The sequence below is a fragment of the Ammospiza nelsoni genome, chromosome 28 (genome assembly GCF_027579445.1).
Source record: "Ammospiza nelsoni isolate bAmmNel1 chromosome 28, bAmmNel1.pri, whole genome shotgun sequence".
Taxonomy (NCBI): Eukaryota; Metazoa; Chordata; class Aves; order Passeriformes; family Passerellidae; genus Ammospiza; species Ammospiza nelsoni.
Window position 1 is genome coordinate 770,609 of NC_080660.1, and position 57,752 is coordinate 828,360.

A 57,752-nucleotide genomic window follows, 5' to 3' on the forward strand; every position below is an offset into this window, starting at 1 on the left:
TCATAATTTTGTCTTCCAATCCTTCTGCTGTGAAGGATTTCATATTTGTGTGTCCTCCATCCAATTTCTGGCATTATTTCAAATTTAAAATAAGTGTAAAAAAAGAGCAAGCAGGATGCTGAGGCTTCCTCAGGACTTTGGATGCCAAAGATTTCAAGCTCTTTGAGAAACTTAAATGACAAATAGACCGAGAAATGCTGAATTGATGCAGAAAAAAACCTTTAATAGAAACGAAACACAGAGATAACTTTGAAGGGATACAGAAGGGAAAGACCACACTCCCAAAGTCACATAACACCCACATCATCCAATCAGAAGAAATTTTTTGTACAGCCAAAAACATGGAATTCGGTTTGCTTGGAGGATTGAGGAGAAGTTCTGGGTTGAGAGGAGAGCTGGGGCAGGGGCATGAAGGCAAATCACCTCCATCCCTTCAGCAGCAGCGCAGAGCTCTCGGAGCACCCCGGCCATGCCTCTTGTCCCCAAAACTCTGCCCAGCCACGGTCTCCACTGCTGGACTCTCCATCAATCCCACCAAACCCGGGCTGGGTTTTGAGGTGGCTCTCTCCAGCTTTAGTAGCAGCCCCCGAAGCTGAACCTTCGGCCGTAGCGGGAGCCGAAGGGGAACCCATAGCGGCCGGAGTAGAACCCGGGGTATCCATAGCAGTCCCCATAGCCATAGAGGCCCCGGTAGCCCCCATAGAGCCCCCTGGAGCCGTAGCAGTCCCCGGAGTCGAAGATGCCCCGGTAGCCGTAGAGGCTCCCGTAGCCATAGCGGTCCCCAAGACCATAGAGGCCGCGGGAGCCGTAGAGGCTCCCGTAGCCGCGGTAGCTGCAGGGGCTCCCGCAGTCATAGCCCCGGTAGCCGTAGAGGCCCCCATAGTTGCAGGAGGAGTAGCAGTCGTCGTCGCACTGGCCTTGGAGGAAAGTCATCTTTGGGAGATGGAGGTAAAACCTGCAACGGGGAGGAAAGGATGAGTGGTAAATACTCCAAGAGTACAATCTCAGAGCACAAAATCTTCCTTACCGGTCCCGTAAGAACAAGGGCAGAGGAAAAACTATGACCTCAGCTGCTACTTTAATGCCCCATTTGTATAATCTGCTCATCTACCCACTGCCTTTAAATGATTTTATATTCTACATTCATGTAGATTCAATATATTCATATTGAACTATTTCTATTAAACACTTTTGTATTTAATGCGTATTCCTGGCATTGGTGGAACCCCTGATGGAATCAGCGGCCACAGATCAAAACCTTGCTGCTGCTTCAGGGTTTTTCCTGAGGCAATTAGCAACCCTAACTTTCTTTTACAATATCAGCTTTCTGTGGAGCTCTGCATTCCTGATGCCATCAGGAAAGTCTTCACAGAATTTTCCTGTGATAACACCCCTCAGCTTTTGGCTGCATCTCCCTAAGACCCATTTCAGCGCTTTCCACCCATTTTGGTTTGCACCTGGAAATGCTGAGAGCCCACAGAAGAAACCACACAGCGTGGACACACATGAGAACATCTGTGTGGCCAGACAGACCCAAAATCCCACATAAAATAGGAGATTTAAGAAAAAAAACCCACCAAGAGTCGTGGTAGGGAAACCCTTTCCTACCTCTGCTGTCCTGAAAATCCCTTATCAGGGAACCCAGGTACCAACAGGATCAGGAAAGTTCCACCTGCAGCTTTAAAAGCTGAACCCAGCAAGCCCAGGTAAAAGGAACAGCAAAATCTGACAGTTCAGAGGAGCCACAACACCAACAGAAATTCTGAAAGGAAAATTCCCAGTGTAGGGGAAGAAAGGAGGAAAAGCTTACCGAGTTCACCAGGAGGAGAAGGCAGGAGAGCTGATGAGGAGCCCTGAGCTCCCAGCCCTTTTTATACTCCAGCTTTGCCCTCCTGGCTTATCTCAGACGCCCTGTGGATTCAAAAGCTTTGGAATCCTACTGGTTGGCAAACAAATTTGCCTGTACGCGTCATATCTTCAATTAATGTAATTTTCCTCATTGTTTGGGATTATTAGTGTGTTCCCGTATGTCCTATGTATTACAGGTTTCTTTCATCTTAACATTTTCTGGGCCAGCAACATGCCTGATACCATTTTACTGCCTCCTTTGTCAAATCTGAAATTTTTTTTAGTATTATAGAAATGCTGTTTCTGATTTCTCAAGGTCATTGGAGAGAGAGAAGTTTTCAGTAAAAAAAGAAAACTTTCCAACATGTTTGAAAGTATTTGTGTTCAGTAGGAAGATGCACCATGGGGTTTTATCTAAAGGAAATGTAAATGTAGGGACTTTACATTAAATCTCATCAACTTCAGGAAAAAGGAGCAGAATTATAAACAGATCTCAATTCCAAAGTGCTCCTGAATCAAAGCCATGCTGCTGCAGGAGCAGGAAGAATGTTTTTAACAAAAATCCAACTGCATTTTTTGCAGTGTCATTCACCGGAAGCTTGACCCCAGTTCAGCAGAGCAAAGTGGAGAATTCAAGCCTCAATTTGATCTGGAAATAAAGAAATTATCAGGATTAGTACTAAAAGAGCACTAAATGAACACTAAAAGAACCTTGCTGGTAATTTTTCCACAAAGAATCGCCACGTGCAGAAGTTGTGGTAGGGAGGAACTGTGGAGTTTAGGGCAGAGCTCCTTGGGTGACCTTCACCTAATTTCTGGCATTAATTTGAATATAAAATAAGCGTAATAATGAGCAAGCAGGATGTTGAGGCTTCCACTGAATTTTGAATACCAAAGCACTTCATAAACACTCATTGATGTTTTCAATTTGCAAAGTGTTGCTGGATTTAAATATTAATAGTTTGCCACCTCCAGATTTAATAATACGGTCATTCCTCAAGGTCTCTGCTTCCTGAGCCATATTAAGGTGATGCTCTTCCATGAATGACAAAAATTATCCCAAAAAAATCGCTTAAAATTGGAAGGAATATTTGGGAACGCCCACAAGGTGGTTGGAAAATTGTTGGAGTTGCTGTTGGGTTGTTGTTGGAGAAGCTGGGATACGAACACCCTGGGAGACTCCACCAGGAAGGTCATGGAGATGCTGAGTGGAGGCTCCTCAATCCTCAGGACACCAAAGCAAAACCTCTCTCTTTGTCCTCCGCCAGCGGCACCAGAAGCGCTAACGCGAAGCCGATGGACCACCTACAAGGCCACTGCCTTAATAATCTGAATATTTCCCCAAATAAATATCTCTCCAAATTAATAAATATCTCCTCAAGTACCTCCTTGGTTTGGCCACAAGGAATTCAGCGGCAATTTCCCTGGAAATGCTTTAAGATTAAAGAAATTCTAAAGGGTTTACGTAGGCGCCGCGACGCCAAGCGCAGAAAATATGAAAATGGTTGTGACATAGGTTGGAGGAATAAGGAGTGGGATGACCCGCTTTGGAAGGTATAATACCCCCAACGGACCACCTACAAGGCCACTGCCTTAATAATCTGAATATTTCCCCAAATAAATATCTCTCCAAATTAATAAATATCTCCTCAAGTACCTCCTTGGTTTGGCCACAAGGAATTCAGCGGCAATTTCCCTGGAAATGCTTTAAGATTAAAGAAATTCTAAAGGGTTTACGTAGGCGCCGCGACGCCAAGCGCAGAAAATATGAAAATGTTGTGACGTAGGTTGGAGGAATAAGGAGTGGGATGGCCCGCTTTGGAAGGTATAAGACCCCCGACTCCGAAAAGTCATCCACTCCTCTCGACTTCTCCTCTCAATTTCTCCTCTCAGCGAAGCAGAGGTGTGTATTGGCTCTACTCTCCTGTGCGTATGTTTCTCTAAATATTTCTTTATAAGTAAAATTAAATATAAAATATGAACTTGGATATGAACTTGGATATGAATATGAATACGTATTAACTTCATAGTGGTTTTTTATTTATTTATTTGAAAGGTACTGCTGTATCTGTGTATATTTTATAGCATATAAATAGAAACCTGTGTCTACATGCAGGTACAGACATTCTGTAGGAAATTTCTTGTAGTTTTAGAGCCAACGCCAAGCCCAAAATTCCCTGCAATCTCAAGGAATTTTGGTCTTCTACTCAAGGCTTTTTGCTCCTCTTTCCTGTGCTTTTTGAAATATTAGGCTTTAAAGAGCTTAAAACTGGAAATTTGCTACCACAATTTTGTAGTAAAAAGTAATTTTCTGTTCTGGGTTATATTTATTGCATTTTTCTTTCATTTTTTACATTTCTCTGATTTCTGGAGCAGGAAATCTTAGCTCTCAGCTGGTAAAACTCTCATTCACTACGTTTAGTCAGCAGTTTCCAAAAGTTGACAAGGGGAAAAAAAAGCAAAGTTGTTTGGGATTGAGGAGATTACAGAAATAAAGGAGTTAATTAAGAGGGTTAAACCGATGCGCAGGAGGGACCGAGTCGGAGCCTTTGCTCTGCCCTTAGCAGCTCATAAATTTTGTTTCTGGGTGTGTGTTCCAGGCTCTCCAAATCAACAAGGATGAATTCCTTCAAGGAGTGCTGTGACAACGCTTGCAGTGCCCAGGGCAGCAATGACAACTTTGGTGGCTTTGGCAGCTCCAGCTTCCGTCCCAGGCGCTCCTTCAGCTTCTACCGGGACCAGTGCCAAGATGTGCCCCCATCTGGTTTCAGGAATGTTGGAAACTTCTTCCACCCCTCCGGAAACATCCGTGGGATTGTCTACGCCAACCTGAATGGGGACATCGTTGGGAAGCTCTCGGGGAGGATCGAGGGGCTCCCTGGGCTCCTGGGTTGCATGGGTAACTTTGGTAACTTGGGAAACATGGGATTAAGTCTCCCCTTCTCTGTTCAGTTTGGGGACAGAACCCTCTGAGCTGTTCCCAGCAGGAGTAGCTCCCCCGGGATGGAATGCAGGACATGGATTTATGGCTTTGGTTATGGTACTGAGGAACGCCGAGCGCTCACGCCTCTGATGGATGTGTGGGCGCCAGGCTGTGTAGGACACTCCATGTAACCCTCTGTAGGATCTCCTGTCTCTCTAGCCGTCGCTTTCAAAGGGCTGAGCCACCTTTAGAGCACTTTGGTGGAGTGGAAGGAGACTTTTGGGTGTGAGGAAAGTGCTTTTTTAAGTCCATCCGCAGCGACTTTGTGTGGAACTTTTTGCAAAGAATCCACTTTGTTCAACTCTGACCAAAAGTGGCTTTTAGCAGAGGAGCTCCTGTTCTCAGTCCCTGCTGCTACTCACGTGACAGTGAACACAAAAAAAGAAACATTTGGACTGGCAAACTCCACCATTTCCACCAGGAAAATCATCGCCCACCATTGGGAACGCTCTGCTCATCAAAGCCTCTTCTTTATCTCTGCCAACTTCTTCTTTCTGTTCCTCACTGCTTCTCATTTCCATTAAAATTACTCCAGTCAGAAGCTTCAAATGTCTGCTCTGTTTTTGTCTGGGCACTTTAAAGGGACCCTCAGCCACCCTCAGGAGCCCTGCAATGAGAGGGCAGGCCAGGCTCTGGATGTTAGGGACTGTCACCACATCTCCATCTCAATGGCTCCTGCCCTGACTCATTTCCCCCAGCAGAAGGAGAAACCTTAACTAACCCTTGACTTTGGGTTTACCCAAATGTTTCTGCAGAAAGAGGCATCACTCAGGTGATTTTTCCCCCAGAGAGGGTCCTGGGCGATAAATCACACAAACAAGAGATTGAGGGGGATCTCGTGGCTGTCCAAGGCAGGAGATCGGTGATGCTCGAGGTTAAAGCCACCCAAGACGAAAGACCAAAGGCAGCCAAGCCATGGCCAGCTGCTGGAGGGTTCAGCTCCTCTGCAGATGAAGCAGCCGGTTCTTCAGGGAGCTCCTGCCATGCCCCTGCAGGAGCACTGCTTTGGGTTTGGCATGCTAAAGATGATTTAGGTCCAAAACATTAAAGATTATTTAGATCTAGAAAGCTAAAGATTATTTCGGTCTAAAATATTAAAGATTATTTAGATTTGGAATAATTAAGATTATTTAGGCTTCAAATACTTAAGCATTATTTAGATTTAGAAGCATAAAAATTACGTAGGCTTCAAACACGAAGGATTGTTTAGATGTAGAATATTAAAAATTATTCGGGTTTTGAATACTAAAGAGGATTTAGGTTTAGAATACTAAAGATGATAGGTGTTTCAACAAGCAGAGCCCAGGCAGAGCTGCCTGGATCCCCTGTGAGCCCAGTTCCACATCAAAGAGCTCAGCAGGAGTCAAAAATGTCATTGCAGGAGTGACTTTGAGGGGTCACGTCTTTGAGGGCTGATCTCCCAGAGATAGCCATGGCCACCCCTCCTCTTGCCATGGTGGTCTCCTGCAGAAGCATTTTTGCATTTCCCAGCTTTCAGAGCAAAGTGGAGGAAAGGCTTGACAAAATAATTAAGGGAGGAGGTTTGGAGAAGCCATTCCATGGGCAGAAAACCAGGAGCAGTCAGCAGAAACGCTGATCCTCCAGCCCAACATCCATTTCTTTCCATCGTGTCATTGATTTCCCCAAAACTCTGACCTGGAGCCCATTCCAAGGAGCAGAGCTGAGCTCCGGAGCTCCATTTCCTTGTCTGGGCAGGAGCAACCCCAGCCAACAGCAAGGGCGGGTCAGATTCCTTCGTGCCCCAATTTGAGCAGGACAGCCCCAAATTGGGGTGCCCCAGGATTGGGGGAAGGTCAGGGAGGAGCCTCCCCCCCAAGCAGAGCACGGCCCCAGTAAATCAGAGCCGCCCTTTGAATGCGGCAAAGCCTTTAAGGGAGGTTTTGCAACCCTCCTGCTGTCAGCAGAGAAATGGGCTGGGTTCCCCGGGGAAAGCATTAGGAAATGGTGGAGTCTCCCAGCCTGGTAAGCTCAGCTTATCTCCCTGGGATGCCTCGGGCACACAAAGTCTTCTCCTGCCTGCACTGAGAGCAGGGAAGGGCTTGGACAGCCTTGCATAGGAGGGGAGATAGAATAAACCCCAGGAAGACAAAGATCTGGGTGAAATTCTGAGTCCTTTGGTGCCACTTGTTTGCCAGCACAGCACCATTTGTGATGTCCTCGCCTCCTGATGTCCCCCTCAGATCTTTCCCTGGGGACAGGACCCACAGGTGGTGATTTCCTGCCAGTCCCAGCCCTTTCACCTGACCTCACCTCCCGGCACTACGCTGACCTGGAGCCACCTGGCTCCCACCTCACTTCCCCTTCCTGCTTTGAATGTGGTGGCTCTGAGGGCGTCCCTCAGTTCCAGGGATACAGGGCACCTTCCGGATCTCCTCCTCTGCTGCAGGTCACCCTTCTGGAGGCACTGGAGTGCCAAATTCCTCACCTCAGATGCTCCTGTCGCAGGAGTCACCAAGCAGGGACGGGACGTTCCCTCACCTGTTCATTCCAGCTCGTCAGGAGAAGTCAGGAAGTTCCAGATCATCCTGGAATTGCTGCCCAGACCCCTCCCAACACCAAATCTCGTTCTCCATGGATCTATCCTGATGTCTCAGGAACATTTTTCTCCTACATTTGTTCTGGGTGGGTGAAGAGACCTTAAAGATCATCCCAGGTGGCTCCAAGCTGGCCTGGAGCGCTTCCAGGGGTAGGGAATCCATGGAATATCTTGTGCCAGGGCCTCACAATATCCAACCTAAATTTCCACTTTCTCAGTCTGAACCAATTTCCTGTTGTTTGAGTTTCCAACCATCAGCTCCTCCACAGCTCCCTTGATCCCTCCCAAATCCCAAAACCTGAATTATTTTGTGTCCTGAGGGATGGGTAATCCATGGAATACCCTGTGCCAGGGCCTCACGTGGAAGAACTGAAGAACTTCCCAAAATCCAACCTAAATTTCCCCCTGAACTGATTCCCCCTTTCCTGTCACTCCAGTTTCCGACCATCAGCTCCTCCACAACTTCCTTGATCTCTCTGAGATCCCAAAACCTGAATTATTTTGTGTCCTGAGGCTCAGGAAAAGTGGGATGGGGAGAGGAACTTGCGGCCTGGCTGTGATATTATCAAAACAGGCGACAGCCGGGTGATTTAAATAACTGCAAACCAACTCCTGTAATTCCATTGCGACTCCGGAATGTATTCATGGGGAATTATCCATTTAAATGTTCCCTTGGGAACATTTAATGCCACAGGAGATGCCTCCAGCACCAAGATTCTCTTCAAGGCTCAGGATCTTCCATAAAGACTAAACTCGTCCCAAATTAGAAGTTGGGCACCCCATTATCACCCAAACTGGACTAAATTTTTTAATTATTTGTTAAAAATTCCAGCCTTTTAGGAGAAGGGAAAGTGGGGCATGGAACCAGGAAAAAAATGGCAACAAGAGAAAAAATAATTTCAAAATTCACCATATTTAAATGGAAATTAACCCATAATTAACATTAAACTGAATAATTGGGCTCAATAATGAGCCTAAGAGATATTAGGTAATGCTTCTATCTTAAAAAGGCATTGAATTTTCTTAGTGAGACACCTGATATCTTTAGTCCTGTGAAAGGACATTTCACACAGGGGGTTTTATAGCAAAAGGAATAAAAATGTATAAAAATGGTTCTATAAAACCCACTGGCAGAATTCCATCATTTCACTGATTTTTCTGGTTTGTGGTGAACACAGATCTCAATTTAGGGTGTGAAAGAGCATCTTGAGAGGTGTAAACAAACTGCAGCTCATTCCCAAATGCTCCCAACAACAAAGGCTTTTGAGGTTTGGGAGATTTCTGCCTGGCTTTTGAGGTTTGAGAGATTTCTCTTTTTGTAAGGATTATGTGGTTGGGGAGAATCTGGTTTAATCACTGCTCCAGAGCTCGCCAACATTAATTACAGTGCCTGGGCAGCTTTGTTTTCCTTCCACATGAGGATAATAATTCCCCAAAGAGTGACTACCCTGGAATAATCCCACATTCCCACGTCATCCTGCAATCCTTAAAGACACTTAGGCTGTTCCCCACACTCTGCATAACATTTCAGAGCTGGGGAAAGGTTTATTACCAATTTATTCCCAAAGAAATCCCCAATTCCATGAGGGAGCATCAAAATCATGTCCAGGTTATCCTGGTTATTGAAGGGGGAGAGTGTCCAGGGGTGGGAATGGGGTTGGAGCAGTTGGAAAAGGGAATGGAGGATCCTGAGGGAGTTAGGGAGGCTCAGCCTGGAGAAAATGGGGGTCCAGGGGGAATTTGGGGTCTGATCCCAGAGAAAAGGTGGGTCCAGGGGGAATTTTGGGCTCTTGTAGTGGGAATTTTGGGATCTGATCCCAAGGAACAGGGACAGGACAAGAGGGAACAGTGGTGGCTCTGTCAGGGCAGGGCTCAGGGTGAGAAATTTGGGGAAATTCCTCCTGGGAAAGGGAAAAGGCCTTGGAAGGGGCTCAGGAAGGTTTGGAGTAACCATTCCTGAAGGTGTCCAAGGCAGGACTGGACGTTGATGGGGCTCAAGCACAGCTTGGACTCTGTGATCCTGGAGGGCTTTTCCAACCCTGTTCTCTGCTCCTGTCACTGTCAGGATCTCCAGGACACCAGGAAAAGGACCCAGGAAAGCCAAAACTGAGCAAAATTCTCTACAGAATGTGGGAATGTGGGGAAGGACAGCTGAGGCTGTGCAAAGGAGATCCCACACAGACCTTGGCCAGATCCTTCATGAATTTCCCTCTCCTGGTGACAGGATGGCGTTGGTGCAGCAGGACAAGGACAGGGGACACACAGAGACACCAGGAAGCTGCTGTGACATCTGGTTTAATGAGGAAGAGCAGGTGAGACACAGCACAGGTTACAAACTGCCCACAAGCCGTGGTTTGATGCAGGGTGACTCAGAGAATGTCTGGGGCTGCTCCTCCTGTGGTGACAGCCAGCCTTGGTCACACAGCACGGCAGCAGAGATGGGGCTGGGGCATTGCAGAACCGTTTTTATCCATCAGGAGCCACGGGAAGAGCTTAGAAATGGATCTGAAAGGGGTCTCAGACCAGATCCTTGACATTGCCACAGTCACAGAAGCACAGAATGGTTTGGGTGGGATTTTAAAGATGAGCCAGTCCCACCCCTGTCATGGGCAGGGAAACTTTGACTATCCCAGGTTGCTCCAAACCTCATCCAGCCTGGCCTTGGAAACTTCCAGAAGGATGAGGCAGCCACAGCTTCACTGGGCAACCTGTGCCAGGTCGTCACAAGAAAGAATTCCCTCCTAATCTCTCCCTAAAATCTAAATTTCAAAAATCTAAAATCCTAAATTCTCCCTAATCTAAACCTACAAAGATCCCAACAAGCCCCCAAGGAACCAGGAACAACCCTTAGCTTTGAGAACACCCCAAAGAACCAGGAACAACCATAGCTTTGAGAAAAGAGTGCTTGGAAAGAGAGGAAATCTTTAGAGAAGGAAAACCAGGAAGGGTAGAAGGATGGAAACGGATTTTTTTGAGGCCTTCAAACATCCACAGATGGTTTTAAGACTCTCCCTAGAGCCACGTCCTGCCAGTCACCCTCGTCCAGCCATGACCTTAGCAGCAGGGTCTGCAGCTGCCAACCGGGTACCCCCGGCCCCACCTGGCCCCACCATAAACTTGGGAAGCTCCAGGGGTTCGGGCAGCACCGAAACCACCTCCAACAACAGCTCCGACACCGGTTCCGGCGCTGCCCCCGGCGCCGGCTCCGACTTCGGGCACTCCCACGGAGCCCACGGTGCTCTGCTGGGGGAAGGTGCTGAGGATGGGCCCGGGGAAGGTGACCACCACAGGAGGAGGGTAAATGACCACAGTGGAGTCCGGGCACTGTCGGACGCAGGGCTCGTTGCAGGAGTCGGCCACGGGCTGGGGCACGGCCACGCCGCAGGGAGAGGGGCTGCCGTCGGTGCAGGGGCTCAGGGAGTGAACCATGGCTTGGGTGGGGATCTGTGGGGCACAGAAAAGCGGGAAAATAAAACAAAATTCATGTTGGTTTCGTAGTCAAACACGAGGATAAAAGGGTACCAAGAGGCTCAAGGGACAGGGAGGATTCTGATAGATCAGCACCCAAAATGCATCCCTGAATTGTGTACTGAATGCAAATGGAATATTCATGAAATATTACTTAGATCTCACCCGGATATGCATTTCCCAGTGGCTGAGCAGTCACAAATGGATTCATTTACCAATCCCAGAATGCCTGAGGTTGGAAAATCCCCCCAGGAGTCCAACCTGTGATCAATCCCTACCTTCCCAACCAGAACAAATCCCCAAGTGCCACATCCAGTGGTTCCCATCAGCACAATGTCAGCCTGATCCCCAAACCACACTTGAAGGTTGGGTTAGAGGAGGAATTCAGCAGCTCAGGAGTCCAGGAATTTAGGAATTCACTTACCTACAGCACCAGAGAGTGAGACAAGAGAAGGTGATGGTGTGAGATGTGAGCTCGGGCACTTTTATACTCGGCCTCGAAGTGCCCAGCACGTGAATCAGCCACATGCAGAACTTCCTAATCAATTACTAACCACGATTCTTTCCAGATCCTGCAGAGCTTTGTTAACGGATGCTAATTGTTTTAGATAAATCACTCTTGATAATTGCTGCCTTGCCCTTGTGTCCTGCATGACCTGTCCTTTACTGTCTTCTCCACTCTGCAATTTCAGCTTTATAGGGAGGGGTTTCTTTGTCTCTGCATCTCAAAGGGAAAATATTTATGGGGTTTAGGTTTGATCTTCTCCATTACTGGACTCATTCCTTGGCAAGGGGGAACCAGACATTTTTCTGGATAAAAATATCCTTGACTGAACCCAGAAAGAGCTGAAAAAGTGAGGATAAACTGGAGTTCTGGGTTCTTGAATGAAATATTTGATGAAAGAAGAATAATTTGTGTTCTGGGTTCTTTAAACTAATAAAAAGTCTGATCAAAGCTCTGGTTCACTGCAAAAATCCTGAACTTTATAGTTACAGACTCAAATAAGTCAGGACACCTCTTTCAACCCGACACCGAGTACCCAATTTAGACATTCGAACAATAAAACAGAAAGAAAGGCAAGACCACATTTAATATCACATTAAAAACTCCCATATTTTCGAAACCATAAATCATGACTGGATTTGGGGAATGGCAAAAAGGGCCATAAACAGGGTGTGACAGAGGCAAGACTTCGTCAAGCATTTTTTCCACGGAGTCACCTCTCTGACCGAAGGGCACCTGAACAGCTGACGTTGGGAACAACAAGTGGGAGATGCCTCTGGAATGCCAGCTGCTGATGAATGCCTGCTGGTTGGGGTTATCATCCTGCTAAATCTGAGGAGGAGGCTCTGGGACAGATGTCGAGGGTGGCACGGGTGTGAGCTGGATAGGCACTCGCACCCCCAGCAACTGCCCCATTCTGGTTCCCATTTGGTTAAAAAAACAAAAGTATTTTCCTATTTCTGCTGTCTTTTATTAAACCTCATCTCAAGGACTCCTCCCTTGGGTTGGAAGGGACTTCCGAGACCATTGCATTCCACCTTCCAGTGTCCCAGGTCACTCCAAGCCCTATCCATCCTGGCCTTGGACACTTCCAGGGGTGGGACCCCAACAATAATCAAAGATAACCATGGGGATTGCAACATCCATCCTCACCTTGGATTAAACTGGCCTGGAATTAATAACTAATTAGTGGTTTGAGCCACCTGAAGATTAAACTAGATGTTAAATCTTATCTTAGGGATTTGTTGATAATGAAGAGTCCAGATCTTTACTCCAGCGTGGGAGGAATCCACAATGCTGGGATTTGTTCCCTCTGCTCGGGGCTCCTGTCACCGCAGGGTGGATTTCCGTGAACACAAACATTAACCCTGAAAAGAAACATGTCAAGGCTTTCTGCAGGTGTTTCCAAACACACCATAAAAGCTCATTAGTGCCCTGATGTTGTCACTGTATCGCTGTTAACAGAGTTGTAACAGGTCAGGCACAACCAGGAAATAAAAGTGATGAATCAACAGGCGACACGTGGCCCAAACTCAGCACCTGAGTGAGGAGCACAACAGAGCAGTGTCAGCTCGATTTTCCAGCCCAGGCAGGCTGAAGGATCCAATGTCAGCTCTTCTAAAGATAAAGATGCAAAACACAAAAAATCACTGACTTTGTAAAGATAAACCTGAAAGGATCAAGGGAGATTTGAGCCCCAGAGAAGGGAGAGCCCTGAGGTCACCAATGTGGGTGGAGTGTTCAGACAAACAGGGACCAGGGATCCAACCCATCCCTGAGACCAATGGAACACCCAAAAAAGAATCTCAGGATCGCTGGGGTTGGAAAAGAGCTCCAAGGTCATGGAGTCCAAGCTGGGCCCAACCCCACCTGGACATCCAGACCAATGTCCTCGGGATTCCTCGGGCACCTCCGGGGATGGGGGCTCCAAATGTCCTCTCAGGAGTTTGGAGAGACAATCCCACCTCCCACGTGCCCATGGCAGGGTGGAATGAGATGTTCTTGAAGGTCCTTCCCACCCAGACCACCCCACGATTCCCTGATGACTTTGCTCCCCTTTCCAACACACAAACACGCAGTGCATTTACTAATTAAATAAAACCACAGCTAAACCACAACGTCCAGCTGGGCTGTTTTTCCAAGGGCTACTCTGAGCTGGAAAAAGGGAAAAACACCTTTGTCAGAGCCTGTTCTCACCCCAAAACTCAACTTTGCCCTGCTGATACAGGAAGACATTTTAGTGATAAATGAAGACACTCTGGTGATAAATTAAGACACTCCTGATTAATGAAGACACTTTGGAGGTGCTGAGCTGGCTCATCCCAGTGTTTACCTGCACATGGAACAGACATTAAACAACACCTTCATAACAGGACCTCATAAACCCCTCACAAACGCTCATTAATGTCTGACACGAGCCAAGCCGGCCTGGCTCAGCAACGCCAGCACAGAGCCAATTTCAAGGCCGCGTCCCGGCACATCAAAGGCTGCTAATTACCCTAATGACATCACAGGATCGTTCCCCAGGGCCCAGCGCAAGGCATGGGGACAAAGCCAAGCTCTGGGTGCAAAGCTAAACTGTTGGGATGGTTCCAGAACTGTTTGAATGACCCCAGAGCCACTGGGATGATCCCAGATCCTTTGGGATGATCCCAGAGCTGTTAGAATGACCCCAGAGCTATTGGAATGACCCCAGAGCTGTTGGGATGGTCCCAAAGCTGTTGGGATGGTTCCAGAGCTGTTGGAATTACTCCAGACTCGTTGGGATGGTCCCAAAGCTGTTGGGATGGTCCCAGAGTTGTTGAGATGGTCCCAGAGCTCGTTGGGATGACCCCAGAGTCATTGGGATGGTCCCTGAACCATTGGGATGACCCCAATCAATTCCCGCTCCCCCAGCGCTGCTTCCCCTTGGTCACTCCCACAAAAGGAGCTTTAGGAGGGGAGGTTTGGATTTCTTCAGGTACCTAATGAGGTCAGCCAGATAAAAGGCATCTTTTCCTTCTCCCAGTTAAGCTTTCCAATGGGAAGAATCTGCAGGGTGTGAGGCATTTTTCACGGGATTTGGGGATAACAATACCTTAACAAGCCCAAGTGAGTAAAATAATTACAGCCAGTGGAAAAGTTGCATGTGAACAAATTCCCTGCTGTGGTTTATTAGGATTTGGCACTCTGTGGCTCAGGTTTTCCATGAAGCCTGAAGGACTATAAAAACTCCATATAAAAACCCCCATTTCCAAGCTTTCCACCCAGTCCTTACTCTCCACTGTGAGCTCGGTAAGTTGTTTCCCTATTTCTACTCCTCAGAAAATACAATTCTGCTGGGATTTGGAGCTGGAATCTGGAATATCCTGGCACTGGGAATGAAGAGGGTTGTTGCAGATAAAGGTTCTTTTTTGGGTTTGTTGCTGACTTTTTTTAAGGCAGAGACAGGAAAATGGTTTTAAAGTTGAGCCTGAGACTTACAGAACCTCACCCGATTTGGGATGTGAGCTTTCTTCACCTTCTTATTTATTTGTTTATTTATTTATTAAACCAAAAATTTTCATTTGCTTTGTTAAAATTGAGTTCTAGATTTGTCCTTAATTAAAGGCCACTTGTTTCAGTAGTTCAGGTGATAATTATCCAGGTTTGGATTAGTCTTTGCCAGGCTGGGAATGCTGAGCCTGTGGAGACCCCAGAGCCCCTCCAGGATCTCCAGGGGCTCCATGGAAGTTGGAGAGGGACTTTTCCTCAGGAACTGCAGGAATAGGACACAGGGAATAGGGTCAGAGGGACAGAGGGGGAATTTGGGTGGGATTTTGGGAAGGAATTGTTCCCTGTGAGGATCCCAGGTAATTCCATGGATTTCCCATCCCTGGAAGTGTCCAGGGCCAGGTTGGACAGGGCTTGGAGCAACCGGGGATGAGAGGAGGGGTCTGAAACATCCCAGGAGGTCCAAGGGCGATTCCTTCCTTTGCTTTTCCTTCTGCTGGCAGAAAGAAATTCCAGTGTCAGGTGAGGCACCTGGAAAGGAAATAAATGAGGGTCTTTATCCTAAAGAACTGAGAGCCTCAGCACAAATCCCAGATCCCAAAATTCGCCTTTTCCAAGGGATTACAGCTCAACAGCTGGAGCTGTGGGGGAGTTTTTGAGGGAAAAACAAGTTTGGGTGGAGAGCTGAGAGCTGAGCTCAGCAGGGAATTCCTTCAACTCCCTCCTGTGTTTTCCAGGATCCCCAGAGCCATGTCCTACTACAACTACCAGTACAAGCAGCAGTGCTTCATCCCTGGCGGGGTGCAGAGCTCGACACTCACCTTCCCCCAGCAGTGCCCCAGCTCCGAGCTGGTGCTGCCCTGCTCACCCTGCTCACCCTGCACCCCCGTGGCACCCAAACTCTGCACAGTGAGGAAAACCCTGCCCAGCCCCTGCCGGCCCAGCTGCGTGGAGATGCGCATGGTGGAAGGGCACTCCTCCTCCTCCTCCTCATCGTGCAGCAGCTCCCGATGCCTGGATTCCTGCTCCGCGCCCATCCCGCAGCTCCTGGGCGTGCCCCGCTGCGGGCAGGGCGTGCTCAGGTGTCCCCAGGTGTGTGCCCCAAGCCCCGTGTGCCAGGAGCGCTCTGGGCCCTACTCCTACCAGTGGTCCAACAGTTACCAGTACAACTGTGGGCAGTAAAACCTCACTGGGCACCCAGGGCATGGCCAGGGCACGAAGAGCAGGAGGACATCCAGCACCAAGGGGCAACTCCTGGGAACACCATGCTTCTCCTGCTGAAACCACTCCTGAGCACCTTTGGGAACCTTCTGGAACCTTCTGGCTCTTTTGTGAACCTTCTGGAAACAATGGGATCCTTCTGGAACCTTTAGGAACCTTCTGGCACCATTAGGAACCTTCTGGAACCTTTGAGAACCTCCCAGCTCTTTTAGGAACCTTCTGGCATCATTAGGAACCTTCTGGAACCATTGGGAACCTTCTGGAACCTTTAGGAACCTTCTGACACTTTTAGGAATCTTCTGGTTCTTTTAGGAACCTTCTGGCTCTTTTAGGAACCTTTTGGAACCTTTGGGAACCTTCTGGTTCTTTACGGAACTTTCTGGAACCTCTAGGAACCTTCTGACACCTACTGGACGCAGCCCTTGTTTCATCCTCTCCATGAATTCCCTGTGTTAGATTCTGGGGTCTCGCAGCTCCTTTTCTTCTCCTCTTTCCTCCACTCTCTCTGTGGCACAAGGAGATTCCGGTGACCGTGTGAAGGAGATGTGGGTTCGGCCACCCACATGGATGACACGGCCTCCAGGTGGCCCCAGTGCCACCAAACAGCTCCCCCTGCCAATGCTGCTGAAAATAAACTTTTATTTTTCTGCTTATGACTTTGTTCCGGAGGCAAATTTGTAAAAATATCATTTTTATTGAACTGGGAGGTGGTGGGGTCACATTCCTGGAGGTGTCCAAGGTGGAGGTGTGGCTCATGTCGGAGTTGATGGTCTGGGAGGGCTTTTCCAGCTTCAGGGATTCGGGGATTTTAATTATATGAAACAAACAAGAAAAAAAACCCAAACAAACAAAAAACAGAAAACAAAAAAAAAAAAAACCAAACCCAAACCAAACCAATACAAAACAAAAACCAAACCAAACCAAATAAATAAAACAAACAAACAAACAAACAAAAAACCCAGAAAAAAAAATGGTAAAAACTAGAACTTGACTTTCAAGTCAAGGGAGTCTCTTGTGTCAAGCAATTCCCCCTCAAAGCATTTACACCTTAAATATAATAATAAAAACTCCTTGGATACAATAAATACATTAAATACCCACCTGAGATGTGTCAGCTGCAAGCCAGAGAATTCGCTTTGTGTTTTGCATTATTTCATTCTCCAGCACATCCCCAACATTCCAAATAAAACCCCTGCTGCGTGGAACTTTTTGTTTATAATTTGGGTTTTTCGTCCATCCCTTTTCACGTGACTCGGAGCTGAAAATCCGCATTTTACATCAGCCATGGGGTCGCGGCCCGTCCAGGGGTGGGACGGGATCTTCTCGGTGGTGTCTCCATGGATGGTCTCGGAGCACCCTCCTGTGGCTGTGCGGGCGCAGAGCCTCTGGAATGTTCCTTCCTGACTCATCTCCCTCATTCCCGGGGCGGCCGGAGGCACTAGGAACGAATTATTAATTATAATATATTATATTAGTTATATTAGTTACTATTATATTCTGTTCTTTTCTATCATATTACATTAGATTGTATATAAAAATATATCTACTCTATTATATTAATATATATTAACATATTGTATTATATACATTATATATAAAGTATACTGTATACTATATACTGCATTATATGTACTATAATATATAATATGTTATATGTTATATGTTATATGTTATATGTTATATGTTATATGTTATATGTTATATGTTATATGTTATATGTTATATGTTATATGTTATGTGTTAATTATAATTACTGGGGGCACCATTAATTAACTGCTGCATAATGAGCTCTGCTGATTCCAGCCCAGACTCCACCCTGGGACGAGCCAGACAGACACAGGGACAGACAGAGGGACAGAGTAACTTCACCAAAAAAACCACTCCACAAACAAAAAAACCAAACAACCCCACAAACAACATATATTACTGGGCACTCTCTGAGGGATTTGGGGAGCTCAGGCTGGTGCTGGGTGGGGAAGATGGAGCACGGCGGGTGTGGAAATCCCAAATTGCTGCCCTGGTGATGCCGCTGTGATAAAGGGATGGAACAGGGCCCATCCTGTGTGGAGAGCTGGAAAAGCAGGTCCGGGCTCCCCGGGACTCCTCTTGGGTGGTTCGTGCCCTGGAAGGGAGATCAGATGTCGGATTAAACCCTTTTCTGACCCAGACATGGGGCAACTGAGAGACTTTTAAAAATTTTATTTTGTTTTCAGTCTCACGTGAAGGGTGAGACAATGCAGATGTTATAATTCATGCCATCACAATAAGAAGCTGACTATTTCTTAATTAAACATAATATATATAATATAAATATTACATTTATATATATATTATATATATTATATATTATATATATTGGATTATATATCAATTTATATAGTATATATATTATATATATAATAAAATATATAATATATAGTATATAATATATATGATTTACAATATATAATGGATATAATATACTTTAATATAATGTAATATAATGTAATATAATGTAATATAATGTAATATAATGTAATATAATGTAATATAATGTAATGTAATATAATATAATATAATATAATATAATAACGGTATAATATAATAACGGTATAATATAATAACGGTATAATATAATAACGGTATAATACAGCATAATATATAATGGGATTTGCTGTTTTTCTGGGATGTTCCTCCCTGTCCATCCCAACTTCCCTGAGCTCTCTCTGGGTGGTGCTGATGGGATGAGCAGCGAGCAGGGCTGGCCTCACCCGGCTGTGCTGCACCTGCAGTTCCACCAGGAGGATCTGGGGGAACCCTGGCTCTTAAATGTGAGTCTTAAGGATGGTGGAATCATGGAGTTGTTTGGCTTGGAAGGGGCTGGAAGCTCATCCCATCCCACCCCTGCCATGGGCACAGACAATTCCCAGCATCCCAGGCTGCTCCAAGCACTTCCAGGGATCCAGGAGCATCCAGAACTTCTCTGCTCCACCTGTGCCAGGGCCTACCCTCCCTCACAACAAGGATTCCTTCCCAAAATCCTATCTGAACATTGTCTCTGTCCATCTGAAGCCATTCCTCCTTGTCCTGTCATTCCAGGCCCTTAGAAAGAGGATAAGAAGACTTCCAGATGCCTCTACCCTGCACAAAACATCGTATTTCAGATGTGTCCCACAAAACAGGTCCTGGTTTTCCTGTCCTTTACTGAAATCCTCATGGAAGTAACAAAAAATCAACTGTTGGTGAGGGGGAAAGGCTCCAGCATCCCCAAAAATCACAGAGAGGTCTCTCCCCACTCTGAGAAAATTGGGGTTGGTTTTGGTGGCACAGGAGCTGGTGGCACTGAGAGGATCCCCTGTGTTGGTGACATTCCTTCCTCCAACTGTCCCCAGAGCAGCTAATCCTGATTTAGGCCAAAAACCTCGGGAAGCCTTTGGGGAGTTCCCAGGCAAAATAAATTAACAGTCGGATATGACTCCCGAGGATAATGAATGGAGCAATTAAGACTTTCCATTCGATGACTGTAATTTTCTGAATAACAAGGGGAGGAAGCTGCCTCAGTGTCACAGGGAAAAACTGGGCAGATGACCCAGTAAAGAGCTGGGTGGATCCTCAAAAATAGGAAGCAATGCAGCTGAACTGGCCAGGGCACGAGCAGCTCCCTCTTCCCCAGGAGTTTGTCCTGCCCTTGTCCCCACGGATCCCTGGTGGATGCTGGAATGGGGCTGGCAGTGACGTTGGTGTCTGGGTGACAATGACAGGCTTGGCCAACGAGCCCTCCTGGCATCCCAGAAATGCTTCAGCTCCTTGGTGGGGAGGAGAGAGAAAATGGAAAAATGCCCAGGAGGGGTTCTGGAAAAGTCCTGGGGGTGAGGATAAAAGGTTTGGAGCAAATAAAGGTCAAATAAAAATTTGCTCATGATGCTTAGAGCTGCAGGGAGTGACCCAAAACAAAACCACGAGGATTTATTTCCCTCCCTTCATGGTGGATGCTCTTGCCTCTGGGGATGTCTTGAAATGTCAAAATTACAGAGCCTCAGAATGGTTTGGGTTGGAAAGAACCCCAAAAATCACCTCAATCCACCCAAGGACAGCTTTTATTAGCCCAGGATACTGAGAGACAGCAGAATTCCCACTGGGAGGGGATCCTGCTGTACAAATAAAATTCCAGGCAGCTCTGGCTCTCCTCACCCTGCCCTAACCCAGGAAAAATTAAAACTAAAACCTGAAAAACTGCAAAAAAAACCACCATTAAAACAAAAAATATTCCTTCCCTGCTGTGCCAGGGGGTTGGGCAGTGGCAGATGATTCCCAGGACATCCTGTCAGGTGTCCTGTCCCTAAAGCCATGGAGGTGTCCCCGAGCTGATGGATTTGTCACCTCCAAGTGATGCCCTGGCCAGCCAGGTGTGCCCTTATCAGCACAGGAAGTTTGGTCTGAGCTGATGGATTTGTCACCCCATGGGACTCCAGGGTGGATGTGGGACCCTGCCATGGTTCATTCCCCCTCTGGAAGCAGAAAGAAATGTTATTTTCCTGTGGGAGAGGTTTTACAGAGACTCCTATGAGCCAGAGAGCAGTTTGAGAAGAGGATCCATGTTCACTCCTAAAAGGATTTTCTACCTTGACACAGAAGCCAAGAAAAAAAGGAGGAATAAGAGAAATCTTGAGGTCCTTGACACAGAAGCCAAGAAAAAAAAGGAGAAACAAGAGAAACTTGCAACTGTCTATTCCAATAAACTCTTTGTTTGTCTCTTGTGACCAATAAGTCTAAATTTATGAGTTTTGTAAGAATGTATAAACAGCATTCATGCTTTTTAAAATAGAATAAATAGAAATAATAGCATAAATAGAAACAACAGAATACATAGAAAGAATAGAATAAATAGAATAAAAACAGTTTGAAGCCTTCTGAAAATGGAGAGTGTTGCTTTGTGTTGTCTCCACCTCAGCTGAGACATTTGGGGTTGGGTGACACTCCTGGGGCTCTCTCTGGTCACCACCATGGTGGGAAGTCCAACTCCAGGGATGATGTGATGGCATCTGGGATGACACAACCCAAATGGGCCCAAGGTTGGTGTGTGCAGGAAGGAAGTGGCCCCAATTTTGCTGCCATTACCAAACCCTCCCGTGATGAGGCCGTGGGTTTGATAAGGGATCTGCACCTCTGAGGGGGCGGGCTGGAGCTCTTGCTCAATTTTGGCTTCTCTTCTTTTTTGTTTCATCTGCCGCCAGTGTCTGCCTCGCTCAGGCTCAGCTCCAGGTCCTGGCTTGCCAAAAAGTCCCAGGTTTAATTTATTTTCGAAATGTTCTTCCACTTCTTGGGAAATTTTAGTTATTTAAAAGTGATCGTTTCTGTCTGACCACATTGGGACACATCCCACCAAACCAAGCCCCCTCAAGCCTGGCCTGGAACACTTCCAGGGATGGGAAATCCATGGAATAACCTGGGCCAAGGCCTCCCCGCCCTCACAGGGAACAATTCCTTCCCAATACCCCCTTTAAATTTCCCCTCTTTCAGTGTGAAGTCATTCTTTGAAGTTCCTGAGGAAATTATAAATATACTATATATATATATATATATATATATATATATATATATATATACATATATATAATTTTTATATATAAAGTTCCTCTCCAGCTCCCCTGGAGCCCCTGCAGACCCTGGAAAAGTCTCTGAGATCTCCACAGGCTGAGAATTCCCAACATTCTCAACCTGGATCCATTTGGAACAGGCTTCAATCCCCTTCATCAACCTAAATCCTAATCCTCCAAACTTTGGAGGAATTTGCCAGGAATTCATCAGAGCACTCAGAAACATTTTGACTCCCAGGCCATTCCTGTGTGGGATTTAAAGCCAGGCAAGGTTTTGTTAAGCTGAGCTTTGCTTTGGGCCATGCCAAGGGCAGGCCCAGCTCATCCCATTTCCCAGCTCCCAAATTCCCAGTGAAGCTCCAAGGATTTCCCAACCTTAAAGAATGAGGAACCGGCATGGGGGAAAGAAGAAAATGGAAGCCAGGGTGTGGCCGAGGCTTAAATGGTGGTGGCAAAGTGCAGGGACCAAATAAAAGTGAAATTAGGGAAGCGAGGCACAACTGGACAATCGACTGTTCCACTGCCAAAACCACTGGCAATTAATTATTGGGGAAAGTTGTCCTGGTTGGGGTACACAAACCTCGTTAGTTGTGTCGAAATTCCTTGGCAGGGAGATACAAATCACAGCAGGTGTTGAAATCAGGGGAATTGCTCCCAGAAATGAGGAGAAATGCTCCCAGAAATCAGGAGAATTGTACCCAGAAATCTGGAGAAATGCACACAGAAATCAGGAGAATTGTTCCCAGAAATCAGGAGAATGGCTCCCCACAAATGAGGAAAATTTATTTCAGAAATCAGGATAAATGCACCCAGAAATCAGACAAATTCTTTTCAGAAATTAGAAATGCCCCCAGAAATCAGGAAAAATGCTTTCAGAAATCAGAAAAATTGCACCCAAAAATCAGGAGAATTGCACCCAGAAATCTGGAGAAATACACCCAGAAATCAGGGTGTTCTGACCACCAAAATTGCTCCCAGAAATCAGGAAAACGGCTCCCAGAAATCAGGAAAATTTCTTTCAGAAATCAGGAAAATTGTTCTCAGAAATCAGGACAAATGCTCATAGAAATCAGGAGAATTGCTCCCAGAAATCTGGAGAATTGCACCCAGAAATCAGGAAAATTGCGCCTAAAAATCAGGAAATTTGCACCCAGAAATCAGGAGAATGGTTTCCAGAAATCCAGATTAATTTTTGATTAATTAAAGGATGCACCTGGCAGGTGCATCCTGAATGCCCTGGATCCCGGCAGCAGAGATAAACAAGCTGCTCCAGATATGCAAAGGATGTGCTGCAACCACAGCCCTTCCTCTGATTCCAGAGCTGCACAGGTCCCTTCACCTCTCCCTTCCCTGCCCCACTTTTAATTCAATTTTAATTCAATTAAAATTAAATTTTATTATTTTTTAAAAATTCAATTAAATGTTTAATTCAATTAAAATTAAATTTTAATTCAAGTAAAGTTAAATTTCCCTCCAGTTTTGTGGGAAATAAAGCACCAAATTTCAGGAAAAGGGAGGTGAATTTTATATGATTTCATTTTTTTACTCTGTTTATTTATTAAACAGAGCAATTATTATTGTTTATTTATTTAATTTCTTTTTTTTAATTGAACTTTTTTTGTGGGTATTTTTAATCTACCCACTCTCCTGCTCATCCTCCAACAGCCAGGTGTGTGTGAGCATCTCTTGGGAGTGATATGGAGAAGAGACTTCCAAAAGTTTTCTGAATAAAAAATGTTAATTTTATATATATAAAAATATACTTTTACTTTTATTTTTTTTATTTTCTATTTTTATTTTAAATATATTTTATATACTATATATGTATATATAAAAGTTAATGTATAATTTATATATATATATATGCTATATATATAAATGTTAATTTATATATATATAAATGCAATTCTCCATATATAAATGTTAATATGTTAAATTTTAAAATATGTATATTGATGGGGGCTTCTTCTAAAAAAAATCCCATGAAATCCCATTCAGATGAAACCCTCCAACACAGCCCTGAGGAGGAGGCCCTTGTCCTCTGCCACCCGTGGTGGTGTCACCTCCATCCAGGTCCTGTGGTGGCATTTGGTGAGGACAAGATAAAACTGAGACAAGACTGAGCAGCCTCCAGGGCAGGATTTGGGCAGGATCTGGGCAGGAAGGTGGCACCTGGGTGACACAGCCTGCGGCTCTGGAGCCAAGATCATCTCTGAAATAATAAATCAACTTCCCATTGCCTCAATCAGCTCCATCTGAGCGAAAGATCCTCCCAACTCTGGCACTTTGGAGCTCGCCTGGAGCTGGAGAGTTTTGCTCTCTGGAACAATTCCAGCTTGGGAAAAATGGGAGCAAACTCTACCCAGAGTGGATTCCCTGGCAGTTCAGGGGTGAGGGCCTCACCACCCTCACAGGGAAAAATTTCTTCCCCATATCCACCCAAAATTTCCCCTCTTTCTGTTTTAACCCGTTCCCCCTTCTCTAGTTGCTCCAAATCCTTGTAAAAATCTCTCCCCATGTTCCTTGTAGCCCCTTCAGGTCCTGGAAGGCCACAATGAGGTCACCTCAAAACTTCCCTTCCTCAAGGCTGAGCAGCCCCAACTCCCTCAACCTTTCTGCAAATCTCCCCAAGGACCATTTCACTCCTTTTTGGGCTTCTTTGGGCTTTTTTGGGCTTCTTCCCTCTACTTCTCGGTAGGTCAAACCCTCCAAGGGTTGTAAATCACCCGGAGCCTCCACAAATTTGCATCACTCCAACCTCTGGCTCTGGAGGCATTTGTTGTGTTTTTGGGGAGCTGCAGGTCCTCGGACTCGCCGGAGCCCAACATGTCCCTGGCAATAACGTGGGTGTCATCAGGAACATATAATCCACAGCCTGGGTTGCATCACACCCTAATGACATGCCAGGGCCGCCTCTGGCAGCTCAGAAATATTTTCTAGAATGAGAAATAAATTCCTTTCATCCATAAAGACAAAATCTCCCCCTCCCAAATTTCCTCACTGGAATGGCGCACTTTTCTAGAGAGGGGCATAAAATCAAAAATCACTTGTTTATGCTGAAAACATTTCTGGTTTTTGGTGTTTCCTCACTTTGCTCAGAGTAGGTGGAGCCATCCGATAATTTTAACAGAAGAGGTGGTGGAAGGAAGGGCGATAGCAATCTCTGCAGTGACTGAGCCCGAGATTATGCGAAGTAAGTGGGCAGCCGGGGCTGGGCTTGGCCATAAATAAATCAATCATTGCTTCTTTCCAAGAGGAGGACCAGATCCTATATAAAAGTTCTCCCACACCACGTTCCCTCAGTCCCGTTGACTCCTTTCCACTGGTTCGTGCCGTGGGACACGGTAAGAGATGGAAATTAATTTGGCTGATTAGGCTTGGAATGCTGAAGTGGAAATGTGGGGTTAAATATGGATTTTGGGTCTCACAATTCAAAAAATTTCTCTTTATTTGCAGTTATTTTTTTGGGTTTTTTCCTACCAGTTCAGGGATCGAGAAAGGAGAGAGCTGGGACGTGGAAAATCTGGGGTTTGGAGCCCCTTGGATTTCTCTGGGCCCAGCACCTCACATACACAACTCCAGAATATTCTTGGAAAACAAACCTTGAGGAAAAGGGCAGTAACTCTGCAAAGAGTGGGAAACAGAGGAACAGAAACACAAAATGGGGCTCTATCCTCATTTTCCAGCCTTTTATCTGGGGGGGAAGGGATTTCTTTTAAGCACTTCATTTCTTGAGGAGCACTTCCTGAGGAGCATTTCTTGAGGAGCATTTCTTGAGGAGCATTTCCTGAGGAGCACTTCATTTCTTGGAGGTTTGAGCACCAGATCCTGCTGATCTTTTCCTTTCAGAGCCATCCCTTCCCTTCACAGGAACATCAATTCCTGCTGCCAGCAGAGAGGACATGGCTGGGGTGGGGATTAAGTGTTAAAGAAGAGCTCAATCTTCAGAGCATCCCTCGGGAACAGACATACATCAAACCTTGCAAGTGCTGCCCTGGAGCTGCTGAAGTTTTGGGCTTTTTTTTCCCCTCCTTTCTTTTGCATCTCTGACAACTTTTTCACAGGCTGCTCCTCTTCCTTCTCCTTCTGGAGGAGAAATGAAACACTGAGCTCCTTTGAAAGCGGGATTGAAGAATTTCAAAGTACAACGGAGTTATTGTCATGCAAATGACGAGCCGGGTTCTTTCCTGCAGGGAATATTAATCCCTGTCCCTGAGCACTGCAGCCCTTTCACAATCCACAAACCACATTTGGATGAGGGTAATTCTGGGGTACCACAGCCTCATGTGCCTCTTGCAGTGACACACCTGCTGCAAGAGGGAATTAAGGTGTGATCATTGTCCTAGATAAAAAAAGAACAGTTATATCTGGATAAGGAGGTTCTGTAGATGGAATAAGTTTTTGCTTCACAGGTTTTCAGTTTATTCAATAATTCCTCAAGCTGACAAGTTTTGCATCAGTCAGGGGCAGCAGAAGGACCAAAATGGGAAGAGAAGACCATTCCCTGTTTGAAGGGAATGGGATGGCCCAGTAGCACAAACTTCCCTCCCTCTGGAAGTGCTCAGGCCTGGACTTTTTGTCTCTCCTGCAGGACTCCCATCACACAGACCATGGGATCCCACCAGCAGAAGGGTGATGGCCAAGGGATGTCCCAGGAGTCCGGAGGGTGCCACGGCGGTGGCGGCTGCTGCTGCTGCTGCCACCATGGAGGAGGTGGAGGAGGAGGATGCTGCCACGGTGGAGGAGGATACCAGAGCCAGGGATCGTCCTGCCACGGAGGAGGAGGAGGCTGCTGCGGCGGTGGCGGTGGCAGCGGTGGCGGTGGTGGGATCATTTATCAGACTCACATGGCATCAACTTCCTGTGGAGGTGGAGGAGGAGGAGGTGGAGGAGGAGGAGGAGGCCAGCAAAGCCAAGGATCCATCTGCATTATTGGAGGAGGAGGAGGAGGAGGTGGTGGTGGGCAACAAAGCCAAGGTCCCATCATTATTGGAGGGGGTGGAGGTGGTGGAGGAAGTTCTGACCACCAGAGCCATGTACCCATCTGCATTGGAGGGGGAGGAGGAGGTGGAGGTGGTGGTGGCCAGCAAAGCCAAGGTCCCATCTGCATAGGTGGAGGAGGTGGCGGTGGTGGTGGAGGAGGTGGCGGTGGTGGTGGAGGTGGTGGCCAGCAAAGTCAAGGTCCCATCATTATTAGTGGAGGAGGTGGTGGTGGAGGAGGCTCAGGGCAGCAAAGCCAAGGTCCCATCTGCATAGATGGGGGTGGCAAGGGAGGAGGAGGTGGTGGTGGTGGTGGCCAAGGTCCCATCATCATTAGTGGAGGAGGAGGTGGTGGTGGCAAGGGAGGAGGAGGAGGAGGTGGAGGTGGTGGTGGCAAGGGAGGAGGAGGAGGTGGTGGTGGTGGTGGCCAAGGTCCCATCATCATTAGTGGAGGAGGAGGTGGTGGTGGCAAGGGAGGAGGAGGAGGTGGAGGAGGAGGTGGATGTGGTGGTGGTGGCCAAGGTCCCATCATCATTAGTGGAGGAGGAGGTGGTGGTGGCAAGGGAGGAGGAGGAGGTGGAGGAGGAGGTGGATGTGGTGGTGGTGGCCAAGGTCCCATCATCATTAGTGGAGGAGGTGGGGGTGGCAAGGGAGGAGGTGGAGGAGGAGGAGGTGGATGTGGTGGTGGTGGTGGCCAGGGCCCCATCATCATTAGTGGAGGAGGTGGTGGTGGCAAGGGAGGAGGTGGAGGAGGTGGAGGAGGTTCAGGGCAGCAGGGCCAAGGTCCCATCTGCATTGGAGGTGGCAGTGGAGGAGGAGGAGGAGGTGGTGGTGGTCAACAAAGCCAAGGTCCCATCGTTATTAGTGGTGGTGGTGGTGGTGGTGGCTCAAGCCACCAAGGCCAAGGTCCCGTCTGCATTGGTGGGGGTGGCATGGGAGGAGGAGGAGGAGGAGGTGGTGGTGGTTCAGGCCACCAGGGCCAAGGTCCCATCATCATTAGTGGTGGTGGAGGAGGAGGAGGAGGAGGTTCAGGGCACCAGGGTCAAGGTCCCATCTGCATTGGAGGTGGCATGGGAGGAGGAGGAGGTGGTGGCTCAGGCCACCAGGGCCAAGGTCCCATCATCATTAGTGGTGGAAGTGGAGGAGGAGGAGGAGGTTCAGGGCACCAGGGTCAAGGTCCCATCTGCATTGGAGGTGGCATGGGAGGAGGAGGAGGTGGTGGCTCAGGCCACCAGGGCCAAGGTCCCATCATCATTAGTGGTGGAGGAGGAGGAGGTGGCTCAGGGCAGCAAAGCCAAGGCCCTGTGTGCATTGGGGGAGGAGGAGGAGGTGGAGGAGGCTCAGGCCACCAGGGCCAAGGTCCCGTCGTCATCATCGGCGGCGGTGGTGGAGGTGGAGGTGGCTCCTCCAGCTCTGGAGGAATGTCCATGCAGCAGCAGACCCAGCCCATCTGCTGGCCACCGCAGACCAAGCACAAGTAGTGGCTGCCAGAAGGACTCTGCCACCAAGGAAGCCCAAGATATGAAGATGCCTGACATTTCCTCATCTATTCAATTTAAGATTATTTGTGTTGTTCTCTTCTCCCTTCCCCTGGGAATGTTCTGAGCGGAACCTCTGGTGTTGTGTATCTAATTCCAGCCAGGGTTGTTCCGTGTCCCTGCTCCTGCCCCAGTTTTCAAGTGCATGAACCAGAAAATAAAAAATGCAATGCTAGAAAGTTCTGTGTGTGAGTGGTTGAATTTTCTGGCCCCGGTTGCTTTATTTCCATCACTGGTTGGAAATAAACTTCATTTATCATCCCTTTATTTCCATTTCTGGTTTGATTCCAGTGCTGTTTCAATAAAGCTCCAGAGCAAAACTGCACTGAAACCCGAGTGGTAGAAGAGATTTTGGATTCACTAAACATTCTCAAGTCATTTTTAAATGAATCTTGATGATGATGATCCTGACTTTTGCCTGTCAGAGAAGGTACCACAGAATTTATCACTGGGGTTTCTCTATCTCACCAAAATCCTGGTGATGCCCAAGAAAGTTCTGAGTGGGTTCAGAGAGAGAAGATGACCAAATTCAGCTGTGAAGGATTTCAAGGTGTAAGTATGGGGTGAGAGGAGTTCAGGCCCTTCCTGAGGTGGTGCAGAAGCTCCTGGTGCTCTCACAACTGGAAGAGAAATGAAGTTCTCCAGCACTTTTCCAGCTCTGAGCCCCCAGTGGAATCAGGGGCTCCAGCAAGGCCCTTCCAAGGACTGGGATGCTCAGGCTGGAAACTTTGGTATTTCCTCATTCCCACAGGGCCAGAACAGCTCCGGGCGTGAGTCTCCAGAGGGAGTTTCCCTGTGGGGAGCAATCTCTTTGATGTGGTCTACTCCGGTAATTAGCAGAGAAAGGGAATTAAACCAAGAAATTGTTCTATGAGAGGCAGGTGATGGACACCTGGAATTGTCCCAGGAGAAACAGGAGTGACCCGTGACCTTAACGGCTTCTCCTGTCCCTCCACCCTCTGCCCTCACCCCCCGTGGGGACCTCAGTGAGGCAAATACCTCAAAACACATCCAGATGAGCCCCTCCAGCCGTTGGAATAGCTGAGTTTCCTGGGATTTTATTATGGGAAGTCGTTGGGAGTGATAAAATTCCAGCAGCTGGGACCTGCACAAACACTGACATTGCTGGCACAGAGCAAAGCCAGAGTTTGGGGTCCCACTTCAGGGGGGTGGAAACGGTGCTGTCAGAAATTTATGCACCCAGAAATGGCTCAGGATCAAGAAAACCAGGATCCAAATTACAGAAATTCTCAGGGTGACAGCAGGAGGCACAGCACAGCCTCAAATCTTGTTCCTTCTTCAGAAATGACAGAGTTATGCCCAAAATGAGCAGAAATTCATCCTTTTGGTCCATATCCATGGAGATGCTGCTGTACAGGGGGGATGATGGATCTGGTACCCCTCCATCTCCATCACTTGAAGTGGTGGGGCCTGCCTGACCTTTGTTCTCTCCTGAGTGGGGGAACCAAAAAAACAAATCCCCATCAACCTTTCGCTGCTGTGGTGGGAAATCTCCCACAGCCACGAGGGATTCCTGTGGTGCTCCAGAAATTCCAGTCCCATCCCTGTTCCCCTGGGAATCTCCATGGTGGAGTCACAGAATATCCTGAGGCGGAAGGGACCCCAAAGGATCATCAGAATTCAATTCCCAGCCTTGCACAGACGCCCCATAAATCCCCCCTGTTCCTCCAGTGTGTAACACCCAATAAAATGAGGCTCCCCAGCCCCTTCTGGTGTCGGTCACCAGCGGCATCTCCTGGCTGGAGTGGAGGGTGGCAACCTCCAGAATCCTTCTGGAGCCCCAGAAGGAATTCAACCATGGGAACTCAACCACAGGAGCCGAGCTCACGTGTGGGACCTGCCGTGGATGCAGGGCAGCCGAGGAAGTGATGCACAGGAGAGGCATTGTCCGCATCCCAGTGAGTCAGGACAAGTGGGATGGAGGAGGAGAGTCTGTTTGGTAAATAAACCTATCACCATTCCTTTGGATGCCTCACTTCCCACTCAGGAAAAGCGGTATAAAAGTTGGTGGATCTCGGGGTGCTTCATTCGCTCAACTTTGCCCTGAGGTGTCCGTGGTCAGAGCCGAGAAGGGTAAGTCCATGCCTGCCCAAGACAGGGATTCTTCTCTTCCTTTCCTGCTTCCAAAATGCAAAAGTTTTGGTGAAAAATATCTGCAAGGGCGGGGAAGTTGCTGGGGTGAATTTAAATGTCTTGTGGATGCCTTGGTCCCACCAGACCAAGCAGAAGCAGGATCAGCCCGTGCTGCTGAAAGTTGTCTCTCATCAGGATAGAGATGGACATGCAATGGCTTTGGGATAAGGAGGTGGGACAACTTTGGGATAAAAATCTTTAAAAGATGATCCTGGCCACTACAAAGTGGCGTTGGGCAGGAGTGGGGTCACAAGCCTCGTGAGAACTGGTGACTGCCCTGGAGTAAAAAGCTTTTCCTTGCAGGGTCACTGCTGCAAGATGTGCTCCAGACAAAGCGGGTGCCACGGCTGTGGCTGCTGCTGCTGCTGCCGGGGCAGCCAACAGTCCCAGGGCTCCTCCGGCGGGGGAGGAGGCGGATCCTGCTGCGGTGGAGGATCCTCCGGAGGATCAGCCCAGAAGATCATTATCAGCTCTGGCGGCGGAGGAGGAGGAGGAGGAGGCTCCTCTGGATGCTGCGGAGGAGGATCCGGTGGAGGTTCTTCAAAGAGCATGATGGGAGGAGGAGGAGGAGGATGCTGTGGCGGAGGCTCCAGTGGTGGCTCCTCAAAGAGCATGATGGGAGGAGGAGGAGGAGGCGGAGGATGCTGCGGTGGTGGATCTAGTGGTGGATCTTCTGGGATGAAGATCATAATGGGAGGTGGAGGCGGTGGAGGTGGTGGATGCTGCGGTGGCGGATCTGGTGGCGGGTCTTCAAAGAGCATGATGGGAGGTGGAGGCGGTGGAGGTGGTGGATGCTGCGGTGGAGGATCTGGTGGTGGCTCCTCAAAGAGCATGATGGGAGGTGGAGGTGGTGGAGGTGGTGGATGCTGCGGTGGCGGATCTGGTGGTGGCTCCTCAAAGAGCATGATGGGAGGTGGAGGTGGTGGAGGTGGTGGATGCTGCGGTGGCGGATCTGGTGGTGGCTCCTCAAAGAGCATGATGGGAGGTGGAGGTGGTGGAGGTGGTGGATGCTGCGGTGGAGGATCTGGTGGTGGCTCCTCAAAGAGCATGATGGGCGGTGGAGGTGGTGGATGCTGTGGTGGAGGATGTGGTGGTGGCTCTTCTGGGATGAAGGTCATCATGGGAGGTGGAGGTGGTGGAGGTGGTGGATGCTGCGGTGGCGGATCTGGTGGTGGCTCCTCAAAGAGCATGATGGGCGGTGGAGGCGGTGGAGGATCCGGTGGATGCTGCGGTGGAGGATCCGGCGGTGGCAGTGGGGGATCAGCCCAGAAGATCATCATCAGCTCTGGTGGTGGAGGAGGAGGCTCCTCTGGATGCTGCGGTGGAGGATCAGGTGGTGGCTCTTCAGGAGGGAAGATCATCATGGGAGGTGGAGGCGGTGGTGGATCCTCTGGATGCTGCGGTGGTGGATCTGGTGGCGGCTCCTCGGGCCAGACCATCATCATCAGCTCTGGAGGTGGCGGTGGAGGCTCCTCGCAGCAGAAATGTCCCGTTGTCATCCCCAGCATGGTGTCCCACCAGACCAAGCAGAGCTCCAGCTGGCCCTGCCAGCAGAAGTAACACTCTGGCTCCCATCAGGAACGGCCAAGTCTTTGCCCTCCAAGTTTTCCCCCAGCATGTCCCCATCCCTTGTGTTCCCTTGGTGCTGCATCCCTGTGCTGTGAACTCCCAGGTGGCTCCTCTGTGCCATGAATGTGACGGGAAATAAAGATTTCTGTGCACGGACAGAACTGGTTTGTGAGGTTCTATTCTCCTTTGTTTGCTTCTCAAAAAAATGAGTAAAACATACAAAACATTCTGCTGGGAAATATCCTCCACCCTCCAGTGCTAGAGCAGATCTTTCCTATATCCAACATAATTTTCCCCTCTTTCATCCTGATCCCATTCCCTGTGTCCTGTCCCTGCCATTCCTGAGGAAAGGTCCCTCTCCAGCTTCGCTGGAGCTCCTACAGATCCTGCAGGGGCTCTGAGGTCTTCAGGCTGATTATTCCCAACCTCCTCTCCTCCAGTATGAACATTCCCAACCTTCCCAGTCTGGCTCCATGGAGGAGGGGGTCCTCTTATCAATTTCATGGCCCCCTCTGGACTTGCTCCAACAATTCCATGTCCTTCTTATGCTGAGGACACCAGAACTGGATGCAGCATTCCCAGTGGGATCTCACCAGAGCAGAAAAACCCCTCCCTCACCGTCCTGACTGCTCTTCTTTGGATGCAACCCACAGACAGTTGGCATTCCTATCAAATCAGGAAAATCCTCTCAAAAAGGACTCCCAAAGTCCTCTTTGGAACTGGTGGGATTAGTCTTGAGTCCAGCAAATTTTAAGTTCACAGGGTTTTTGTTCACCTCACAAACACACCTGGTAGGGAGGAAACAAAATCAGGAATTAGTGGGATCATCGGCCATGAAATTCTTGAGGGATCACGACTGACAGATTCCTGCCTTTTGGAGAAAAATGGAGAGTTCTTCTCCAGGATCGTGCCCCACATTGTCAGCATCACTGTGCCTGAGGGAATCTGGTGGGAAAAGGGATCCAGGGTAGGATCTGGCCAGGGATTCGTCCTTCGTATCAACCACCACCGAGGTGTTTGTGGTGAGGAGATGAAGAGGCACCATGACCTGCCAGCCCTTCCTGAGGGCTCCAGAACTGCAGGGAAAAGGCCCCAGCAGAGATCACAAAACTGATAATGTGGCCCTGAAGCATTTTACATCCCCATTTCCCTTCACGCAACACAGGCATCCAAACTTCTCCCTAACCTGGAGAGGTTGTGGCAGTGTGGACCCTGTGCTCCAGCCACGCCTTTCCTACACCTTTGGCAAACAAATCCATGGGATACTGAAACTCTTGAGGGATCACAACTGGCAGATTCCTGCCTTTTGGAGAAAAATGGAGAGTTCTTCTCCAGGATCACGCCCCACATTGTCAGCATCACTGTGCCTGAGGGAGTCTGGTGGGAAAAGGGATCCAGGGTAGGATTTGGCCAGGGATTTGTCTTCTCTTGTATCAACCACCAACGAGGTGTTTGCGGTGAGGAGATGAAGAGGCACCATGACCTGCCAGCCCTTCTCAAAGGTTCCAGGACTCCAGGAAAAAGGGCCCAGCAGAGCTTCACAAAACTGAGAACACGGCCTTGAAGCATTTTACATCCCTATTTCCTTCATCCAACACAGGCATACAAACTTCTCCCTAACCTGGAGAGATTGTGGCAGTGCCAACCCTGTGCTCCAGCCACGCTTTTCCTACAGCTCTGGCAAACAAATCCATGTGCTACAGATCCAGTGCTTCCACGGGTCCCACCCTGGCCTCTCCACACTCTGTGATCTGCAGGAGTTCTTCTCACCACCTCTCCAAAAACCTCCATGGCCTTTCCACATCCCTGGGTCAGGACGAGCTGCTCACGCTGGGTGTCCCTCTATGCCAATGAGCTGCTAATCCTGAGTCTGGCTAATCCCAAATCCTAATCTGGGCAAGTCCCCGCAGGTTGGAAGGCACAGAAGGGATCAAGGTGTTGAGATGCTCAGGAGTACAACACCCACACGCCAGAGCTGGGAGCCAGAACAGCGGTGACACCTCAGATCTGGAGATGAGAACAGAGATAAGGCCATGGGAGGGACTCCAAAGCTGAACGAAGGAAGCCCCTGCACGTGTGTCCCTGCTGCTGGTGGCCCTGTCCCCATCCCAAGGGTGTCATGTGTGAGTGTTCAAAGTCACGTTCGTGGTGATGACAGCCAGGACCTGCTGCTGCTGTCACTTGTCCCCACAGCCAGAAACTCTATTAGTCCTTCCTCTACTCAATGTCCCGGGAGGGCGGATGTTGCTGTCAGGCTCCAAACACGCGTGACACAGAGCTGGTGCTGGGACAGCTGTGCTGACAAACTGTCATCCTCCAGCAGGGAACACATCCAGGTGACTCCCCTGCTCAGGTGTGGGTGGGGTGGCCACCAAAACCCTCAGAAATGGGTCCTGTTGAGGTAGAGGAGGTGTTTAATGTCCTGGAGTTCAAGGGTCAGGTCTTGATGGCCTTCAAGTGCAACTTTGGATTCCAAGGATGGAGGAGGCTGGAACCTTGGAAGGATTCCAATGTTTTGCCCACTCCAGCCTGGAGACTGAGACACCTGGAAGCTGGAGCTGAGCACAGACCTCCGTGAAAATCCAACAGCCGCTTCCACCTTGGGGTCACAAAAGATTGGAGGAAAATATCCCCTTTGTCACTCTCACATCCTCTGACACAGATCTGGGCAGCTTCAAAGAAGGGAATTCTGTTGGGGTGGCACCTCTTGCCTTTTCCAGCAGGATGGATGTGCTCCTGCTCCCCGTCTTGCCAGTCTTTGAGGGAATTCTCCAAAATTCTCTGTGACTCTGCTCAAGCACATCCTTCATTCTTGTCCTTCCATCACACTGGCTCCAACTCACTCCACTTGGCATCTGCTCAGTCCCCACTCTGTCCTGAGCACCCAGAGAGCTCCATCCCAGCAGAAACACATTGGGTCCCCCCCAAAACAGACCCCGAGATGTCGCTTGCCCCAAAAATTCGGAGCGAGGCTCCCGGAAGGGAATCATTAGGCGGAATTATCGGCTGCGATACAGAACGGGGCCGATGCGCCTCCTTCACATCTCCTCTGCTGCAGGTGAGTCAAGGAAGAAGGCAGCTGAGGCCAAGCTCTGTCAATAAATCTCTCAGCATTCCTTAGGGTGTCTCACTTCCCTCGGGAGCACGGTGGAGCTGGTATAAAAGCTCAGCCATCCCAGGGCTCCTCATTCAACCCACGCCGAGCATCACCACATTCCCACCAGCACTGAAGGTAAGCCCGTGGATACGGAAACTTCTGGAACCTCTACACAGGGAGATCCCTCCACCAGTTTGTCTTTGGGTGTTCTTGGAACCGTGGTGTCTCCAAAACCAACTGGAGGTGCCAACAGAGCTCCCTTCCTTAGACAGGGGCGTTGCAGGTGGAGCTCTGAAAGCTGAACTTTGAGCTGCTGAGTCAGTGTGAGACATCCAGAAGGATCCACACCATTTTTGAGGCGTGTCAGAACATGTGTGCGAACCTCGGGAAGTGTTCCCAACCTCCCTGCACGCAGAGGGTTCCTGGAACTGTTGTGACCTGCAGAGATCTCCCTGGGATGTCAGGGCAGGTCTCAGGGTGGGAGTTTAAAGTAGGGCTGCAGAAGATGGGACAAGTCCTGGGAATTCTTCCTTCCTGAACTGGGAAGGCTCAGCTGCATGTCCAAGATTCTCCTTTCTAACAGCTCCGTTCCTTGCAGGGTCACTGCTCCAAGATGTGCTCCAGACAAAGCTCCGGAGGCTGCCATGGGATGTCCTCCCAGTCCAGCGGGTGCCACAGCCAGGGCTCTGGTTGCCACAGCTCCTCCAGTTACCAATCCCAAGGCTCCGCCTGCTGCGGGAGCGGAGGGGGCTCCGGCAAAGTCATCATCAGCTCTGGTGGTGGAGGAGGCGGATCCTGCTGCAGTGGGGGATCCTCTGGATATGGGATGGGAGGGGGATACGGTGGTGGATCTTCAGGATCAAAGAGCATCATTGTAGGTGGAGGTAGTGGAGGTTCCTCTGGATGCTGTAGTGGGGGCAGCTATGGAATGGGTGGAGGATATGGCGGATCTTCAGGATCAAAAACCATCATTGGAGGGGGAAGCAGTGGAGGTTCCTCTGGATGCTGCAGTGGAGGATCCAGCTATGGGATGGGTGGAGGATATGGTGGATCCTCAGGATCAAAAACCATTATTGTAGGTGGAGGTAGTGGAGGTTCCTCTGGATGCTGCAGTGGAGGATCCAGCTATGGGATGGGTGGAGGATATGGTGGATCCTCAGGATCAAAGAGCATCATTGTAGGTGGAGGTAGTGGAGGTTCCTCTGGATGCTGCAGTGGAGGATCCAGCTATGGGATGGGTGGAGGATATGGTGGATCTTCAGGATCAAAGACCATCATTGGAGGGGGAAGCAGTGGAGGTTCCTCTGGATGCTGCAGTGGAGGATCCAGCTATGGGATGGGTGGAGGATATGGTGGATCCTCAGGATCAAAAACCATCATTGTAGGTGGAGGTAGTGGAGGTTCCTCTGGATACTGTGGTGGAGGATCCAGCTATGGAATGGGTGGAGGATATGGTGGATCTTCAGGATCAAAAACCATCATTGTAGGTGGAGGTAGTGGAGGTTCCTCTGGATACTGTGGTGGAGGATCCAGCTATGGAATGGGTGGAGGATATGGTGGATCTTCAGGATCAAAGAGCATCATTGTAGGTGGAGGTTCCTCTGGATACTGTGGCGGAGGATCTTCAGGCTATGGCATGGGAGGAGGGTACAGTGGTGGCTCCTCAGGAGGGCAGACCATCATTGGAGGTGGAGGCAGTGGTGGATCCTCTGGATGCTGCAGCGGAGGATCCAGCTATGGGATGGGAGGAGGATACGGCTGTGGCTCCTCAGGCCAGACTATCATCATCAGCTCTGGAAGTGGCGGCGGAGGCTCCTCGCAGCAGAAATGTCCCATTGTCATCCCCAGCGTGGTGTCCCACCAGAGCAAGCAGAGCTCCTATTGGCCCTATGGCCAGCAGAAGTAACAGCCTCAGCCAGCTCCAGTTCTGAGTCTCTGCCATGGCTTCTCCTTGCCTCCAGTCCTGGAACTGCTGCCTGGTCCTTCCCAGCATGTCCTCTCCTGTCCCTGTTCCCTGGACCCTCATGTGAGATCTCCAGGATTGCCCTGCTGCGCCCTGCTCCTGGTGTTGTGGTTTGATAATGTTCTGCCACTTTTCACACCCAATAAATGTTACCATTGCTCAAACCTGCCCTTTTTCTGGGAGTTCATTTCTTTCTTGCACCACCAACCTGCACTTCACGGTCTTGGGATGTGGAAATGTCTCTGATGAGATGTTTCACTCCAAAGCCACCTGGTTTATTGTCTCAGAGGTTTTGCACCTTCATTTTCCACCTGGGCTCTGTGAGGGAGGAACAGAAGATCCCAAAATTCACAGGAACCACAGCACCAACACCCTTTTGGGCATGGTGCAGTCCCTCTGTATCCTCTGAGGTGCCAGCACAAAATGACCACCTCTGTGAACCTGATGGGAGATGTGACCAGGCCCACCAGGCTCGGTCGGGAAGAGCAGGGATTGGGGATACCCCAAGAGCAGCAGGTGGGCAATAAAACATCCATGACAACATCCACAGCCTTGCCATCCTCCTCCTTCCTGCAGCAAGCTGAGGGAACACCCTCAGGCTGTGCCAGAGGACGCTCAGGCTCGACTCCAGGAGGAATTTCCTCATGGAAGGATGGGCAGATCTTGGATGGGGCTGCCCAGGGAGGTTTGGAGTCCCCATCCCTGGAAGTGTTCAAGGAAGGACCAAGCCTTGGAGGTTTGGAGTCTCCACCCCTGGAGGTGCCCAAGAAAGGACTGGACAGGGCACTCAGTGCTCTGGGCTGGCTGACAAAGCCAGGACAGGCTGGACTCGGTGGTCTGGGAGGGCTTTTCCAACCTCAAGGATTCTGGAATTCCACGATCTGTACCCAGAGGGACGCCTCACCTTCAAACCAGCCAACCCAGCCCCAGGCCAGGCAGGCGGGAACAAAACCAGCATCAAATCCCTCAGGCTGCTGCAAATCTTCCTCCCGGCCTCAAAAATCCCCCTCTCCCCATGCTTTGCACCCTGTCCTGGCAGCCTCACAGCCCCATGCACGGATTTCTGCCCAGGGATGGGATTTTGGCCAAAACTGGGACTTTTTGTCACCACAGCAGAATTTTCTGAAGCCGGTTCAGCCTCCAGGAGTTGCTATGTGGCCCCACTGCTGGTTCCAAACCAGAGGAAGGAGACGAAAAAGAAGGAAGGGAGGGATGTGCAGGCATAATCCTTCATTAAAGTGTAATCCAGCCAGGCTGGGTTTAAGCATGCGTACATTCACACCTCCGCAAATTCTGCCTTTTTTAAGCTCTCTTTGAGCAGCCTTGCAAAATTCCCACTTGGGGCATCAATCACTTTGAACGAGCTTCTGGCTCATATGCAGGTATTTTCCTCGGAAAAAAAGTTCCCCCTGGAGCCACCTGGGAGGGATCAGGTTGTCACCAGAGCTTTGGGAGCTGTTCCTCCCCACTGTCCCTGTTCTTGATGTGCGTTTTCCTACACCCACATCCCCACCCACCTCTCCTGGGGTTGGGGGCCAGAGGATTCCTGTATAGCCCAGGGCAGGGGCGCAGGAATGGGCTCATTAAGCAGAAGTAACAATTACAGCAGCGAAATGAGCGGTGTGAAGAGATATGATCGGGAGTCAAAGCAAACACTGGAATCGCAGTTTGGTAAATAAATCCTTCTCATTCCCGAGCGTGTCTCACTTCCCTTACATGTTAAACGCCATATAAATGTTCCTGAGGGTGTTAAGGCGTCTCATTCAGTCTACCTTTACCTTCTAAATGTGTTTCCGATGGCTGAAGAGGGTAAGTCTCTTTTTTTTTCTGGGATTTTATCCTTTCCTAGTCATGGGATGAGGCTGATTTGATACCTTGGCTTGTGCTGAAAGCAGGACCCATCTGCCTGAGCCAAATCCTGGGGATTTGGGTGGGCTCCAGGTCTGTTGTGGGTCCAATCCCTGTGGAGAAAGGTGAAATCAAGGCACCAGAGTGGGATGCAGAGAGATGAGCAGGGTAAAAACCCAGATGTGTCTGTGGTGGGGTCGGCACGTGGGGACAGCACAACCTTGGTGGGTTTGAATGCACAGGACACATTTTTATATTATTTAATAACAGCTGGACCTCAGAATGGCCACAAGCCTCTGTGGCTGGGCCAATCACCTTCTGTAAAAGAATTTTGGGGCTGCAGTAACAGAGCCAGGGTGGAAACTTTGATCCATCAAGCAACAACTGAGGAACAGAAAGGAGGATGATCCTCAATGTTTTTGCAGTTCTGTGGGCATGAAAATGAGTGGGGGAAACCATGGCAGTTACTAGAGGGGAAAATAATACATTTCAGATTTTATATTTCAGTTTTTGGATTCAGAACATATTTCAACTTTTGGATTCCCTGGAAATAGAGGTAGAAAGAGGAAAGCTATCTCAGGAAGAGCCCAGATATCCTTGGATTTGGGGCTTGGAGCAAACTGATCTAGCAGAAGGTGTCCATGCCCATGGTAGTGGGTGACACTGGATGAGCTTTAAGGCCTCTTCCAACCCAAACCACTCCACAATTCCATGATTCTCTACCAGCTCAGTTTCAAAGCCTGGAACTGCCACATTGCCTGACAGGTCCCCACCTGCCTTGGTGCTGGCACAAAGCAAAACTGTGCAAGTTCAGGCGTGTTTTCCTGTCCTCTTCCAGCTTCACCACTGGGGGTGTTTTCCTGTCCTCTTCCAGCTTCACCACTGGGGGTGTTTTCCTCTCTTCCAATTTCACCACCAGGGGTGTTTTCCTTTCCTCTTCCAATTTTACCACCAGGGATGTTTTTCTTTCCTCTTCCAGCTCTACCACTATCTGCGGCGCAAATGGTCGCGGCGGAACCGCGGCTACAGCCGGGAAATCTCCCTGAGCCACCACGGCTTCTGCTCGGGCGCCTTCACCAACCGCCATGGCCGCGCCTCCTTCTCATGTGGTGGGGACAGTTCCGTCACCTACAGCCGGAGACCCTCGTCCTGCCCACCCCTGCCAGCGCCAGCCCCCTACAGCATCTCAGGGAGGTTCTCGTGTGACACCGACGGGTCCCTTGTGGTCAGCAGTGGGGACTGTGGGGTCACGTCTAGCTGGGACCCCGTGGTGAGGACAGTCCCGGTTTATGGCTCTGGAATGGGGATGGAGTATGGTAGTGAGGATGTGGGGTCTGTTATCAGCAGTGCAGGGGGAGGTGGAGGATCCGTCTACCACGGAGGGAGTTCAGGAATGGTGGAGGGAGTAGGGGCTGGGTATGGATACTCTGCACCCCTGAGTGGCACCCTAAGCACTGGGGGGGTCTCTGAGGGATCAGGGTACTACGGAGGAGAGTATGGATATGGCACATATGGGACATATGGAACATATGGAACTGGGATGTTGCCCGGGCCAGAGATCAGCCCTGCGGGCGCGAGATGTGCTCAGGTTGTGCAGCAGAAATGCCCTGTGGTCATCCCCACCATCAAGAGCGAGCAGTGCAAGCAGAGCACCCACTGGCCACCCATCCAGAAGAAATAAGTGGCCCAGCCTCTCCCACATCCCAAAAGTGTCCTTGGATGTGCCAAAGTGGAATTTTGCCCCCCTCAATGGTGCCATTACATCACAGAGCCCCGCATTCTTCACGTAGGGCTGTGCTGACAAAATTCCCCAGGAGTTGCTGGAAAAAGGGGTTTGTGCTGTGGTGATGGGAAAAGGTTCTTTTCTCCATCTCCTCTAGATCAAGGGTTGGAAAATAAAATTTCACGGTCTGTGGGTAATTTCATTATTGGGATGGTTTCTTTCATTTCTGGCTCCTTCACTCAAAATGCAAGTGGGTCCCTCGAGGAATCTCCACAACACAAAGGACATTTTTCATGTGTATTTTACACCCAATTTAAATGTAAATTTTATGTTAATACAATAAAAATACAGCACTTTCAACCAGGGTAGTTCAGGTGGTGCCAGACTCTTCCCAGTAGTGCCCAATGACAGGACAAGGATAAACCAAACCCCAATTCCACCTCAGTATGAGGGAGGATTTATTTCCACAGAGAAGGCAGAGGAAGGAGTGGGGTCTCCCCTTCCAGAGACATCCCAACCCCACCTAGAAAATCTCAGGAGAGATCTCCTGCTTCAGGAGATCTCCCTCCCAACCCCAACTACTCCAGAATTTTGGGATTCTGCTCTTAATTCTGAGATCCTGGCTCTTTCTGGAGTTGCTCTTCCCACCCCACGGAGCCCCCCACAAGCCTCATTAAGGAGATCTGCCAATTTCCCGGGGGATTTCCAACTGATTATTATTTACAGCGTGACCTGGCAGTGAAAGGTTGTTTACTTGGCTCCTGCCCTGATGGCGAAACCCCGAGCACGTAGAACCTCGTGCATGAGGCAACTCCGAGGAGCTCCTTGGCTTCCTCCCCATAACCTGCTCATGGCATTTTTTTGATAGGATCAGGCCCTAAATTAAGCACGGGAAGAGGATGGTTCCAGTGCTGGTTGGGACGTGAGGTTTGCCCAACTTTTAATCTTCTCTTGTTTGACTCATCCAAATACTTGTTAGGAAGGGAAAAAAAAAACACCTGTAGATCTGGGTCCATTTAAAAGTGAGACATAAAATCACATTGTTGGTTTTTTACCTTTCTGCTTTCACCCGCCTGGGGGAATTTTGACTTTTTCAACTCAATAAAAATCCAGAAAACTCTGCCCTGAATCACCAAAGACCCAAATTCTCTGAGCTCTAAACCTGTGTGATGCCACGGGATCCCTCACATGTAAAGTGTCGCACGATAATCATGTGGGGACAATTACGCAAGATTTTGTCACCAGCCCTATTAAATTCCATTCTAAAATTAGGCAGCGTTATCATTTATTTGCTTTTATTTCTATTTCTGAAATCTACCACTTCATTATTGATATTTCTGTGGGTTTCCTTCCTTCATTAAGGGAAGCGAAAAAACTCGGAAAGCTCAAATAAATTTCCAGAGAATTCCACAAAACCAAGCCTGGAGCCTTCAGATATTTTAGTTTATCCAAGTGACCAAAAACCACCTCAAAATTTCAGTCCCTCCCAAAACAAAGAAAACAGAAAACACTTGAAAATCCCATTTCTTACTCCCTGGTTCTGGGGTCTCCTATCAAAGAGCACTCGCAAAGTTTGGATGGTTCAATATTTAATAAATCCAGGGTGCACAGGTTTACACCCAAGGCTGGACACGAGGAGCTGGAGCTGATCCGCCCTCCCCAGAGCTCAGCTCCAGCCTGAGGCTGGGAGGAGCCCCAGGCTGGGTTTTATCCTTTTGCACAGCCAGGTTTCCTCCCCTCTCCTTGCACAACAGGGCAGGGACGAGTCATCCTGTGAGGAACTGTGATAACACAGGAGTCATCCCAAAGCCTGATAACACCTCATTCCTGACTGTAATAAACCAGGACTCATCCCAAACTCTGATAAGCCAGGACTCATCCCGAGCCTGTCTGTGCTTGTCAAACCAAGGCCCCTCTCCTGCAGCTGTTGGTAAACAGGCTGAGCAGTAAACACAACTCTGGCTTCTGGATGAAAGTCTCCAACTGGCGCCTCTGGAGAGAAACTCCAGGAATTGTTTCAGTGATAGCAAACAGAGCCACCCCTCGGCTCTGCCCAACAAAACTCTGCCACCCCTCAGCCTCAGGGCATCTCTGCCCAGCCAAACCTCATGGCTCCATGAGGGATTTCAGGTGGGAAGTGAGTGAGAACACATCAGGAGTCCTGCTGGAATTCCGTGATGGGGAGGGGAAATGAGAAGTCGGGGATGTTGCGAAGCCATGGTTGCATCCAGGATTGCACCACCCCAGTGCTCTGCACCCAGGTGCTCCCATCCCGCCCCAGGGAAGAGCTGGTGGAGCTCAGGATGTGTGGGGAGCTGGGATGTGTGGTCTCTGACCCAGCATTTTACTCACAGCTTACTCACGGGTGCAAGGTTTGCACAAGCGGCTTCTGTCGGCACCGGTTTCCCATCGTTGCTCCAGAGCTTGGCAAATAAAATGGAGTAAAATATGAGAAAAAAATGGAAAAATTCAATGAGGAATTCTGTGTGGGGCATCTTGGGGCTGACCAGGAAAAACATCAGCAAAGAAAATCGGTGGTGACTGAGTCAGTGATGGTGGAATGGCCGTAAAATCAGGTGAGATAGAAACTACAGGAGTAGATGTCCAGGTAGATGGACACAGGTGGGAAATCACAGAACCATGGAACCACAGAAGCTCAGAATCCCTGATCTCACAATCACAGAATCCCAGAACAGCAGGGGAGCAGGGTCACCTGGAGCAGGTGACACAAGGACAGGTCCAGGAGGGTCTGGAATTACCCCAGACACTCCAGCTGTTCCAGGGGAGAAGTTCTCCCTCATGTTGAGGAAACCTTGTTACATTTTTGGGGAATTCGCAGGTGAAAGCCAACACTTCCAGCAGCAGCCTGTGCCACCAGATGGGTTTGCCAGGTCACCTCCCAACCTGAGCCTCCCACAGTGGCCACAGACTTCACCATTCTGGTTTTGTTCCTTTGGGAACTGACCCTGTCAAAAAGGGGACCCTCAGCTCACTTCTGGTACCTGCAGGTGTCTCATGGGGTGAAAATCACTTCAAAGATGTTTTCCAAGCACATTCAACCAAGACTTTCTAAGAATTTACCATTTTTCATCGCGACAACCTGAGAATGGTGGTTTTTCTCCACAAGAACCCCAAGATTTTTCTCCTGTTGAGACCAGTCGGGGAGGACAGGGCAGCGGGACCTCTCCTTCCTGCCAGACTCCAGGTGAGAGGTTTCGGGAGGACAGGAGCCCCAAAACTCACCACCTTCGCCACCCGTTTTGCAACCTAAAATTCATCATGCCGTGAGGGTGAGCCAGCCCCGGCCACCCACACAGTTTTCACTCCGAGCCCGCCAGGGGCAGGGCGCAATTAAAGCTGTGTAAGACGAGGAAGACAATCCAGAGCCTGACAAGTCAATCAAAGAAATCGGGTGGAAGGAGCTTTTGAAGGTGATGGGTAATTAGGGGTGGGGCTGTTTTGTAAATACCTTGGTCATTTTTTCCCCTCAGGGGGTTATTGCATTTTCAGGAAGGGACTTGGGAACTGTATAAAAGTCCTTGGAGGGGAGAGCAACTCATTCACTCAGCTCCACTCCTCTTCCAGAGCCTTCACAGCCCAGGTGAGTGCCTGCTGAGCTTTAATTCCAAGGAGAATTCCCTGCACGGAGATGAGCTTTGCTCTGGGGGCATTTCCTGGGGTTACTGAGAGCCAAATCCTCGGCTCTGGGGCTGGGACTGCTTTGTGCTCCCAAAAATTAGGACTGCCTGTGCTGAGAAGCAAAATTTATTACCTGTAGTTATGTTTGGATTGCTCTGGTGCTTTCCAGCATCCAAAGGACAAACTGGAAATTAATTAAAGCAAAGAATGGGGATTTTGGTATGAATGGGAGGCAGCAGGCTGATTTTTCATCAGAAACCTCGGGGTTAAACTGGGAATTTTAATTGCTTTTATAAGCCTGACTCCTTTAATAATCTCCTTTGGAAAACATTCAGGAGACGAAAGTATTAAAATTTCTTCCTTGAAGTATTGAAATTTCTTCCTTGAAGAAATTTAGGAAAGGACAGAGAAGGAGGATTTAAACTGTGAGAGGAGGGAGCAGCAGGATCCTCTTCCAGCTCAGCATCCTGGATGATTTTTGCCTCCCTGAAATCCCAGCAATCCTCGGCAGGGTTGGGATGTGCAGAGAGGATTTTCCTCATGCTCAGGAAATTGGGCCTGGAGAGAGCAGAGGACACGAGGAGGGAGGAAAGCTGAGGAAATTGTCTTTATTGTGAGCACCTGCCTTTGGAAGTGGATTTTTCCAGGGCTTTGCCACCAGTCCTGGCCTCTCGAGGCTACGAGATTTTGGGATTTTTGCCAAGATGCCTCTTGCTGGTGCAGGATCTCCCAGCATCACACAGGGTATCTGCTCCTCCAGGAGCATCCCGGGATGCAGCCAAGGAAGAGCAAGGAAATGGCTCAAAAAATAGCAGGGAAATGGCTCAAAAAATAGCAGGGAAATGGCTCAAGGAAGAAGACAGAAATGGCTCAAGGAAGAACAGGGAAATGGCTCAAAAATAGCAGGGAGGTGGCTCAAGGAAGAACAGGAAAATGGTTCAAGGAATAGCAGAGGAATGGCTCAAGAAATAGGAGGCAAATGGCTCAAGGAGGAAGACTGAAATGGCTCAAGGAATAACAGGAAAATGGCACAAGAAATAGCAGAGAAATGGTTAAAAAATATCAGGGAAATGGCTCAAAGGAGAGCAGGAAAATGGCTCAAAAAATATCAGGGAAATGGTTGAAAAAATGACAGGGAAATATCTCAAGGAAGAAGAGGGAAATGGCTCATTGGGGCCCAGCAGAATAAGAGGCCAGGGCTGCTGTGGGCTCTCATGGGGGTGTTCAGATGGTCCAGTCTGATCCAGCACTGCGGGAACGAACCCCCAAACTGGGGGAACTGGGCGGGCAGAAAGGCAAATCCTACTGGGGCACCTGAGATTGACGTAAACCATTCCCTCCTGGCCCCTAATACCAACCTTCTCTCCTTCCCAGCTCTTCAACCTCCTCTCCGCCATCCCGAAGATGTGCTCCCGTGAGAACAGAGGCTGCCACAGCTCCGAGAGCTCCTCCTGCCACGGCGGCAGCTCCTCCTGCCACGACAGCGACCGCTCCTCCTGCCACGGCTCCGAGGGGCTGGTGTGCCACGAGGTGACCGCGGTGCCCGACGTCACCCCCGTGGTGGTGCTGACCCCTCAGTGCCCGGCGGGCACCGGGCAGGTGCCCCTGGCCCAGGTTCCATGCCAGCAGCAGCAGCAGCAGATCAAGCAGCCGGTGCAGTGGCCGCCGCAGCAGCAGCAGAAGTGAAGAAGCTCAGAGCTTCTCCCCTGTCCCTGAGCTTGGACAGGCCCTGCCTCATCCCTGCAGCCCTTTTCCCTCCTCCTGAGAACCCCTGAGTGGCATTAGTGCGGTGGAATTGGGATTTGTTCTTCGTTCCCTGCTCCTGTCTCCAGTAGCAAAGGTGTGATGTTGAATTAAAGCCTAAAAGCTCATCAAAACCTGCTGGCGTCCTGGTGTTTTTCCACTGCTTTTCCTTTATCTTTGGCATCGTTCCCCAGCCTGTCTGGGCTGAGGGGAGCTGCTTTCCACAGCTCCCTCCCCTTTCCCATGGCATTCCAGCGGCTGGGGTGGCTCAGCCCTGCACCTGCCAGGCTGATTTCAAAATCTGTCTGGGGCTGAAGGTGCAGCTCAGCCTCTCTGCAACCCTAGCCCTTGTCTCAGAGCCTCAAACCTCCACATTGTAAAGGGTTTGCAGTTTGTTTGTGGCTGGTGAACACAGTTCAGGCTCTGTCCTGGAAGTCTGGAAATCCCTGATCTCCATAAAGAGGAGGACACAAGCAGAGGAAGGACCACGTGGTGCTCAGTGTCCCTTCTGACCTCTCTGAAATGGAGAGTTTGGGGTTAGATTGGTCTTTGATGTAAGGGAACTCTCCCTGCTTTGAAAATCTGTGTTCCCTGGAGGAAATCTCCGAATCCCAGAGGAACTGAGGGTGGAAAAGCTCTCCAAGACCTTTGAGTCCAACCTGTGCCTGATGCTCACCTTCTCACCCAGCCCAGGGCACTGAGGGTCACCTCCAGGTTTTCCCTGGACACCTCCAGGGATGGGCACTCCAAACCTCCCTTTCCGAGTCCTGACCACCCTTTCCAGGAGGAAATTCCTCCTGATGTCCTCCCTGAGAATCCTTTTCTCCCAGCTGAGCTCCTCCAGGAATTCTCCAGCCCTTTCCCCAGCTCTGTTCCCTTTTCTGCCACACTCCAGCCCCTCAATGCCACTCTTGAGTGAGAAAAAACCATTCCCATCTCCTCCTGAAGTTTAAACTGACTTAAACCATTAACGTTCTGAGCCCCTCCTTGTAGATGTGAAAGGGAAAAAAGGAATTTTAGATCCACAGTTGGATTTCTCACTGCCCTTGATTTCTGTGGGGTTTGGGGCTCTGTGGGACGAGAGCAGCACTGTGTGTGATGCACCAGACATTTAATTAGCCAAGGATTCATGATGAACCTTTGAAAGGAATCAGAAAGGTGCTATTAGCACCGATTTTATTACTGCTCTTAATTAAAATAACGAGGAGCCTCAATGCCAGGTGTGAGGTCGGTGATTGCACGGGCAGGGAATGAATGTCGGGGTTGGGAACAGGCTCCAGCCTGGCTTGGGGACATCCAGGGCTGCCAATCCTTATCCCCCCTCACCCAGCCTGTGCCAACCCAGCCAGATGAGTGGCTCCAGGCTGGGTTTGGGTCTGCCTTTGTGGGAAGGGCAGATAAAATCTCCCTGAATCCTTTCCAAGCAATCCAAGGTTTCACCTCCGCTCCCGGCTGAGCCAGAGCCATCCAGGCTGTGCCACTCCATGGAAGGAAAGATTTTTGGGAAGGGATTGAGGAGCAGAGACGGGGAATCTCTCCCTGGAGAGCTGGAGTGGTGTTACCTGCACACACATCTGCAGAGGGAAGCAGGAAAAGCTGCAGGAATCCAGCAAGAGATTGTCCCCACCTTCGCCTCCCACAACAGCCAAGGTGCTGAACCCCTGCAGAGAAATTCCCCAGGGATAAAAAAAATATAAAATATTTTTATAGGGATAAAACAGGGATAAAACACTGCACTCCACTTTGCAGTGTTTGCAGCGGGCACAGGTGGGTCCAGGCAGAGCCAAGTCAGGTGTGCAAACATGGAAAATTCTCTGTAAATGCTCCAGAGCGTTAGTGAAACCCACTCAGTCAAACACAGGGAGTGGCAGCACTCATCCCAAACCTCATGGAGCTCATCCCACACCTCCTAGAGCTTATCCCACACCTGGAACTCATCCCAGATCTCATGGAACTCATCCCAGACCTCATGGAGCTCATCTCACACATCATGGAGCTCATCTCACTGCATGGAGCTCATCCCACACTTCCTGGAGCTCATCCCAAACCTCCTGGAGCTCACCCCACACTTCCTGGAGCTCCAGTTGCTCATCCCATACCTCATCTCACACCTCATGGACCTGGAAGCTTCCACAGTGAGCCACCCCTGGAGAATGGGGCCTTTGCCCTCTCATGACCTCAGTCATTTCTGTTTCCTGCCCCACTTCCTGAGACTTACATCTGTCACTCTTGTTTTTCCATTTTTCCCTCCTCACTTCTCCCAGGTGACAGCAAATCTCCTCCCATACGTGCCCAAAAATCCCAGAAGTGCTTCCTGACCACAGCTCGACCCAAACCTCTCAGGGAGGAGTCATGGGTTGGTTCTGTGCACCAGGGGAACACAGCTCAGCTGTGAGTGCTCCAGTCTGAGGGATCCGGTGAGTCAGCAGAGCATCACCCCAAATCCCTCGTGCCTCACTCCTAATCCCTGGTGCCATCCCAGTGTTGACACATTCCTGCCTTTTATGGGACAAGAAGATGTAATTGATGGGTCAGATGGGCATGACTTGTACCCAGGCACAGGACACCAAAGTTCACCTGTGATTCACGGGAAAATCCATGTTCTGAACTGTCTCCTGCATCACGTTGCTGTGTTTGTGTCTCCATCCCTGTCTCATCATCCCTGAGATCATTCCAGAAGTTCTGGAAGCAGGGCAGCAACAACATCACTCTGTCACGGCTGAAATAAAAAATTCTGGGTAAAATCAGAAGAGAAAATAACCAAAACCTGGTTATTTTAAATAACCAACCCCTAGGAGGGTTTGGGGCATCCTGGAGGTGTCCAAGGAACACCTGGACCTGGCACTGAGTGCTCTCAGTGCTTGACCAGGTGTGGGTTGGTCAAAGGCTGGGCTCAGTGGTCTTGGAGATCTTTTCCAACATCAGAGATTCCGGAAATCTGGGATTCTGTCCACCCCAAACCATCCTGTCCTGGCATTTGATACCACTGCCCCCAACACCACGTTGGGGTTCAAAACCAGACTGAAACAGCACCAGAGGCCTCAGGCTGGGTTTGCTCACCAGGTTTTGATGGATGGGGATCCACAAGGGTGGCAGAACCTGTGGGCGATGGACAAGAACACATTCTGGAGCAGGTTTGGTGGCAGAACCTGTGAACCATGGACAGGAACCCTCCCTAGGGCAGGATTGGTGGCAGAACCTGTGACCCCGTGGACAGGAACCCACTCTGGTTTGGTGGCAGCGCCTGTGGCTTTGGTGGACACGTGGAGGAGAAATCTTTGCTGGTCCACACGGGGCAGGCAGGTCGGAATGATCACTGAAGGACAGATTTGGGCTAACACAAACCTCTCATTGAGATATCCGGCCCCATTGTGCAATTCCCCTGCAGAATTCCTGCCCTAAACCTAATCCTCAGGGATTAACATCAATAATTATATTTTCACATGGAGGTCGATCACGTGGAGCTCCTGGTCCAGGTGACCCTGAGGAATTTGGGATTACAAACTGCCTGATCCACGTTGTCCACAAACAGATCCATTGGTTACTTCCCGTGAAAATTCCTTCCAATCTCGTTCATAGGGAGGCAAAGGAATTAATGAGCTATTAATAATTACAATGTTAAAACACAGAGCATCAAAGGGAAAATACGGGAAGCTGAACACAGCGGATAGAAATGGGCTGGGATGTGTAATTAGGGATGCCTCATGTCCCAGATAAACCCGTGGAAAAGTATAAAAGGTTTCCAATCCCAGTTTCCTTCACTCGCTGCTCTGCTCCAAAACAGCTCCATCCCTGCTACTGGAAGGGTGAGTCCAAATTTTCTCTTCCCCTGGAGTTTTTTTAAGGAAACTTGGAGTTTTTCCATGAGTTTTGGTGGAATTGGAGTGTGGGACACTCCCTCCTCACTTCTGGATCTTGCTGGAGACCAAGTTCTTGTTATCCACAAGAGCAAATTATTAAAACCAATTAAAATAAAGGCTTTGAGCAGAGGCTCAAGGCAAACCAAAATAACAGAAAGGGCAGAAAATACAGACAGAGGGTTTTGTGGAAAAGGGGCTTGGAGGTTTCCAAGCAGGAGGAACCAGAGGATCTGGAGCTGCTTGTGGGAAATTATTGTTTGGACCAATTTTGCTCACGGGAAATTGATGTTTGGACCAATTTTTCTCTGGAAATCAAGTCCCACCCATAAAAGTTTCTGAGGGTTTAGTGAGGCATTAAAGCACCTCCCAACAACACTGACCCCCACTTTCTCACCCCTGAAGAACTGGAAATTAGGAAGAAAATGGGGAATCCCAGAACAAATATCTATAAGCTCCTGCTGGCTGTGACCGTTCCTCTCTCCCCTCCAGCTCTGCCAAAACTCCAGGACGATGTGCTCCCGCGGTTCCTGCCACAGCCACGAGACCTCCTGCCATGAGTCCCGCTCCTCCTGCCACGACTCGGGGGCCTCGTGCCACTACACCATCCAGAGGCAGCCTGTGCAGAAGTTCAGCTACGTGATGCCCTGCTGCCCCCCGGTGCAGCCCTGCTGCCCCCCAGTGCAGCGTTACTGCCCCCCAGTGCAGCCCTGCTGCCCCCCAATGCAGCGTTACTGCCCCCCAGTCTGCCCCCAGGTCACCAAGAACATCTGCAAGCTGCCATCGTGCTACCCCAAGTACTGAGGGCACACTGAATGGCTCCTGCCTTGGATGTTCTCCATGCCTGAAGCTTCAATCAATGGTTCTTTATTCCTATTTTTAATTTGATCCTCGAATTCTTCATCTGTGATTAGAATTGGGTTCCTGGTTTTGCTCTAATTTGGTTTAATTTGCTCGGCATGCAAGACCCAGCTCAGGTTGCTTTCCATGAAGCTGGGAATGATTCCTGCTGCTTTTCATCCCTCTGACAGCCTCCAAAACAATAAAAATTGATTTCCAAAAGTAAAAGAAGTTCATGGTCTGTTTATTCTTTGACCTTTTTTCTTCAGAATAATTGTTACCTCTGGCTTCTTTGTCACCACTTTTCTCCTCAAGCTGATCACAAAATGTCCCTAAAATTTCAAAATAATAAAAGCCAGCAATTCCAGAGGCATTCCTGGAGCAGCAGAAGGCTCAGGGAGCTCACCTGCACCATATTTATTCACATATTGATCCACAGAATATGTATTTTTACATTTATATCCAAAAGGAATTGCTCACAGGAGGGTGGCACAGGTGATTCCATGGATGCCTGGAAGTTCCCAAGGCCAGGCTGGACAGGGTTTGGAGCACCCTGGGACAGTGGGAGGTGTCCCATGGCAGGGGTGGCACTGGAGATCTTTAAGGTCCCTCCCCATCAAGCCCATTCCAGGGTCCCACTGGAGGGAACTGAGTCCCCTCCTCAGCAGCTCCTCACACTTCGTTCGTCCCTCTGACTCAGAGTCACAAACATTTTGAGGTGTCTAATAAATGCAAATAAGCACCTCGTGGCTTTTCCTAGCCCTCCTTCTTTCACTGAGCTCCAAATTACTGTTTTCAGCAACAATTGCAGGCACTTAAAATAAGTATGAAATCTATCTGGGCTTTTGACAACCTCAGACTTTCCTTATCTCCCAGTCCAGCTGAGCCACCGGTTCCAGAACAGGCTCTGTGGCTGCATCAGCATCCCCAAGAGCTCAGCAGCCAGACTCAGCTGGAGTTAATAACCCTGGGAGTTGAATGAGATGATCTTTAATGTCCCTTCCAACCCAAGTCACTCCACGATTCCCTGATTCCGTGGATTCCTCCTGCCTGACAAAGAATTGACTCAAGGGCCTACCCAAAAAAGGAGTTTAAACCACCCAGACGAAGCGTTTCTACATCACAGCAGCTTCCAAAAGACTTCAGATTTTCCTCAGCTCTAAAAGATTTTCCTAAAAGCTGTTGGGTTTCTGAACCATGGCCTGACAAATAAATGTAAAGATTTATAGAATCATGAAATAGTTTTGGGTGGGGAGGGATCCTTAAGAACCTCTGAGTTGTTCCTGTGGCTCTCACCTGGATAAAAGTCACAGGAAAGGAACAATCACCCATTGTATTGTTCTAAAACCTTGGGCTGCTCTGAGACAAACTTGGGGCCAAAGATCGAAACACGGGAAAGGATAAAAAGTACAAATCTGCTTAAATTAAATGAGACCCCACAGAAACAAGGGATTGACAAGAGGCAAAATTCTCACACAAACATTTCCTGCTGAGGATTTGAACCCCTTCCCCCATCCAGGAGGAAAATACTGTGACACAAACATAAAAACAGCTGACATTTGGCAAACGGAACGGAAAAAATTGGGACTGGGGACGACGTTCTGGCGTCACCTCCGGAGTCGAGGCGTCGGGTCCCAGGTAGTCACCAGGACCTCCCTCTAATGAAGTCCCTGGGAGTTGTGGCTCTTAATTACAGTCCCTTATGTCAGGAGAAAAAAACGTATCAATCAAAAAGTGACTCTGCCACGGAGAACCAGGGGCAGCATGTGGGGAAGGAGTCAACCCTCCAGAGTTGATGCAATCCCAGTTGCCCAACTACAAATCACTTAATAACTCCAGGGATAGGTTCATTTTTGCCACGGGAATATGCAACTGCCTCCAAAATTCCCTTCTAAGCAGATTGGGAAATTCCTCACTTATTAAAGTGCTGAGGAAAAAGTCATCGTTGGGTTTTTTTCCTGACTGCGTCAGGTCGGAAATGCTAAAAACGAGACACAGGAGATAAATATGAATTTGAGGGTTTGTGTCAGCATTGCCAAGAGGTGTCTAATTCCCAGGACAACCTTTTGGGAGATATAAAAGTCCAGCATCCCCTGTCCATCCTTCACTCATCACCAGCTCCACGAGCTCTTCCTCTTGCTCTCCAGCCAAGGGTGAGTTGGATTATGTTGATTTATCTACTGTAGAGCAGCAGAAGTTCACAGAGTTCTCTGTTTAGACTTTGCCTTTGTCTTAGAAATTCCTTGTTTTTGATGGCTGTGTGTTTGAACAGGCACAAGGAGTGCTTGGTTTGCTCACGGGTGGGATGGCAGAAAAGAAGGAAAAATTGAAGGAGCAGATGTGGGGGTCTTTGGGAGCCAGCAAGGAATTCACTCCCAGGTGAAGTGAGGCAGACAGAGCTTGGACAAGTCAGGGCAGTTTTAGAGGGAAATTCTATCTTGAAAAGCCAACAGGAGCATCTTGGGAGGGAAATTCCCATCAGAGCCGCACCATCATGGACTGTCTTCCAAAAGGAAGGGTCACCATGTCCCATACATCCCAAAACAGAGGGAAACAACATTTCCCATCCCAGCCCAAAGAAGAGCCAAGGAGGGCACAGCTGTTCCAGCCTGACCATCTCTCTCTTCCCTCCAGCTCTGCCAGAACTCCAGCACGATGTGCTCCCGCAGCTCCTGCCACGACTACGAGTCCTCCTGCCACGGATCCCGCTCCTCCTGCCTCAGATCCTGGTTCTCCTGCCACAGGTCCCGCTCCTCCTGCCACGAGCCCGAGCCCTCCTGCCGCTACGTCCAGAGGCAGCCGGTGCAGAAATGCACCTACGTGACGCCCTGCTGTCCCCCCGTGCAGCGCTACTGTCCCCCAGCTGTCCCCTGCTGTCCCCCCGTGCAGCGCTACTGCCCCCCTGCCGTCCCCTGCTGTCCCCAGGTGCCCTACTGCCACCAGTACACCAAGAACATCTGGAACCTTCCACCGGCGTGCCCCAAGTACTGAACAGGATCCAGCCCCAGCAGCCAGAGCCGCCGGCTCCTCCCTTGGGCACCCCGACCTCGGCTCGTCTCGTCCATGCTGAAACCCCCGGGTCTCTGCCATGTGGGGATGAAATGTTCTCCTAATTAACATTTATGGTGTCATTCTTGCTAATTATTCCGGAAATGTCTTTTTCTAATTATTTGGGGTGTAATTATTTGTTGGTAATCTTTCTCTGTCTTGCGCTTCTGATTCAGACTCATCTGGGTGTGGGAAACAATAAATCTGATTCATGAGACCCTCGTTGCCTTTGAATTCTTTTATTCTTGTTTTCCTTGATTTTTTTGGTAATTTTTTCAGGGATTTTCAATTCAAATTTCTTTGTATTTCCCAAGTATCCCAATATCTGGTGGCAAATAATTCCCACGTTCACTTGGGAGTGGATGGAAGTCAGTAAAGGAAAGGGGGAGATGGTCAAAGATTGGGCTCAATGATCTCAGAGGGCTTTTTCCATCTCAGTGATTCCAGGAAATTAAATTGAAGGGGAATAAGCAGGTCACATTACTCCTTCTCAATATGCAATAACTTACTCCAAGATCTATTTCAGACCTTGGATATAAAATTTCAAATATCTGAAAGCCCCTGAGACTCTCAAAACAGAAGGCCCAAATTCCTGCGAGAGAACTGTGAGCAAAGGATGATGGGAACTCTTCTGAGATTTTCCTGAGCAGGCCCTGAATTTGAAAGGTTCAGAGATGTTTTTTGGGGTGGTTTTGGAAGGCTCTTGAGGAGGTAGAAAGATTTTGGAGAGCATCAATGTGGGCAAAAGGAGAACTGTCACAAAAAGCTCCCACTTTGTCACCTTGGTGGCAGCTGAGGGAGCCTCACCTGAGCCACCAAAGGTCCCTGAGAAATTCCTGCCATCCTCCCTTGCTCCACAAAACTCCCCACGAAGAATTGGTTGCCTTTAGCCTGGGGAACAGCTGTGGGACACTCCCAGTTTGGGAGATCTTCCCTTCCCAGTCAGTGAGTTGCTCTAATGGGCAACATTTTTGCCAGGTTGAGGAGTTTAATTTTCTTACCCTTCTAACTCTGAGTCAAACAGGGCCATAAATCCAGCTTTAGCACCCAAATTTCCACCAGGAGTGACAAAATTGAGTATTTGCTCAAACTTCAGCTCTTCTTCTCTGAATCCTTAGGTGAGATCAGGTGAAAAAAATTCGAGGGATCACGGAAGGAGAGAGAAACCAAGGAACGGGAAAATTTAATACCCTCAAACCTCATACAGAGCTCAGGGTCAGGTGTTTTTCTCTTTAACAACCTGTGATTCACATGGAACAACCCGATGGGATCATCCCAGTCATCTGCCAAGTTGAGGGACACGTGAAGAACCAGAAACATTTCATTTCTTGCCAGCCCAGGGAGCCGAGGAGATCCCGCCGGATTTTCCGGCGTTGTGCCATCCCCAGGAATTGCAGGCACTAATCCCATTTCCTCTTGGCACTCAACAACAGGGGAATTAAAACCCTGAGCTGTCACCTGCACCCAACAGGGGACCCAACCCCAGGAGTCAGCGTTTCTGAGAGCTTTCTGTGCCTGATGCAATCCCGGGTGTCCCTCATCCCTAATTAACACCCGTCAGTCTCCAGGAAATGGGAGAGAGCTGCTCTTCCAAAATCCCTCCCGTAGGAATCACCAGCAGGACGGGGCCCTGTGCGTCAAGGAGGGAACACCTAAAATCAGGGGAAGTGCAAACATCTGCGGGATTGAGCGCGGAATTAATTAAGGTGTCATCGTGACGAGGTGCCTCACACCCCAAATAACCTCGGGAGAGGATAAAAGGTCCCTCAGCCCCGTCCTCCGCAGTCGCTCGCCTTTGCTTCCAGAATCTTCTCGCTGCAGCTGAAGAAGGTAAGATCAACTTCGCCATTTCTGTTCTTAAAACCTCCACAAGGGGTTTTTATGGGTTTTGAGGGAGTTGGGATTTAGGGAAGTGCCTCCTGTTTGTGCTGAGGGAGGGAGGGAGGGATGGGGAATGGTGGATGGAGGACAAGGATTCCCAGGAATTGCGGGAAAGGTGCAGCCCCCAGAGAGATCCTTGGGTGACACAAACTCTGCTGGAGCTGGGGCTTGGCAGGTGGGCTCTTGGGGCTCCAATTGCCTCACAGGGACCTCATTTCACACCCCAATTCCCAGAGCATTCCCAGCACACCCAGCAGGATCGAGGGGGTGTTGGGTCTGGATTTGGCAGGTGAAAAAAGGAGAGAAACAGTTCATGGAAGACATAAGAAAAAGTATTATTAAAAAGAAAATGAGGGGGATATAAGAAAAGAATCAGAGCCTCCTCTCACCACATTGATCCCTTGCTCCAAACAGCTTTGCCACAACTCCATCACGATGTGCTCCCGCGGGTCTTGCCACGACTACGAGTCCTCCTGCCATGGATCCCGCTCCTCCTGCCATGAGTCCCGCTCTTCCTCCTGCCACTCGGGGCCCTCCTGCCACTACACCATCCAGAGGCAGCCTGTGCAGAAGTTCAGCTACGTGACGCCCTGCTGCCCCCCGGTGCAGCCCTGCTACCCCCCTGTGCAGCGTTACTGCCCCCCAGTGCAGCGTTACTGCCCCCCAGTGCAGCCCTGCTGCCCCCCAGTGCAGCGTTACTGCCCCCCAGTCTGCCCCCAGGTCACCAAGAACATCTGCAAGCTGCCATCGTCCTACCCCAAGTACTGAGGGCAGGATCCAACATTGGGACGCACCAGCTCACTCCTCACCCACAGCTTCCAGCTTGTCCCAGTGCTCGTGGCTCTGCAGCTTTGCCACTTCTCTGCCAGAAAAACCTTCTAAAACTGCCGGAGATGATGCAGTTTTAGGACGAAACCTCTCGGTTTGAGGAGCTCTGAGATGTTTATCTTTCCTCTGCCAATGCTGGGAATGGTTCCCTTCTTGCTTTGCTGCTTCGTCCTCCAGCAAGACAATAAAAATGGTGTTTCAAGCCAAATGAACAGTCCTGGATGTTTTCAGTCATTGCTCCGTTAAATGTGCTGGATTAGTGGGCAAGAGGGGCATTGAGGGTTTGGAGTATGAAGGAGAAGGGAACAGAACTGGGGAAGGGGCTGGGGGAACTGGGTGGGCTCAGCTGGGAGAAAAGGAGGCTCAGGTGGGACATCAGGAGGAATTTCCTCCTGGAAAGGGTGGTCAGGCCTTGGAAAGGGCTGCCCAGGGAGGTTTGGAGCTGCCATCCCTGGAGGTGGCACTCAGTGTCCTGAGCTGGGTGACAAGGTGGGGATCATGCACAGGTTGGATTTGGTGGTCTTGGGACCTCTTTTGTCTGGGATTCTGTGCTGGTCTGCTGGCATCTCTGTTTTCCTGTGGGTTTGGAATTACGATTCAATCCCTGGAGTGGAGGAATGCCAAGGAAACGTGAAATCCATAGAAAACGCCTGCAGGGGTGGGAGAAGCACGTGGGGTGAATTCCTGGGGGAAACAAATCCTTGCCCTGGGCTCAGCAGATGTTGGGGGTTCAGGTTTCCACCTGACTTGTGTGTTCCTGTTTCTGCCTTCAGAGCTGCTGCTATTTTTGGAACCGAAATAAAATCAAATCCTGCAGGGTTTTGAACATGGAACAGGCCTAATTAACCAGTTTCTGCAGTGTAAAATAAGTGAAGGTTTCCCCAGTGTGATTCATCCCTCATCACCCATCCCTGGCATGGGAAACAGCCTGGAATGAGCTGGGTGCTGCAATAGCCACTAAATGACCACTTGGTCAATAAGCAATTGGAATTAGTTATTTATAGGTTCTGGAGAAAATGCTCATTAGAGAGGAATGGGTAAAAAAAAGAAAGTTGAGGTCGGGACAGGGAGCAATGGATGATTCACCTGCCTGGGGGTTCCTGGCCTTGCCAAGAGGTGTCTCAGCCTCACAGGAGCCTAAAAAAGGCAATTTTCTTACTCATTCCTGCCCCCCCTGCAGGTGGGAATTGAGTTTGTGAGGTTTCACCACAGCTGTGGTTTGGTCTTCAAGGAGAGACTTTCACTTCCCTGTGCTGCCCCAGCTTCCAATTTCCTCCTCCATCGCTGACCATGGCATGTTTTATTTCCTTTTCCAAATCCAGAAAAGGCCATAAAGTTGATAAGGAGCCTTTTCCCCATGGATCCAGGCTGGGAATGTTGAGCTTGTGGAGATCTCAGAGCCTCTCCCAGGATCT

At 49.3% G+C, this 57,752-nt stretch overlaps 8 protein-coding genes across 10 annotated transcripts; 6 read left to right on the forward strand and 2 right to left on the reverse strand.

The window, feature by feature from the left end:
* Positions 1 to 202: 202 nt before the first annotated feature.
* LOC132085028 (keratin-associated protein 6-5-like) lies at positions 203 to 1,836 on the reverse strand. The gene is made up of 2 exons (XM_059490374.1): positions 1,811 to 1,836; positions 203 to 955 (listed from the first exon to the last, which is right to left on the reverse strand). The coding sequence occupies exon 2, from the start codon at positions 931 to 933 to the stop codon at positions 574 to 576; it is 360 nt and encodes a 119-aa protein (XP_059346357.1). The 5' UTR covers positions 934 to 955; positions 1,811 to 1,836; the 3' UTR covers positions 203 to 573.
* Positions 1,837 to 9,667: 7,831 nt separating this feature from the next.
* LOC132085024 (claw keratin-like) lies at positions 9,668 to 11,306 on the reverse strand. The gene is made up of 2 exons (XM_059490367.1): positions 11,281 to 11,306; positions 9,668 to 10,832 (listed from the first exon to the last, which is right to left on the reverse strand). The coding sequence occupies exon 2, from the start codon at positions 10,815 to 10,817 to the stop codon at positions 10,443 to 10,445; it is 375 nt and encodes a 124-aa protein (XP_059346350.1). The 5' UTR covers positions 10,818 to 10,832; positions 11,281 to 11,306; the 3' UTR covers positions 9,668 to 10,442.
* Positions 11,307 to 14,605: 3,299 nt separating this feature from the next.
* On the forward strand, positions 14,606 to 16,706 carry LOC132085013 (small proline-rich protein 2H-like). Of its 2 annotated transcripts, none has more exons than XM_059490355.1 (2): positions 14,606 to 14,634; positions 15,570 to 16,706. In XM_059490355.1, the coding sequence occupies exon 2, from the start codon at positions 15,583 to 15,585 to the stop codon at positions 16,012 to 16,014; it is 432 nt and encodes a 143-aa protein (XP_059346338.1). In that variant the 5' UTR covers positions 14,606 to 14,634; positions 15,570 to 15,582; the 3' UTR covers positions 16,015 to 16,706. The 2 variants fall into 2 exon arrangements, with proteins under 2 accessions (XP_059346338.1, XP_059346339.1); XM_059490356.1 differs by lacking the exon at positions 14,606 to 14,634 and adding an exon at positions 15,131 to 15,354.
* A 13,504-nt stretch (positions 16,707 to 30,210) lies between these two features.
* On the forward strand, positions 30,211 to 32,031 carry LOC132084981 (uncharacterized). The gene is made up of 2 exons (XM_059490313.1): positions 30,211 to 30,241; positions 30,605 to 32,031. Exon 2 carries the CDS (start codon positions 30,620 to 30,622, stop codon positions 31,859 to 31,861), a length of 1,242 nt encoding a protein of 413 aa, XP_059346296.1. The 5' UTR covers positions 30,211 to 30,241; positions 30,605 to 30,619; the 3' UTR covers positions 31,862 to 32,031.
* A 3,014-nt stretch (positions 32,032 to 35,045) lies between these two features.
* LOC132084976 (loricrin-like) lies at positions 35,046 to 37,094 on the forward strand. 2 transcript variants are annotated; one of them, XM_059490306.1, is made up of 3 exons: positions 35,046 to 35,102; positions 35,566 to 36,352; positions 36,455 to 37,094. In XM_059490306.1, the coding sequence occupies exons 2-3, from the start codon at positions 35,581 to 35,583 to the stop codon at positions 36,871 to 36,873; spliced, it is 1,191 nt and encodes a 396-aa protein (XP_059346289.1). In that variant the 5' UTR covers positions 35,046 to 35,102; positions 35,566 to 35,580; the 3' UTR covers positions 36,874 to 37,094. The 2 variants fall into 2 exon arrangements, with proteins under 2 accessions (XP_059346289.1, XP_059346288.1); XM_059490305.1 differs by having other exon boundaries at positions 35,566 to 37,094.
* A 12,561-nt stretch (positions 37,095 to 49,655) lies between these two features.
* Positions 49,656 to 50,811, forward strand: LOC132085043 (putative small proline-rich protein 5). The gene is made up of 2 exons (XM_059490392.1): positions 49,656 to 49,689; positions 50,233 to 50,811. The coding sequence occupies exon 2, from the start codon at positions 50,254 to 50,256 to the stop codon at positions 50,542 to 50,544; it is 291 nt and encodes a 96-aa protein (XP_059346375.1). The 5' UTR covers positions 49,656 to 49,689; positions 50,233 to 50,253; the 3' UTR covers positions 50,545 to 50,811.
* A 2,424-nt stretch (positions 50,812 to 53,235) lies between these two features.
* On the forward strand, positions 53,236 to 53,571 carry LOC132085035 (putative small proline-rich protein 5). The gene has a single exon (XM_059490382.1). The coding sequence runs from the start codon at positions 53,236 to 53,238 to the stop codon at positions 53,569 to 53,571; it is 336 nt and encodes a 111-aa protein (XP_059346365.1).
* A 1,863-nt stretch (positions 53,572 to 55,434) lies between these two features.
* LOC132085037 (late cornified envelope-like proline-rich protein 1) lies at positions 55,435 to 56,545 on the forward strand. The gene is made up of 2 exons (XM_059490385.1): positions 55,435 to 55,458; positions 55,924 to 56,545. Exon 2 carries the CDS (start codon positions 55,945 to 55,947, stop codon positions 56,275 to 56,277), a length of 333 nt encoding a protein of 110 aa, XP_059346368.1. The 5' UTR covers positions 55,435 to 55,458; positions 55,924 to 55,944; the 3' UTR covers positions 56,278 to 56,545.
* The last annotated feature ends 1,207 nt before the right edge of the window (positions 56,546 to 57,752 follow it).

Bases quoted from the DNA above. Each gene is read 5' to 3' on its own strand.
- LOC132085028 (XM_059490374.1), bottom strand. From the start codon at position 933: ATGACTTTCCTCCAAGGCCAGTGCGACGACGACTGCTACTCCTCCTGC.
- LOC132085024 (XM_059490367.1), bottom strand. From the start codon at position 10,817: ATGGTTCACTCCCTGAGCCCCTGCACCGACGGCAGCCCCTCTCCCTGC.
- LOC132085013 (XM_059490355.1), top strand. From the start codon at position 15,583: ATGTCCTACTACAACTACCAGTACAAGCAGCAGTGCTTCATCCCTGGC.
- LOC132084981 (XM_059490313.1), top strand. From the start codon at position 30,620: ATGTGCTCCAGACAAAGCGGGTGCCACGGCTGTGGCTGCTGCTGCTGC.
- LOC132084976 (XM_059490305.1), top strand. From the start codon at position 35,581: ATGTGCTCCAGACAAAGCTCCGGAGGCTGCCATGGGATGTCCTCCCAG.
- LOC132085043 (XM_059490392.1), top strand. From the start codon at position 50,254: ATGTGCTCCCGCGGTTCCTGCCACAGCCACGAGACCTCCTGCCATGAG.
- LOC132085035 (XM_059490382.1), top strand. From the start codon at position 53,236: ATGTGCTCCCGCAGCTCCTGCCACGACTACGAGTCCTCCTGCCACGGA.
- LOC132085037 (XM_059490385.1), top strand. From the start codon at position 55,945: ATGTGCTCCCGCGGGTCTTGCCACGACTACGAGTCCTCCTGCCATGGA.